Raw genomic sequence first — 72089 nt, forward strand, 5'->3', positions numbered from 1 at the left:
GAAATCTCACCGTCATGAAAATCTCATATGAATGGAGTCCAAACAAGTGTGCTTTCTGCAATACTTTCCAACATACTAGTACTAAATGTGCAAAAGCTATTGAGGAAGTGCAAAAAAATAATGAAAGCTTAGGAAGCGGAAAAATAAAATAGAAGAATTAAGAATAGAAGAGAATATTGTGCAAGTCAAGGACAATTATAAAGAAGACAAAAATGAGAAAAATACAGATGAAGAAAGCAATGAAGAATATTAAGAGAAGGAAGAAAGAAATTAATAAATTTGAAAAAATAGAAGATACTGAAAAGTTCAATCTGAAGACAAAGAAGAGGAACAAGAAAAAGAGAAAAACAAAGAAATAACCAAGGAAAAGAGTAAGGAGGAAATGGTTCAATCACCAATTATGGAAAAAGTTCTAAATAGAAAAAAAGGGTGTTAGAATTATCTCCATCACTTGCAAATAGAGAAAAAGTAAAGGCAAAATAGAGGTTTAGATGAACAGTAAGGAAAAGTTGACATTGATGCTGAAAATAATATATTCACAAAAGAAAGAGAAAATTACATAGAAGAAAATGAATAACAAGAAGGCAATGTAACTTAGTCAAAGATTAAATTTCTCATTGAATTAGACTATTAATGTTGTAAATTTTGTATGCTTTTTCTCTTTTACTCATTTAGTTTAATCAAAGTTAGAGTTTGTCTAGCTTTGATCATGACACAATTTAGATTCTCTCCCACTTTTGTTTTTTTTTTTTTATGAAATGTCATTATGACATTTTCACATATATATATATATATATATATATATATATATATATATATATATATATATATATATATATATATATATATATATATATATATATATATATATATATATATATATATATATATATATATATTTAAATTAAGAAGAACTAGCATGACGCTTTCAGATTGCATCGAATTTCTGACATTTTGGTCTCTATAAAGAATATTGATGTTAAAGGAGAAAAAAATGTACGATAATTATATAGTTAAAATGTAAGTACTATGATATACATTACGAGATATAAAATATGATATTATAATACAAAATCTATAAGATAGTTCAATCGGCCGACTAGACAGGACTTACACCAAAATGACGACTATCCCTTAGTGAAAATGAATTTATTTTTATTTAAAAACGAAATTAGTTTATTAGTCAAAATAAGTTCTAATTCAAATTAAGAAACACAACTTAGTTGAACCTTATGATCAAGAGGGTTGAAATTTTTGACCATAAAATAAAAATTATTTATACTTTGAGTTATTTTCTTCATTTTTTACTCTTTGAAAAATCAAATTATTTTAAACAAAAATAAATATATAATGAGAAATTTCAAATAAAAATAAATATACAATGATCAGTTTCAAACAAAATCATGTATTAAGAAATATTTAATTTAAAAAAATATGTTGATATAATGAAAAAAAATAAAAATTAGATAGTTTCCAACAATATTCAATCCAATGGCCGGATTTGCCTAGAAGTTAAACAATTTGTGGAATTCAGTATATTAAAATGAGTTTGAACTTGAATTAAGTTTTAAAGTAAGAGCTCCAACTATTTTTAAAATGATTCAAGCTCGATTTTTTTTTGTAGGAATGACACGGATTGTGATTGTTCAATCTGGAGTCTCATGATATAAAATTTCTTAAGAAACTATTTTTGTATAGTCGAATATGATTAAAAAAATAACATTCATACAAGTAGTATTTTTTATGTGAATTTTCTAATCACAATTATCGATGGAAAATCAAAACCATAATGATTATACTCTTAGCTAACCCATAATGAACTAAATAAAGATAAATACTTATAAAGAGAGTACGTACCTGTAAAATTTATCTAAAAAAAGTTCAACAAAAAGGATCAGCGCTTAGACCTTCTTCGCTACTAGCTTTAAGTTCAAGTTTTGGAGCCTGACGTTGTTGTTGATGATGATGGTCCGGTGCTGCTGAAGCAACAATTCCGGTTGTTGTTATTGTTGAAATTGATAAACACCATCATGATGATGATGAGAATTACACAAATCCAGAAGAGGTTGATCATGCATTTGAACCTGTTTAGTAACATTTACGTCAGATCCACCATTATTATTATTATTATTATTAAAAATGAGATTTCCTCACCATCTCTAGCTTATCTCCCATTCCAGAAAATTGTTGCAACTCCAGCATTTGTTGTTGTTGTTCATGATGATGATGATGCGAGGCATTCTGATGATATAATTGTTGATGTTGTTGATCTCTAACCATCAATTGTACATCAGGCTACATCCCTTAAAACTAGATCTGATTTATATGAAAGTTTCTTTAAAACTCTCTCTCCCCTCCCACTCACCCGACACACACTCCTATCTCTCTATCAACACATCTTGATTACGAGTTTTTGGTGAATTATGAGTTGATAAACCATAAACTTATAACGGTTAAAAATAAAATAAAAATATTATAGGTATGTTTTAAATTTACAACTTAACAAAAATAAGTATAACTTTTTATTCTAATGTCATACATCGATAAAAATATAAACAAAATAAATTTAATAAAACAAATTATAATAATATGTATTCAATGTTTAAAATTCTTAATAAATTACGAATAATATATTAAAACAAAAAATAGAACATTCTCCTTCCATATTTTTTTCACTTTGGTAAAACAACTCGTCTTCACACATATTTCATCACATACTTTTTGTAAACGAACCTTTCATCTCGTGACCTTACACTTTCATTTTGGTCAATCAAATATTTGATTCATATTTTTTTAACATTTAGCACGTGACCTCATAATTTGGTTAATCAAATATTTAATTCATATATTTTTAACCACTTTCAATTGTTACCAGCATATTATCCCTCGATAAACCAAATTCTAATCACACTTGGTTAAATAGTTGTACTTATTTTTTTGTTAGGTTGTAAATTCGAAACATACGTATAACATTTATAATTTTATTTTTAACCATTTTAAGTTTATTAGCGGGTCAACCCACAATCCAACCCAAGTGTCCATTTATTAGTTAGTTAACAAAATGAACATATATTATTAAGATGTCCCGTGTTCATAAAATTTGTTGTTGATTTTAAAATATAAAGTCTTATTAGCCTAGTTGGTTAAAAGTTTGTACTTGTTTTGTTAGATTGCAAGTTCAAAACATACCTATAACATTTTTAATTTTATTTTTAACCGTTTTAAGTTTATTGGCGGGTCAACCCACAATTCGACCCAAATATCCAATTACTCTTGCATATATATCTAAATTAACTACAAGTCTCGACCCGACAATCCGGACACTTTGAAATTAAGCATTATTATTATATATATATATATATATATATATATTAATTAGTTCAAAAGTTGAACTTATAGTGTTAAAAATTTCTCGCGTTTATCAAATTTAGTGTTCAATTTAAAATATAAAGTCTTATTAGCCTAGTTATATAAACAACACTATTGTGAATCAATGTAACAAAATATATCACTAAACATTTAAAAATATTTCTAACTTTATTATAGCCCAACACTTTTACTAACTCAAATTTTTGCAATAATAATTATAACATATCATATAATATAAGTTAAAAAATGTTGATAAAGTCTAATTATTTTTCTAAAATAAAATATTTTGTCATTTTTTTACAACAAAGTGTAATTTATTAATAATACAATATTTACAGTAAATTTAAAAATTATGTTCTAATATTTTAAAAATTCTTAATATTTTAGAAGTTGTTAGATTAAAATGAATAATTAACTTAATATAATCAGCCAACGATTACAAAATTACAAGGTTTTTAATATTTAGATTAAATAATCAAAAGAGACAAATTGTTAAGTAAAAATAGGTAATTAATTATTAGTATTAATTAACTATTAAGAACTTAATTGAGCTAATTTTGTGCAGATTAAAACAGAAAGGAAAGATGATCGATATTTTCTTAAGTCAGCTCAGTTTTATACTTCAGCATTTAAGAAGATCGATTACTTCAATTATTGGTATTTTAGATATCGGTTTTATGAAGAAGCGAAATCGGTATTTTATATATCGGTTTTATGAAGAAGCGGAATCGATATTTTAGATATTGGTTTTATGAAGAAGCGGAATCGGCTTTCAGATATATTAGTATTATGCAAAAGCGCGTCCGGCTTTTTGCATATCAGTTTTCTGAGATGCGTAGCCGATATTTTACAAAGTTGTTTTTCTGAGATGCGTAGCTGGTATTTTACGAAGTCGGTTTTTTGAGACGCGTAGCTGATACCTTTGCAAATCGATTTTTTAAGACACGTAGTCGGTATTTTTGCATATCGGTTTTCTAAGAAGCGTAGCCGACATTTTACGAAGTCGGTTTTCTACCACAACAGAGTCGATAGTCAGCATTTTAGCATTTTATAAATCAGTTTTCCGTAGAAGCGCGTCTGGTATTATCCTTACGGCTTCTCAAAATACAAACATATTTTCTGTAGCTGCAGATATCATCTTTATGCTGCATCAATATTTTATTTCTATTTTTGTGCAAGTCTGATGAAAACATCTTGGTAGCAGTTGTCTGCCAACACAGTCCAAACTGTCAAAAACACCAAAAGACAAATGATTCATATTGCACGTTCCTAGGAAATCTTAATCCAATTAATGTGGTCTTGGCTTATTATGATCAAAGTACAAACGAGATGAAAAGATATCACATCCAATGTACTACTCCGAACCTCAACCAATCTAGATCAAGAAAGATGTCCTATGAAGAAAATATATTCCTTGTAGAAGCAAAATATGTCCATTGACATTTTCCTATTTAAGAGAACAAAGGACAATCGGATGAGTATGAAGTTCTTGATCAATCCTTGCCCCAACTTTAAGCAATTACAACCGATCAACTCTCTCAAGCTCAAAAATCTTCATAAGTCTTCAAGTGTGTTAGAGTCACAAAAACTGTATTAAAATACTACATATTATGTGTGAGTTTGTTAACATTGTAAGTTGATAGAATCCGTTTCTGTTCAACAAAGAGTGTGTTCTAGGAGTTTGAAAGTAGGCAGTAACTGAGTCCTGGTTGTTCGACTGGGTTATATATGAGTGTTGTATTCAATCAAATCTTCTAGTAGATATCCTTCTCAACGTTTAAGAAGAAGGGGTGACGTATGAGTTTTACTCCGAACATCCATAAACCTTGTGTTGTGTCTTTTCTTAATCTTACCTTCTAAATCGTTTAGTTGTTACTTCATGTTGAAACAAACACTTTCACACTTGAACTTGGTTTAAGAGTTTGTGATAACCTGCGAAGAATAGAAACTGATATTAACTTCTTATAGGGTTATTATCAAACAAAGTGTGTGTAAGTGTTCAACTTTGTGAGACCTCCATCTCCATCGTCGATCCTGATCCCAACAAGTGGTATCAAAGCGAGGTTTCTATTCTCAAGCACTCAACTATCGATATGACGTCATTCACCAAGCCTCTAATGTTCAAAACTGAAGAATTCATTGACTAGAAGCTGCGAATGAATGTATATCTGGCCTCTCTGGATGATGACATGTGGTATGTCGTTACCACGTCCCAATCAAGATTGAAAAAGAAAGATGCGACTGGAAACACGAAGATAGAAGGAAGAACAATCTTGATAATTTGGCTAGGAACATTATATATGGTACTCTGGACAAAAATACCTTTGCAAAATCAGAGCGTGCACCACTGCCAAGGAGGTATGGAAGAAAATGATCCAAATGAATGAGGGTAACAAGCAAACAAAAGAAAACAATATCATGGTAGCCACTCAAAAATTCGACAACATCAAAATGCATCCTAGAGAAACAATGAATGAGTTCGACGAACGATTCACTAGTATCGTCAACGAGCTTTTTATTCTGGGAAAAACATACGGGAACAAGGCAATCATTGTCAAGGCCTTGAGGGATCTTCCTAGCGCATGGGAAGTTAAAACAACCGTGATGAGGGATCAATAGACCTCCACAACATGTTGTTATATGATCTATCTGATGACCTAAAAGCTTATGAGTTTGAGATAAACTCAAAGAACACAGATGAACCATCATCCTCAAACGTAACCAGGGCATTGGTATCATCGGTGGAGCCAGCAGTTCCTGAACTTGCAAAGATAGCCGTGTAGTTCAGCGATGATGCAATGGCTATGCTTGCCAAGAAGTTTGGAAAATTCATGAAGAAGAATCAACCCAAAAACTCCTACAACTACAACTACTCAAATGGTAACAAAGCTAATGTTTGTTGTTTTAATTGTAACACCTTACGTCATTAAGTCAGAGTGCCGAAAATCAAGAAGAGACGACAGAAAGCTAACCGATTAGAAACCAAGAGAGGATCATCAATCAACCAACCACAATAAGGAGATCCAGAAAGCCTTTCTAGTTGATGATGGCGGAAGTAAGTGGGCTTAAAGCGATTCAGACAGCGATAATGAAGAAGTCAGATGCGTTATGGTAACTGACAAAGAGGTATTCGACTTCTCCTCCGATGAGTTCACCAGAGACGATTTGATTACTTCACTCAATGACATGGTCACTAAGTATAAGAAACTGTAAGTTTTCGCTTCAACTCAATTGAGTAACATATCGGGTAAGACAATTGAACTATCCCATGAGAAGGAGAAGCTTAAGGAGACAGTTCAACTGTTGACCAAAGAAAGTCTTTCTAGTTGATGATGGCGGAAGTAAGTGGGCTTAAAACGATTCAGACAGCGACAATGAAGAAGTATGATGCGTTATGGTAACTGACGAAGATGTATTTAACTTCTCCTTCGATGAGTTCACTAGAGACGATTTGATTACTTCACTCAATGACATGGTTTCTAAGTATAAGAAACTCTCGGTTCTCGCTTTAGCTCAATCGAGGAACATGCCGGGTAAGACAGTTGAACTATCCTATGAGAAGGAGAAGTTTAAGGAGACAGTTCAACTGTTGACCAATGAAAATGAAAGAACGAACTACGTGATTTCTGCATGGAATAAGTCTAGAGATGCAATTAACTAGACGACGAGTCATCAATGGCCTGCCAACTACAAGTTCGGTTTAAGCTACGATAATAATATTCCAGAAAAGTCATGCAAAGAGTTGAAACCCAAGAAAGACAAATTTCCTCTTATGAATTTTGTCAAGGGTACCTCAACTGAGACTAAAGCTAGTCACGATACAAATGAGTCGGTAATTAAAAAGGAACCAAAATACGGTGAGCCAACTAACCGTTCACGATGACTTAGTCCTGAGAAAAGGAAAGCCAGTGGGTCGGCTAGACTTGAACGTGAAAAAGACTCAAAGAGGTATTCTCAAGACCATCTTTCAAAACATTACGACTCATCTAGAGGTAGATAGGGAGATGTCAATCCTAGTGCATATAGAATTATTAAGACAAGCACTAGGAGATTCATAAAAGTGAGACAAGTATGGATTCTCAGGGGACTAATTAACTGCAGACTCAATTAAATGTGGGTACCAAAAGGTGTAAATAGTTATATTTTGTAGGGCAAACAGATTATACGCTTGGAGGACTCGGAATGGTACCTGGACAGTGGATGTTCACGACACATGACTAGAAACAACAATATGTTAACTGATATTGTGAAGGAATTTGGCTCAAAGATCACTTTCGGTGACAACTCCAAGGGTAACACTATGGGAAAGGGTAAGATTTTCCATGATAATCTAACCATAAATAATGTGCTATTTGTTGAAAATTTGTATTAAAATATTCTTAGTATAAGTCAAATGTGTGATATAGGCAATATTGTTGAATTTCATAAACAAGCATGTTTATTTAAGGATGAACAAGGAAGTACCCTATTGACAAGACATAGGATAGGAAATATTTATAAAGTAAACTGGAAAAATAAATATCCTAATCATAGGATAGGACCGTGGTTCTGTCTTGCTTCTCATAGGATAGGGTCAGTTTTTCAAAGTCCCAAGATGACGGGCCTAAAGTAATCAACCATTCAATTCCCAACACAATATCATATCCGTCCATGGAAATTACCTTCATTTCTGTTTGGTATTCATTGCCTTCCATCGACCACTTCAAGTCTTTGCAAACACTAGAACATAACACATTAGACCCATCGACCACTCTAACCGATTGCACCCAGGTTGCTATGCTTTTGTGGTCTATTTTCTCCAAAATCCTGCTATTGATAAAATTGTGGGTGCTTCCTGTATCGATTAGGATCACTACCGACAGGTTCCCAATTTTGCCAAGAATCTGGAGCGTTTGAAAAGCTTTAGACCCGGTTAAGGCATGTAAGGATATGGCTGGTTCATCCCTTGGGCCGAGCAACGAAGGTAGATCATCAAAAACAGGTTCTTGGTCGGGTTCTTGATCTTCTTGATTGGCCGAGACCATGAATAACTTTGATTTACACCTATGGTTTGGTTGCCATTTTTCATTGCAAGAGTAGCATAAGCCATTCTTTCGCTTTTTATCCATTGAGGCTGGGTCTAATTGCTTAACATGGCCCTGGTTTGCATTTGAAGAGGATACATATGATGAATTCTTGAAGTCGGTATTGGTGCTCGGCCCGACTGTGTTGATATTGGATGGCGTGGACAACAACGGTGCTTCAGCGCTGTACAAGTTACCACTGCTCATTAAGGACCGATATGTTGCTTCTTGGAATTTAGCCATGGCCATGACTTCGTTCAAAGAATCAAGGAATCGCAACCTGATACAGTTCGCAATCTCTTCCCTTAGACCGGACAAGTAGCAATCTATGACGTATTCCTTTGGCATGCTGTAGAGTTTTTGAGAGATTGACATGTATCGCAGATTATATTCTTGAACCGACCCAACCTGTTTCAAATTCATCAGTTATCTCATTGGTGTGTCATGTATAGAGGGCCCGAATTGAGTCATAAGGTCTCTTTTGAACACGTCCCAAGATAAGCCTCCATATGATTTCGGTTTTGAAGATATGACCCGTACCACATTCTTGCTTCGCCAGAAAAGTGAATGGGAGCGATTTCTAGTTTCGTGGGATCCCTAGTTTTGTCCACCCTGCAAAACTGCTCGGCGGATATTAGCCAACCCTCGACATCCGACCCATCAAACCGAGGAAAATCGACCTTGGTTAGCCGAGTGGGAGGAACATAGTGTTGGCCGCGGTTCTGGCCAGGGTGCTGGGGCCTAAATGGAGAAGGACCGTGGCAAGAATTATCATCACAGGGTCTGTGGCGGGGTTCTTGCACATTTCCAGATGCCCCGCTCTCAAAGGCTGCCATTCGTTTTTCAGCCGCATTAAATCTTCGGTCTATGGCAACTTGCATCGCAGCTGTTTGTTGGGACAAATTTTCAATAAGGGCCTTGAGCGCATCCATTTCTGATTGCTGGCGGGTTTCTACCATGTTGAGAATCGACCAGCTCTGATGCCAATATGTTAAGCTTTAAACTATAATCGAGCCTTTCGAGTTCTTTTATTCAAGAAACGGGTTCTTGATGATCGGGACCGATGATGAAATTCAATACTCAAGCTAGTGGACATAGAATGAGAAGAGAATTCGAGTTAAAGAGAGAAGAGCCGAAGGTGAGAAGAGAAATACTACTAGATTACACATAGCAGTCCAAGATAGGGGTCCAAGACCGGAAGAATAACTTAGAGCCAACTTTCAAAAGATTTCATTCATAGCCCCAGAAAGTGGGGTGGGCAACAACATTTAAAGAGGCTGAATTACCCAAAAGTATTCGGTTACAACAAACTTCCAAAATAACAGAATTCAGTTCAAGAGAAATAAGAAAGAAAACAAAACAGAATTATTCAATAAAAAACATAAACTGACCCATATGCACACTAGGGCCGAGAGACGGGTGCTGCAAATATTTTAGGACCGAGACTTTGGTGAGCAGACTGTAACACAATGCAAGAGAAATTAAACTAGTTCGAAAGAAATAAAGTTTGGCATTTAGTTCCAAGACAAGCTAATCAATATGCCATTGGAACTAGATGGGTCTTTCGAAACAAACTCAATGAAGTTGGTTTGGTTACGAGGAACAAAGCTAGACTAGTGGCCCAAGGCTACAAACAGGAGTAATGCATTGACTTTGAAGAATCATTTGCTCATGTTTCCAGACTTGAGGCTATTAGAATATTTCTAGTGTTTGCTGCTTTCAAATATGTTAAATTTCTTCAAACGAATGTTAAAATTGTTTTCCTTAATGGTATAATCAATGAAGAAGTCTATGTTGAAAAACCGCCCAGTTTTAAGAATCCTGCATTGATTAGTCATGTTTATAGATTGGATAAGGTACTTTACGGTCTTAAACAAGCTCCTAGAGCATGATGATACCCTTACAAAGTTCTTATTTGATCATGACTTTACTATAGAATCTGTAGACAAGACATTATTTAAATTTGAGAAAGACGATCATATTTTACTTGTGCAGATTTATGTGGATGATATTATACTTGGGCCAACTAATCCCAAACTGTGTGAGAAATTCTCTAGGTTATTGATAGATAAGTTTGAGATGAACATGATGGGGGAGATGAATTTCTTCTTAGGCCTTAAAGTTCGACAGATTGAAGGAGGAACTGTTAGGATCGGGGACGCCCTTGGAGGACCGGAGTGTTTTCCGGTTTCAGTAAGGGTGGCCGCTTACAACACACACACTTTGGTGATAGTCCGGTTAAAGACTAAAACCGTTCTTAGCACTGCACAAACTGTCACAGACTCTTGAACCGGGTTCAAGGGCGGAAATGTCTGTTTCAGGTTGAAGCAACGAATGCGACTTTAGATGATGTTTAAGAAGGAGTCGGTTTGATGGATGTGAGTGACCGGTTTTAGGAGTATAATTAGTTTGAGGTTAGGTGAAGTAAACAGGAAATGAAAGCAACGAAAGAACACGAGACAAGAATTTGTTTATGGATGTTCGGAGCAAACCCTCCTACGTCACCCCTTCTTCTCAGGTTATGAGAAGGATCTCCACTAACTCTTTAGAGTTACAACAATACTGCCGGTCGAGCCCAACTTCGCTACTCGCCGGTTACACCAAACTCACACTTTGATGTAATACAACAACTCAACACAACAATACAAAAAGCTTTCGGTTTTAGACACACCGGTTTTGGAATAAAACAGTTTATCTCTCTAGAACTCAATGCTTTTCGTAATACGTGACTTTTCAACTGTGTTCGTAACTTGCATTAAATGAAGACGTTTGATCTTCCTTTTATAGCTGAAAGTAGCCAACGATTACTTTCTTCTCTCTCTTGCGGATTGGTCGATCGTCATCACGCCTGTTGCAGAAAAGGTTGCTTGCACGCTTCACTTTCCTCAACACCTGGCATTCATGCAGGCAACTCTGAGCAAAAGATGACGTAACCGGTTTTCAGATTTGGACACGTGTTGAACATGCACTTCCGGTTGTCAATTTCAGATCAATAAAGCATCATTGCTTTCCTCGCATGCTTCCGATCGGATCCGATCTTCTTTTATTCTTTCAAGACACGTTTCTTCCGTCATGGTACGTCACTCTTGAAGTTTGAATCTTCTGACTTTTGTTCTGAACCTTCCGGTTTCTGTGTCTTGTGCAGTATGATCCGGTTGGAATGAAGGTTTCTGTCTTGGCTAACCGGTCGCTTTGAGAAAGTGAAAACCGGTTCCTCTGATATTTAACTTGGTCACTCGAAACTGGTTTCTTTGAATTGTAGTATCAGCCGGTTTTACAACGCCAACCTGCTCGTACGGTTTTAGAAGTACCTGCACATGAAGATTAACTTCTGTTTAGTTCGTCTGGCCGGTTCCAAAATTAATCTACTTAATTTTTCTATCAATTTCTCCCTTTTTGATTATTTAGAATAAATATTCAAAAATTGTAATGTGTGGCCGGTTTTAAAATTAATCTACTTAATTTTTCTATCAATTTCTCCCTTTTTGATTATTTAGAATAAATATTCAAAACATGTAATCTATGGCCGGTTTTAAAAGATTTGCTTATTAGCCAGTTTAGAAAAATTAATCTATCAAATTTTTCTATCAGGAACTTTCATCAATCAGGCCAAATATACAAAGGAGTTGTTAAAGAAGTTTGGCAATGAAAGTTGCTCTGCTGCCTCAACACCAATGAGCTCCTCAACTAAACTTGTTAAGGATGAAGATGGTCAAAGCGTTGACATCATTGACTATCGTTGAATCATTGTCTCCCTTCTTTACTTGATAGCAAGTCGACCATACATTCTATGTGTCTTTGGGGTTTGTGAAAGTTTTCATGCTAATCCTAAACAATCTCATTATGTAGCTGCTAAGAGAATATTGAAATATCTTAAGGCACTCAAAATGTGGGACTGTGGTATCCGAAAGATTCCAGTTTCAATTTGATAAGATATTCTGATGCAGATTATACAAGTTGTAAAGTGGACAGGAAGAGCAACGACGGAACTTGTAAGTTTCTAGGTGACCGGTTTGTCTCCTGGTACAGTGAAAAGCAAACATCCATTGCAACTTCCATAGCTGAAGTAGAATACATCGCCGTAGGAAGCTGTTGTGCCCAACTACTCTAGATCCAACAACAATTAAAGAATTTCGGTATTATAGCTGAGGAGTCCCTGATATTCTGTGACAACACTAGCGCCATTTCCGTAACATACAATTCGGTGTTGCACTCGACGACCAAGCATATTAATATCCGACATCATTTCATTCGGTATCTTGTAGCGCAATAGCATATTCGGTTAGAATATGTGTCAACAGACCAACAAAGGGTTGACATCTTCACTAACTCACTCCAAGAGACTAAGTTTTCATACTTTAGAAATATTTTGGGTCTTGAAGATTTTAACTAATTTTTTTAAAAATGGCATGCATTTAGGGAGAACTTGCATCTTTTCAAAATTATTTGTGTTAAAATAGTTTTCATAAAAACACTATGCACAGATTTAAGGAGAAGCTTCTGCTTCTCAAAAAAATTTGATGCATAATGTCATAAAACATATGTGTGCATAAATTAGAGGATAAATAAATGATTAGATAGATAAAACTGGACGGTTTTCTCCTTTTGAAACCAATCAGATCACTCTACCGAGGTAACTATAGATGAACCGAACAACTTAAGTAAAACTGGATATTAAGTCGATCGATTATTTCAAAGAATGGACAAATACCGCTCGGTTAAATTTATGCTTCACGCGGAAGCGGTTTTTCTTCAGGCCTAAATAATCGATCCCTTAAATACCAAATTTGCAGATAGCCGATCGGTTATTTACATGAAAAACCTTGGCAGTTTCATCCTCCAATCAAAGTGGGACAACTGTCTAGTGTTTTTCATAATTTGTCTGAATTTATTCCTTCTCAAAAAAAGCAAACAATCATTCCTCAAACAACGTGAAAATTTGTGAATCTCACCGTTCAAATAGATGACTAACATTTATGCAATAGTTATTTTTTAGTTAATGTAACCGTCATTTTCCTTTGTCTAGTAGAATTTAGGATGAATCCTAAGTAATAACCTCTTCTATTTAATGATGCATCCATTAAGAGTAAAAACACACATCTGAAAACGATATCCTCCTTCGCTATAAACATTCCTCACAAACAAAAGACTCCTTCCCTCTTTCAAAAATCAAAGAAATGAATCCAACCTTTTCTAATAACACCCTTCTTATCGACATCGAATCCGTTCTATCTAGTGGAGATGAAGAAATTTTCTCCATGTTCAAGTCCATGAAGAACATAGGCTTAAGAACTTTTCTTGAGGATTGTCATGCCATTTATGATTACATCGTATTTGAAATTTTCGAAAATGCCAAGGTATTTCAGGGTACACTTATCCTATCCAAAGTTCAAGGAAAATAATTTATTTTCAATGAAGAGGATCTCGCACGAAGCTGTGAACTTCCAACAAAAGGATTTTCTTATTTCTCCTCTTCTTCGAGTGAAATCATTGATGAAATGTCACGTTCCTTCTCGTATTCCTCCAATCCTGTCGAAACCCATGGAGCTAAGTCCCTCCTGAAAACCGAATTTTAGATTCTTAATGACATCATTGGCAAATCCATTTTGGCCAAAGATTCCAATCACATCTACTCTAAAAAGAATTTTGAAATGATGGAAGCCATCACGAGAGGCATTCTAATAAACTGGTCGAAGGTGATCTTCGACAACCTGAAGTAAATGATCTCTTCAGAGAAAATGATGATCGACTATGCATCTCAACTAAGTGGTAATGCGTCGACTATGTTATATTTCTCTCTAGACCTCACCTTTTCATTCTCTTGCATTTCTTCAAATCCACAAACATGGCTAAGGATAATGCGTTGTTTAAACATAACATACATATAAACTTTGACTTTATTTATGAATCTAGAAATATTGAGATGCAACAGATACTCCTCTTGAGGATTCGAGCCTAAGACACTTTCTGGAAGGCCCTTCTATCTATTACCCTGAAGTTGTACGGACATTCTTTGATTCCGCGAAACTGGTTGAAGGATCTATCATCGCCAAGGTGAACGATGTGGAGTTCACTATTACCAAATAAATGTTCACTGAGGTCTTGAAACTTCAAATCACGAGCCAGGGTGTCTTTGAAGCGTTATCTTCCACTGCCTTATTTAATCTACAGTCTTTGTTTTCCGTTAGAGACGTTCCGGTGAGCATTAGCGGAAAAAGAAAGACCTAAAGTGTGAATATCGTGTTCTATGTGATATTGTCGTTAAAGCACTACAGGGAAGGGGCGGAAACTTCGACTGCATAACCATATCAAAGTTTGATATGATGGGTGTCATCGTTAGGGACGATAGAATCAATTGGAGGTTAATCTTGTTTAACACTTTATGCAAAATGGTGTCTCCTCTCACCAAACGAAGTCTCGGTTTCGCAATGCAAATAGGATGGATTCTAACACATCTGAATGTGCCTACCGGTCTAGGTAATCCATTAAACTCCAGCAAAATCATAACGACTGCCTCTAGTGGTTGCTATATTACTAGGATAAACAAAGAAATGGAGTCTAACTCTGAGGCGACTGGCCAACAATCAAGTGGAGGGAAGACTGCCAATGCGAAGACGATAGAAGGAAGGTTAGCGGGCGATTCGAAAAGTTTCAATCCGTCCACCCGTGCTGCATCATCAAAGAGACTCAGATCAGTCGTTGAGTCTGCCGCTAGTACCACCATCTTTGTTAGAACAAGACTAGGAGAAACAAATGAAATTACATCTTCACGAAAGAAGCCTCGGTCCTAGGTAAAACTTTCTACTCCACCTCGTTTTGATGTCGTTCCTATTGCTCAAACTCAGAAGGAAGGTTCGATACTTCCTGCCACTACGATTGAGCCTGCGTCTTTAGAGGTTCAATTAGTAGAAATTGATTTCACAAACAAGGTGGTTGACTCTGTTGAAACCAGTCGGTTAAATGAAATTGATTGGGTAAATGTTGTATTTGAAACCGATCGATCAAACATGTTAGAAACCGGTCAGTTAGAAGCAACTGCAATCGGTCAAATCAATGTTGATCAAGCTTCTCAGAAGGAAATCCCAACTATAGTTATGGGTGCCTTAATTACATACGACCAGACAATTACAACAGTTGTCAATAAAGAATCCATTCCAACTCTGACATTTCCATAGAGAAATTTTGTATACCGTGCGCCCTCCAAATGAACATTCTCTTAAAAGGACTCATGTTGAAGCACTCTCTTCCTTTGCTGAAATGAGAACATCAAGGCAACTTGAGATCAGGGAACCGGTTCCAGAATCTGAACAAGAAAAAGTCGTCAAGCCAAATATAGATCCAATCACAGGCAAGCCAGACAAAGGCATCGCACTGCCTCCTCCTGTATCGCCTCTCAACATATCTCTAGAGGCTTAGGATACTATTAGGCTTATTCTCAAAGAAGTTGAGGCCACTGCCATTGCAAAAATTGATTTGCTCTACACATGGGCAAATATAAGACTTGAAACGAGCTTTAGTGAGGTGTTCCCCGGAGACGCTGAGGAAAAAAAGTGGTATGAACTTTTTACTTTGGAAAAGGCGGTATTCTCCATGACCAAGAAAAAATAAGTTACTGAAGCCCTGCGAAGGAACGAATTCATGGAAGCATATGCAAGAGGGCGAGTGTTGTCTCCCTTCCTTACAGGATGCATGAAAAACTTTAATCCTTTGGGTGCCACTGCGAAGGCAGACGGGGAAGTAATCAAATATTTGGAGGTCCTTATGGATGAATATCTGTCCACCACTCTAAGATATGTGGATGGTGGGGAAACATCAAACTCAGAAGAGCCGGTATTCCCTGCCCTCGAACCGATTTAAATCAAGATGACGAGAAAGAACCGCTGGATTTCTTTGAAGAAATGTCATTTCCTCAAGGCCAAACCAAATCCATAAGAATTGAGCAACTGCTCGAAGAAGAAGAGGTCCATCAAAAAGAACAAGAGAAACCCCTTGATGCCAAAGATGATACGTTTCAGAACTATGAGGTACGAGGACCGTGTGTCAAAAAGAAGTACGACGTCTATCAAAATAGGAATGGGAGTATTTTCAAAAACGTTTGGAAATTACTCCTTCTGACGTGGTAGAATCATGTCTTCTCGGTTCAATATCTGAAAGTACTAGGAATAAAGATGAGAAGGATAAGTCCACTCCTATCCACTATCCGCAGCTAACATGGGTCCATCCTTTTAACATGTTATTGATAAGTCTCAGCCGATCGGCTGCATTACATCCTCTCCAAGACAGCCGACCCCTGTTGAATCTACCAAAAGTAAATCTTCTAAATATAAAGAAGTCTCAGGCAGTACTCATAAGAACAAGGATGATGCTCATTAAGAACCGACCAGTCAATAACAAAATTAGACAGAACCAGAGTTATTCTTTCAGGTTAGCACTCAGCGTGCTGTACCTATTCGGTTTGTTCCTCTTGGCTCTCAGCTATCTAATTCTGAGGGGGAGATTCAAAGACATGAAAATATTCTCACGGTTATAATGAAGATCATGGTCCCATGGAAAAAGATGTTTGAAACCGTAAACTCTCGCCTGGACCGACTGGAGGAAAACCAATCGACCGCATCGAACAAAAAAAAAGAGGAGTTCAACAAGTTAAGGACGGACATGCGACAAGGCTTCAAAAAGTTCAAGCCTCTCTTCTACAAAAACTTTAACATCCAGACCGACACTAAGGTTTCTATTGAGCTTCTCACCTCACAAGTATTGGAAATGGCCAAGTCTCAAAATACTATCGACGCTGAAAGTCTTAGACAACAGGAAGCCCTGGCTCAATGCCTTCAAAACGAGGAAAATGCAGATGCTAAGGGTGCCAATAAAATTGAGTCTACTAAACGAGTTAAGGCTGCTAAAAATATTAAACTTGTTAATCTAACTAAGGCTACTGAAGTCAGTTGACCTTATCTCAAATGAGGACTAATCCTATGAATGCTCGATCTCAACCTGAAACATCTCAATTGGAAGTTCCACGTAACGGCCGGTTCAATCGAAGGCTTCGCAAAGGTGATGACTCTACTATTAAAGAAAATCATGTTCTATCAAGGGGTAAGGGTCGTGGAGGTCTTACTGGAGAGCTACCTAGTACCTTCATGCCCGAGATAAGAATGTATATAAAAATTTATAGTAACAATTTAAGTAAAAATATCAAATAAACCAATCTAAAAAAACATAACAAATTTCACAATGTTGCTAAAATCCAAAAACTTTGTTGATAATATCTTTCATTTAGTTTATCCCACATCGGAACAATATAATGGAAAAGATAATGGAAAATATATAAAAGAGGAGAGAGTGGGAGAGAGAATAATATCTTTGTGCTTGGGGCAATGACATAGCTAGTGAGGTTTTAACTGAGGCGCGTCAATTGCTGGTTGAAAACTATTTCCAAACTCCCTCCTTAGCCTGTGTTTTGCTTTGGCTATCCAGAATTTTTGGAAGGGTGTACTCTTAATATTAAGATGTAAACCCTATAATGCTATAGTTTGAAACATAAATATTTGTCTCTTTATGTAGTTTTAAAAACATTTTATGTAGATCATATAATAACTATTGGAAGTTCAAAACAAAATGCTTTTAACAAATTTAAAACTAACAAAAATATCAATATGATGAAACATTATATCATATTCATAAAATAACAAAACTTAAATGAAGAGATCCATTTCAACACGCATGAATTTCTTGAAAGTGACTTAAAAAGAATACAAGTAGGGATATTTTTCGTTTTTTAATAGAATTAAGAGTCAAATTTACAAACACATTTATTTGATATTTTAAACTAATATATTAAAAATTTATAATAATTTCGATTAAATTAATTTATAAAGTTTAAATTTTACAATTTCTCTTTTGTAATGATGATTTTATGATTTCGATTAACGAATTTATCAATTTTTCTTAAGTGTTATGTCATTGTCGTGTATTTTCTATTTTATGGGAAGAAGATATCCACATTCTATTTACTTACAACCGCTTCTCGAGTTAAGCCATCACGGCTTGTGCTTGTCGAACATCACTCATTCATTTATATATAAACATTTATTCAGACAAATCAATTTTTTATATTGTTTTCTCGATCATTAAATTTAGACTCGTTACTCTTGAAAATAAATATAAGAGTTTATTTAAATATATTTATTTAATATATATTTAGAAAATAAAAATTGACATAGGTCATAAAAATTTCAATAAGGTCATCTATTTTCTTGAAATGATGTTATGATTGTATGTAAGATTAATTTTTTCTTAATTGTAGGTCTAAACCCTATGTCTATGATATTTCCCATAAGTTAATAAATTGGTTTTTATGTTTCCTTTAGCAAACCACAACTCCTTCTCATAATTTATGCACTAAATATTTAATTATATTCTTTAGTATCACAAGCTCCATTTTAGTAGTTGTCTATCTTATTTGGTCTTTTTATATTCTTATTTTGATTTTTTTTCTCAAATGGTGATAAAGAGTGTTATTTGTTCATGGATTCAACATGACAATCTCATCTAATTTGAATGAAGTTATCAAACTTCCTAGAACTTTGTAAGCCAAGGTGATCCATTTACTTAATTAACGGTGAAATTGTATCAATTTAAAACATTATTGATACCAAAAATAATTATAAACTCTTAAAACCTAAAACCGTTCATATAAAAATTAATAGGAATAATCTAAGTAAAAAAGATCAAATAAACCAATCTAAAAAACATAAGTAATTTCACAATGTTGCTATTATCCAAAAACTTTGTTGATAATATCTTTCATTTAGTTTATCCCACATGGGAATAATATAATGGAAAAGATAAAGGAAAATATATAAAAGAGGAGAGAATGGGAGAGAGTTTAATATCTTTGCACTTGGGGCAATGACACAGCTAGTGAGGTTCTAACCGAGGCGCGTCAATTGCTGGTTGAAAACTATTTCCAAACCCCCTCTTTGGCACGAGTTTTGTTCTGGCTATCGAGAATTTCTGGAAGGGTGTACTCTTAATAATTGGTAAACCCTATAATTATATATTTTGAAACTTCTATATATTGTCAAGAAATATGAATATTTGTCTCTTTATGTAGTTTTAAAAACATTTTATGTAGATCATATTATAACTATTGGAAGTTCAAAACAAAATGCTTTTAACAAATTTAAAACTAACAAAAATATCAATATGATGAAACATTATATCATATTCATAAAATAACAAAACTTAAATGAAGAGATCCATTTCAACACGCATGAATTTCTTGAAGGTGACTTAAAAAGAACACAAGTAGGGATGTTTTTCGTTTTTTAATAGAATTAAGAGTCAAATTTACAAACTCGTTTCTTTGATATTTTAAACTAATATATTAAAATTTTATAATAATTTCGATTAAATTAATTTATAAAGTTTAAATTTTACAATTTCTCTTTTGTAATGATGATTTTATGATTTCGATTAACGAATTATCAATTCTTCTTAAGTGTTAGGTCATTGTCGAGTATTTTCTATTTTATGGGAAGAAGATATCCACATTCTATTTACTTACAGCCGCTTCTCGAGTAAAGTCATCACGGCTTGTGCTCGTTGAACATCACTCATTCATTTATATAAAAACATTTATTCAGACAAATCAATTTTTTATAATGTTTTCTCGATCATTAAATTTAGACACGTTACTCTTGATAATAAATATAAGAGTTTATTTTAATATATTAATTTAATACATATTTATAAAATAAAAATTGACATAGGTCATAAAAATATCAATAAGGTCGTCTATTTTCTTGAAATGATATTATGATTGTATGTAAGATTAATTTTTTGTTAATTGTAGGTCTAAACCCTATATGTCTATGATATTTCCCATAAGTTAATAAATTGGTTTTTGTGTTTCCTTTAGCAAACCACAACTCCTTCTCATAATTTATGCACTAAATATTTAATTATATTCTTTAGTATCACAAGCTCCATTTTAGTAGTTGTCTATCTTATTTGGTCTTTTTATATTCTTATTTTGATTTTTTTTCTCAAACGGTGATAAAGAGTGTTATTTGTTCATGGATTCAACACGACAATCTCATCTAATTTGAATGAAGTTATCATATTTCCTAGAACTTTGTAAGCCAAGGTGATCCATTTACTTAATTAACGGTGAAATTGTATCAATTTAAAACATTATTGATACCAAAAATAATAATAATAAACGCTTAAACCCTAAAACCGTTCATATAAAAATTAATAGGAATATTCTAAGTAAAAAAAGATCAAATAAACCAATCTAAAAAAACATAAGTAATTTCACAATGTTGCTATTATCCAAAAACTTTGTTGATAATATCTTTCATTTAGTTTTTCCCACATGGGAATAATATAATTGAAAAGATAAAGGAAAATATATAAAAGAGGAGAGAATGGGAGAGAGATTAATATCTTTGCGCTTGGGGCAATGACGCAGCTAGTGAGGTTCTAACCGAGGCGCGTCAATTGCTGGTTGAAAACTATTTCCAAACCCCCTCTTTGGCCCGAGTTTTGCTCTGGCTATCGAAAATTTCTGGAAGGGTGTACTCTTAATAAGAGGTAAACCCTATAATTATATATTTTGAAACTTCTATATATTGTCAAGAAATATGAATATTTGTCTCTTTATGTAGTTTTAAAAACATTTTATGTAGATCATATTATAACTATTGGAAGTTCAAAACAAAATGCTTTTAACAAATTTAAAACTAACAAAAATATCAATATGATGAAACATTATATCATATTCATAAAATAACAAAACTTAAATGAAGAGATCCATTTCAACACGCATGAATTTCTTGAAGGTGACTTAAAAAGAACACAAGTAGGGATATTTTTCATTTTTTAATATAATTAAGAGTCAAATTTACAAACTCGTTTCTTTGATATTTTAAACTAATATATTAAAATTTTATAATAATTTCGATTAAATTAATTTATAAAATTTAAATTTTACAATTTCTCTTTTGTAATGATGATTTTATGATTTCGATTAACGAATTATCAATTCTTCTTATGTGTTAGATCATTGTCGAGTATTTTCTATTTTATGGGAAGAAGATATCCACATTCTATTTACTTACAGCCGCTTCTCAAGTAAAGTCATCACGGCTTGTGCTCGTTGAACATCACTCATTCATTTATATAAAAACATTTATTCAGACAAATCAATTTTTAATATTGTTTTCTTGATCATTAAATTTAGACTCTTTACTCTTGATAATAAATATAAGAGTTTATTTTAATATATTAATTTAATATATATTTATAAAATAAAAATTGACATAAGTCATAAAAATTTCAATAAGGTCATCTATTTTCTTGAAATGATGTTATGATTGTATGTAAGATTAATATTTTCTTAATTGTAGGTCTAAACCCTATGTCTATGATATTTCCCATAAGTTAATAAATTGGTTTTTATGTTTCCTTTAGCAAACCACAACTTCTTCTCATAATTTATGCACTAAATATTTAATTATATTCTTCAGTATCACAAGCTCCATTTTAGTAGTTGTCTACCTTATTTGGTTTTTTTATATTCTTATTTTGATTTTTTTCTCAAATGGTGATAAAGAGTGTTATTTGTTCATGGATTCAACATGACAATCTCATCTAATTTGAATGAAGTTATCAAATTTCCTAGAACTTTGTAAGCCAAGGTGATCCATTTACTTAATTAACGGTGAAATCGTATCAATTTAAAACATTATTGATACCAAAAATAATAATAAACTCTTAAAACCTAAACCGTTCATATAAAAATTAATAGGAATAATCTAAGTAAAAAAGATCAAATAAACCAATCTAAAAAAACATAAGTAATTTCACAATGTTGCTATTATCCAAAAACATTGTTGATAATATATTTCATTTAGTTTATCCCACATGGGAATAATATAATGGAAAAGATAAAGGAAAATATATAAAAGAGGAGAGAATGTGAGAGAGTTTAATATCTTTGCGCTTGGGGCAATGACGCAGCTAGTGAGGTTCTAACCGAGGCGCGTCAATTGCTGGTTGAAAACTATTTCCAAACCCCCTCTTTGGCCCGAGTTTTGCTCTGGCCATCGAGAATTTCTGGAAGGGTGTACTCTTAATAAGAGGTAAACCCTATAATTATATATTTTGAAACTTCTATATATTGTCAAGAAATATAAATATTTGTCTCTTTATGTAGTTTTAAGAACATTTTATGTAGATCATATTATAACTATTGGAAGTTCAAAACAAAATGCTTTTAACAAATTTAAAACTAACAAAAATATCAATATGATGAAACATTATATCATATTCATAAAATAACAAAACTTAAATGAAGAGATCCATTTCAACACGCACGAATTTCTTGAAGGTTTAAAAAGAACACAAGTAGGGATGTTTTTCGTTTTTTAATAGAATTAAGAGTCAAATTTACAAACTCATTTCTTTGATATATTAAACTAATATATTAAAATTTTATAATAATTTCGATTAAATTAATTTATAAAGTTTAAATTTTACAATTTCTCTTTTGTAATGATGATTTTATGATTTCGATTAACGAATTTATCAATTCTTCTTAAGTGTTAAGTCATTGTCGTGTATTTTCTATTTTATGGGAAGAAGATATCCACATTCTATTTACTTACAACCGCTTCTCGAGTTAAGCCATCACGACTTGTGCTCGTCGAACATCACTCATTCATTTATATAAAAACATTTATTCAGGCAAATCGATTTTTTATATTGTTTTCTCGATCATTAAATTTAGACTCGTTACTTTTGATAATAAATATAACAGTTTATTTTAATATATTAATTTAATAAATATTTATAAAATAAAAATTGACATAGGTCATAAAAATTTCAATAAGGTCATCTATTTTCTTGAAATGATGTTATGATTGTATGTAAGATTAATGTTTTCTTAATTGTAGGTCTAAACCCTATGTCTATGATATTTCCCATAAGTTAATAAATTGGTTTTTATGTTTCCTTTATCAAACCACAACTTCTTCTCATAATTTATGCACTAAATATTTAATTATATTCTTCAGTATCACAAGCTCCATTTTAGTAGTTGTCTATCTTATTTGGTCTTTTTATATTCTTATTTTGATTTTTTTCTCAAATGGTGATAAAGAGTGTTATTTGTTCATGGATTCAACATGACAATCTCATCTAATTTGAATGAAGTTATCAAATTTCCTAGAACTTTGTAAGCCAAGGTGATCTATTTACTTAATTAACGGTGAAATCGTATCAATTTAAAACATTATTGATACCAAAAATAATAATAAACTCTTAAAACATAAACCGTTCATATAAAAATTAATAGGAATAATCTAAGTAAAAAAGATCAAATAAACCAATCTAAAAAAACATAAGTAATTTCACAATGTTGCTATTATCCAAAAACATTGTTGATAATATCTTTCATTTAGTTTATCCCACATGGGAATAATATAATGGAAAAGATAAAGGAAAATATATAAAAGAGGAGAGAATGGGAGAGAGTTTAATATCTTTGCGCTTGGGGCAATGACGCAGCTAGTGAGGTTCTAACCGAGGCGCGTCAATTGCTGGTTGAAAACTATTTCCAAACCCCCTCTTTGGCCCGAGTTTTGCTCTGGCTATCGAGAATTTCTGGAAGGGTGTACTCTTAATAAGAGGTAAACCCTATAATTATATATTTTGAAACTTCTATAGATTGTCAAGAAATATGAATATTTGTCTCTTTATGTAGTTTTAAGAACATTTTATGTAGATCATATTATAACTATTGGAAGTTCAAAACAAAATGCTTTTAACAAATTTAAAACTAACAAAAATATCAATATGATGAAACATTATATCATATTCATAAAATAACAAAACTTAAATGAAGAGATCCATTTCAACACGCATGAATTTCTTGAAGGTGACTTAAAAAGAACACAAGTAGGGATGTTTTTCGTTTTTTAATATAATTAAGAGTCAAATTTACAAACTCGTTTCTTTGATATTTTAAACTAATATATTAAAATTTTATAATAATTTCGATTAAATTAATTTATAAAGTTTAAATTTTACAATTTCTCTTTTGTAATGATGATTTTATGATTTCGATTAACGAATTATCAATTCTTCTTAAGTGTTAGGTCATTGTCGAGTATTTTCTATTTTATGGGAAGAAGATATCCACATTCTATTTACTTACAGCCGCTTCTCGAGTAAAGTCATCACGGCTTGTGCTCGTTGAACATCACTCATTCATTTATATAAAAACATTTATTCAGACAAATCAATTTTTATATTGTTTTCTCGATCATTAAATTTAGACTCGTTACTCTTGATAATAAATATAAGAGTTTATTTTAATATATTAATTTAATATATATTTATAAAATAAAAATTGACATAAGTCATAAAAATATCAATAAGGTCATCTATTTTCTTGAAATGATGTTATGATTGTATGTAAGATTAATGTTTTCTTAATTGTAGGTCTAAACCCTATGTCTATGATATTTCCCATAAGTTAATAAATTGGTTTTTATGTTTCCTTTAGCAAACCACAACTTCTTCTCATAATTTATGCACTAAATATTTAATTATATTCTTCAGTATCACAAGCTCCATTTTAGTAGTTGTCTATCTTATTTGGTCTTTTTATATTCTTATTTTGATTTTTTTCTCAAATGGTGATAAAGAGTGTTATTTGTTCATGGATTCAACATGACAATCTCATCTAATTTGAATGAAGTTATCAAATTTCCTAGAACTTTGTAAGCCAAGGTGATCCATTTACTTAATTAACGGTGAAATCGTATCAATTTAAAACATTATTGATACCAAAAATAATAATAAACTCTTAAAACCTAAAACCGTTCATATAAAAATTAATAGGAATAATCTAAGTAAAAAAGATCAAATAAACCAATCTAAAAAAACATAAGTAATTTCACAATGTTGCTATTATCCAAAAACTTTGTTGATAATATCTTTCATTTAGTTTATCCCACATGGGAATAATATAATGGAAAAGATAAAGGAAAATATATAAAAGAGGAGAGAATGGGAGAGAGATTAATATCTTTGCGCTTGGGGCAATGACGCAGCTAGTGAGGTTCTAACCGAGGCGCGTCAATTGCTGGTTGAAAACTATTTCCAAACCCCCTCTTTGGCCCGAGTTTTGCTCTGGCTATCGAGAATTTCTGGAAGGGTGTACTCTTAATAAGAGGTAAACCCTATAATTATATATTTTGAAACTTCTATAGATTGTCAAGAAATATAAATATTTGTCTCTTTATGTAGTTTTAAGAACATTTTATGTAGATCATATTATAACTATTGGAAGTTCAAAACAAAATGCTTTTAACAAATTTAAAACTAACAAAAATATCAATATGATGAAACATTATATCATATTCATAAAATAACAAAACTTAAATGAAGAGATCCATTTCAACACGCACGAATTTCTTGAAGGTGACTTAAAAAGAACACAAGTAGGGATGTTTTTCGTTTTTTAATAGAATTAAGAGTCAAATTTACAAACTCATTTCTTTGATATATTAAACTAATATATTAAAATTTTATAATAATTTCGATTAAATTAATTTATAAAGTTTAAATTTTACAATTTCTCTTTTGTAATGATGATTTTATGATTTCGATTAACGAATTTATCAATTCTTCTTAAGTGTTAAGTCATTGTCGTGTATTTTCTATTTTATGGGAAGAAGATATCCACATTATATTTACTTACAACCGCTTATCGAGTTAAGCCATCACGACTTGTGCTCGTCGAACATCACTCATTCATTTATATAAAAACATTTATTCAGGCAAATCGATTTTTTATATTGTTTTCTCGATCATTAAATTTAGACTCGTTACTTTTGATAATAAATATAAGAGTTTATCTTAATATATTAATTTAATACATATTTATAAAATAAAAATTGACATAGGTCATAAAAATTTCAATAAGGTCATCTATTTTCTTGAAATGATGTTATGATTGTATGTAAGATTAATGTTTTCTTAATTGTAGGTCTAAACCCTATGTCTATGATATTTCCCATAAGTTAATAAATTGGTTTTTATGTTTCCTTTAGCAAACCACAACTTCTTCTCATAATTTATGCACTAAATATTTAATTATATTCTTCAGTATCACAAGCTCCATTTTAGTAGTTGTCTATCTTATTTGGTCTTTTTATATTCTTATTTTGATTTTTTTCTCAAATGGTGATAAAGAGTGTTATTTGTTCATGGATTCAACATGACAATCTCATCTAATTTGAATGAAGTTATCAAATTTCCTAGAACTTTGTAAGCCAAGGTGATCTATTTACTTAATTAACGGTGAAATCGTATCAATTTAAAACATTATTGATACCAAAAATAATAATAAACTCTTAAAACCTAAAACCGTTCATATAAAAATTAATAGGAATAATCTAAGTAAAAAAGATCAAATAAACCAATCTAAAAAAACATAAGTAATTTCAGAATGTTGTTATTATCCAAAAACTTTGAGATAATATCTTTCATTTAGTTTATCCCACATGGAAATAATATAATGGAAAAGATAAAGGAAAATATATAAAAGAGGAGAGAATGGGAGAGAGATTAATATCTTTGCGCTTGGGGCAATGACGCAGCTAGTGAGGTTCTAACCGAGGCGCGTCAATTGCTGGTTGAAAACTATTTCCAAACCCCCTCTTTGGCCCGAGTTTTGCTCTGGCTATCGAGAATTTCTGGAAGGGTGTACTCTTAATAAGAGGTAAACCCTATAATTATATATTTTGAAACTTCTATAGATTGTCAAGAAATATAAATATTTGTCTCTTTATGTAGTTTTAAGAACATTTTATGTAGATCATATTATAACTATTGGAAGTTCAAAACAAAATGCTTTTAACAAATTTAAAACTAACAAAAATATCAATATGATGAAACATTATATCATATTCATAAAATAACAAAACTTAAATGAAGAGATCCATTTCAACACGCACGAATTTCTTGAAGGTGACTTAAAAAGAACACAAGTAGGGATGTTTTTCGTTTTTTAATAGAATTAAGAGTCAAATTTACAAACTCATTTCTTTGATATATTAAACTAATATATTAAAATTTTATAATAATTTCGATTAAATTAATTTATAAAGTTTAAATTTTACAATTTCTCTTTTGTAATGATGATTTTATGATTTCGATTAACGAATTTATCAATTCTTCTTAAGTGTTAAGTCATTGTCGTGTATTTTCTATTTTATGGGAAGAAGATATCCACATTATATTTACTTACAACCGCTTATCGAGTTAAGCCATCACGACTTGTGCTCGTCGAACATCACTCATTCATTTATATAAAAACATTTATTCAGGCAAATCGATTTTTTATATTGTTTTCTCGATCATTAAATTTAGACTCGTTACTTTTGATAATAAATATAAAGTTTATTTTAATATATTAATTTAATACATATTTATAAAATAAAAATTGACATAGGTCATAAAAATTTCAATAAGGTCATCTATTTTCTTGAAATGATGTTATGATTGTATGTAAGATTAATGTTTTCTTAATTGTAGGTCTAAACCCTATGTCTATGATATTTCCCATAAGTTAATAAATTGGTTTTAATATTTCCTTTAGCAAACCACAACTTCTTCTCATAATTTATGCACTAAATATTTAATTATATTCTTCAGTATCACAAGCTCCATTTTAGTAGTTGTCTATCTTATTTGGTCTTTTTATATTCTTATTTTGATTTTTTTTCTCAAATGGTGATAAAGAGTGTTATTTGTTCATGGATTCAACATGACAATCTCATCTAATTTCAATGAAGTTATCAAATTTCCTAGAACTTTGTAAGCCAAGGTGATCTATTTACTTAATTAACGGTGAAATCGTATCAATTTAAAACATTATTGATACCAAAAATAATAATAAACTCTTAAAACCTAAAACCGTTCATATAAAAATTAATAGGAATAATCTAAGTAAAAAAGATCAAATAAACCAATCTAAAAAAACATAAGTAATTTCACAATGTTGCTATTATCCAAAAACTTTGTTGATAATATCTTTCATTTAGTTTATCCCACATGGGAATAATATAATGGAAAAGATAAAGGAAAATATATAAAAGAGGAGAGAATGGGAGAGAGATTAATATCTTTGCGCTTGGGGCAATGACGCAGCTAGTGAGGTTCTAACCGAGGCGCGTCAATTGCTGGTTGAAAACTATTTCCAAACCCCCTCTTTGGCCCGAGTTTTGCTCTGGCTATCGAGAATTTCTGGAAGGGTGTACTCTTAATAATAGGTAAACCCTATAATTATATATTTTGAAACTTCTATAGATTGTCAAGAAATATGAATATTTGTCTCTTTATGTAGTTTTAAAAACATTTTATGTAGATCATATTATAACTATTGGAAGTTCAAAACAAAATGCTTTTAACAAATTTAAAACTAACAAAAATATCAATATGATGAAACATTATATCATATTCATAAAATAACTAAACTTAAATGAAGAGATCCATTTCAACACGCATGAATTTCTTGAAGGTGACTTAAAAAGAACACAAGTAGGGATGTTTTTCGTTTTTTAATAGAATTAAGAGTCAAATTTACAAACTCGTTTCTTTGATATTTTAAACTAATATATTAAAATTTTATAATAATTTCGATTAAATTAATTTATAAAGTTTAAATTTTACAATTTCTCTTTTGTAATGATGATTTTATGATTTCGATTAACGAATTATCAATTCTTCTTAAGTGTTAAGTCATTGTCGAGTATTTTCTATTTTATGGGAAGAAGATATCCACATTCTATTTACTTACAACCGCTTCTCGAGTAAAATCATCACGGCTTGTGCTCGTTGAACATCGATCATTCATTTATATAAAAACATTTATTAAGACAAATCAATTTTTTATATTGTTTTCTCGATCATTAAATTTAGACTCGTTACTCTTGATAATAAATATAAGAGTTTATTTTAATATATTAATTTAATACATATTTATAAAATAAAAATTGATATTAGTCATAAAAATATCAATAAGGTCATCTATTTTCTTGAAATGATGTTATGATTGTATGTAAGATTAATTTTTTCTTAATTGTAGGTCTAAACCCTATGTCTATGATATTTCCCATAAGTTAATAAATTGGTTTTTATGTTTCCTTTAGCAAACCACAACTTCTTCTCATAATTTATGCACTAAATATTTAATTATATTCTTCAGTATCACAAGCTCCATTTTAGTAGTTGTCTATCTTATTTGGTCGTTTTATATTCTTATTTTGATTTTTTTCTCAAATGGTGATAAAGAGTGTTATTTGTTCATGGATTCAACATGACAATCTCATCTAATTTCAATGAAGTTATCAAATTTCCTAGAACTTTGTAAGCCAAGGTGATCCATTTACTTAATTAACGGTGAAATTGTATCAATTTAAAACATTATTGATACCAAAAATAATAATAAACTCTTAAAACCTAAAACCGTTCATATAAAAATTAATAGGAATAATCTAAGTAAAAAAGATCAAATAAACCAATCTAAAAAAACATAAGTAATTTCACAATGTTGCTATTATCCAAAAACTTTGTTGATAATATCTTTCATTTAGTTTATCCCACATGGGAATAATATAATGGAAAAGATAAAGGAAAATATATAAAAGAGGAGAGAATGGGAGAGAGATTAATATCTTTGCGCTTGGGGCAATGACGCAGCTAGTGAGGTTCTAACCGAGGCGCGTCAATTGCTGGTTGAAAACTATTTCCAAACCCCCTCTTTGGCCCGAGTTTTGCTCTGGCTATCGAGAATTTCTGGAAGGGTGTACTCTTAATAAGAGGTAAACCCTATAATTATATATTTTGAAACTTCTATAGATTGTCAAGAAATATGAATATTTGTCTCTTTATGTAGTTTTAAAAACATTTTATGTAGATCATATTATAACTATTGGAAGTTCAAAACAAAATGCTTTTAACAAATTTAAAACTAACAAAAATATCAATATGATGAAACATTATATCATATTCATAAAATAACAAAACTTAAATGAAGAGATCCATTTCAACACGCATGAATTTCTTGAAGGTGACTTAAAAAGAACACAAGTAGGGATGTTTTTCGTTTTTTAATAGAATTAAGAGTCAAATTTACAAACTCATTTCTTTGATATATTAAACTAATATATTAAAATTTTATAATAATTTCGATTAAATTAATTTATAAAGTTTAAATTTTACAATTTCTCTTTTGTAATGATGATTTTATGATTTCGATTAACGAATTTATCAATTCTTCTTAAGTGTTAAGTCATTGTCGTGTATTTTCTATTTTATGGGAAGAAGATATCCACATTCTATTTACTTACAACCGCTTCTCGAGTTAAGCCATCACGACTTGTGCTCGTCGAATATCACTCATTCATTTATATAAAAACATTTATTCAGGCAAATCTATTTTTTATATTGTTTTCTCGATCATTAAATTTAGACTCGTTACTTTTGATAATAAATATAAGAGTTTATTTTAATATATTAATTTACTACATATTTATAAAATAAAAATTGACATAGATCATAAAAATTTCAATAAGGTCATCTATTTTCTTGAAATGATGTTATGATTGTATGTAAGATTAATTTTTTCTTAATTGTAGGTCTAAACCCTATGTCTATGATATTTCCCATAAGTTAATAAATTGGTTTTAATGTTTCCTTTAGCAAACCACAACTTCTCATAATTTATGCACTAAATATTTAATTATATTCTTCAGTATCACAAGCTCCATTTTAGTAGTTGTCTATCTTATTTGGTCTTTTTATATTCTTATTTTGATTTTTTTCTCAAATGGTGATAAAGAGTGTTATTTGTTCATGGATTCAACATGACAATCTCATCTAATTTGAATGAAGTTATCAAATTTCCTAGAACTTTGTAAGCCAAGGTGATCTATTTACTTAATTAACGGTGAAATCGTATCAATTTAAAACATTATTGATACCAAAAATAATAATAAACTCTTAAAACCTAAACCGTTCATATAAAAATTAATAGGAATAATCTAAGTAAAAAAGATCAAATAAACCAATCTAAAAAAACATAAGTAATTTCACAATGTTGCTATTATCCAAAAACTTTGTTGATAATATCTTTCATTTAGTTTATCCCACATGGGAATAATATAATGGAAAAGATAAAGGAAAATATATAAAAGAGGAGAGAATGGGAGAGAGATTAATATCTTTGCGCTTGGGGCAATGACGCAGCTAGTGAGGTTCTAACCGAGGCGCGTCAATTGCTGGTTGAAAACTATTTCCAAACCCCCTCTTTGGCCCGAGTTTGCTCTGGCTATCGAGAATTTCTGGAAGGGTGTACTCTTAATAAGAGGTAAACCCTATAATTATATATTTTGAAACTTCTATAGATTGTCAAGAAATATGAATATTTGTCTCTTGATGTAGTTTTAAAAACATTTTATGTTGATCATATTATAACTATTGGAAGTTCAAAACAAAATGCTTTTAACAAATTTAAAACTAACAAAAATATCAATATGATGAAACATTATATCATATTCATAAAATAACAAAACTTAAATGAAGAGATCCATTTCAACACGCATGAATTTCTTGAAGGTGACTTAAAAAGAACACAAGTAGGGATGTTTTTCGTTTTTTAATAGAATTAAGAGTCAAATTTACAAACTCGTTTCTTTGATATTTTAAACTAATATATTAAAATTTATAATAATTTCGATTAAATTAATTTATAAAGTTTAAATTTTACAATTTCTCTTTTGTAATGATGATTTTATGATTTTATCAATTCTTCTTAAGTGTTAGGTCATTGTCGAGTATTTTCTATTTTATGGGAAGAAGATATCCACATTCTATTTACTTACAGCCGCTTCTCGAGTAAAGTCATCACGGCTTGTGCTCGTTGAACATCACTCATTCATTTATATAAAAACATTTATTCAGACAAATCAATTTTTTATATTGTTTTCTCGATCATTAAATTTAGACTTGTTACTCTTGATAATAAATATAAGTTTATTTTAATATATTAATTTAATACATATTTATAAAATAAATATTGACATAAGTCATAAAAATATCAATAAGGTCATCTATTTTCTTGAAATGATGTTATGATTGTATGTAAGATTAATTTTTTCTTAATTGTAGGTCTAAACCCTATGTCTATGATATTTCCCATAAGTTAATAAATTGGTTTTTATGTTTCCTTTAGCAAACCACAACTTCTTCTCATAATTTATGCACTAAATATTTAATTATATTCTTCAGTATCACAAGCTCCATTTTAGTAGTTGTCTATCTTATTTGGTCTTTTTATATTCTTATTTTGATTTTTTTCTCAAATGGTGATAAAGAGTGTTATTTGTTATGGATTCAACATGACAATCTCATCTAATTTGAATGAAGTTATCAAATTTCCTAGAACTTTGTAAGCCAAGGTGATCCATTTACTTAATTAACGGTGAAATTGTATCAATTTAAAACATTATTGATACCAAAAATAATAATAAACTCTTAAAACCTAAAACCGTTCTTATAAAAATTAATAGGAATAATCTAAGTAAAAAATATCAAATAAACCAATCTAAAAAAACATAAGTAATTTCACAATGTTGCTATTATCCAAAAACATTGTTGATAATATCTTTCATTTAGTTTATCCCACATGGGACTAATATAATGAAAAAGATAAAGGAAAATATATAAAAGAGGAGAGAATGGGAGAGAGATTAATATCTTTGCGCTTGGGGCAATGACACAGCTAGTGAGGTTCTAAGCGAGGCGCGTCAATTGCTGGTTGAAAACTATTTCCAAACCCCCTCTTTGGCCCGAGTTTTGCTCTGGCTATCGAGAATTTCTGGAAGGGTGTACTCTTAATAAGAGGTAAACCCTATAATTATATATTTTGAAACTTCTATAGATTGTCAAGAAATATGAATATTTGTCTCTTTATGTAGTTTTAAAAACATTTTATGTAGATCATATTATAACTATTGGAAGTTCAAAACAAAATGCTTTTAACAAATTTAAAACTAACAAAAATATCAATATAATGAAACATTATATCATATTCATAAAATAACAAAACTTAAATGAAGAGATCCATTTCAACACGCATGAATTTCTTGAAGGTGACTTAAAAAGAACACAAGTAGGGATGTTTTTCGTTTTTTAATAGAATTAAGAGTAAAATTTACAAACTCATTTCTTTGATATATTAAACTAATATATTAAAATTTTATAATAATTTCGATTAAATTAATTTATAAAGTTTAAATTTTACAATTTCTCTTTTGTAATGATGATTTTATGATTTCGATTAACGAATTTATCAATTCTTCTTAAGTGTTAAGTCATTGTCGTGTATTTTCTATTTTATGGGAAGAAGATATCCACATTCTATTTACTTACAACCGCTTCTCGAGTTAAGCCATCACGACTTGTGCTCGTCGAACATCACTCATTCATTTATATAAAAACATTTATTCAGGCAAATCGATTTTTTATATTGTTTTCTCGATCATTAAATTTAGACTCGTTACTTTTGATAATAAATATAAGTTTTGATAATAAATATAAGAGTTTATTTTAATATATTAATTTACTACATATTTATAAAATAAAAATTGACATAGATCATAAAAATTTCAATAAGGTCATCTATTTTCTTGAAATGATGTTATGATTGTATGTAAGATTAATGTTTTCTTAATTGTAGGTCTAAACCCTATGTCTATGATATTTCCCATAAGTTAATAAATTGGTTTTTATGTTTCCTTTAGCAAACCACAACTTCTCAAAATTTATGCACAAAATATTTAATTATAATCTTCAGTATCACAAGTTCCATTTTAGTAGTTGTCTATCTTATTTGGTCTTTTTATATTCTTATTTTGATTTTTTTCTCAAATGGTGATAAAGAGTGTTATTTGTTCATGGATTCAACATGACAATCTCATCTAATTTGAATGAAGTTATCAAATTTCCTAGAACTCTGTAAGCCAAGGTGATCTATTTACTTAATTAACGGTGAAATCGTATCAATTTAAAACATTATTGATACCAAAAATAATAATAAACTCTTAAAACCTATAACCGTTCATATAAAAATTAATAGGAATAATCTAAGTAAAAAAGATCAAATAAACCAATCTAAAAAAACATAAGTAATTTCACAATGTTTCTATTATCCAAAAACTTTGTTGATAATATCTTTCATTTAATTATCCCATATGGGAATAATATAATGGAAAAGATAAAGGAAAATATATAAAAGAAGAGAAAATGGGAGAGAGATTAATATCTTTGCGCTTGGGGCAATGACGCAGCTAGTGAGGTTCTAACCGAGGCGCGTCAATTGCTGGTTGAAAACTATTTCCAAACACCCTCTTTGGCCCGAGTTTACCTCTGGCTATCGAGAATTTCTGGAAGGGTGTACTCTTAATAAGAGGTAAACCCTATTATTATATATTTTGAAACTTCTATAGATTGTCAAGAAATATGAATATTTGTCTCTTTATGTAGTTTTAAAAACATTTTATGTAGATCATATTATAACTATTGGAAGTTCAAAACAAAATGCTTTTAACAAATTTAAAACTAACAAAAATATCAATATGATAAAACATTATATCATATTCATAAAATAGAAAAACTTAAATGAAGAGATCCATTTCAACACGCATGAATTTCTTGAAGGTGACTTAAAAAGAACACAAGTAGGGATGTTTTTCGTTTTTTAATAGAATTAAGAGTCAAATTTACAAACTTGTTTCTTTGATATTTTAAACTAATATATTAAAATTTATAATAATTTCGATTAAATTAATTTACAAAGTTTAAATTTTACAATTTCTCTTTTGTAATGATGATTTTATGATTTTTATCAATTCTTCTTAAGTGTTAGGTCATTGTCGAGTATTTTCTATTTTATGGGAAGAAGATATCCACATTCTATTTACTTACAGCCGCTTCTCGAGTAAAATCATCACGGCTTGTGCTCGTTGAACATCACTCATTCATTTATATAAAAACATTTATTCAGACAAATCAATTTTTTATATTGTTTTCTCGATCATTAAATTTAGACTCGTTACTCTTGATAATAAATATAAGAGTTTATTTTAATATATTAATTTAATACATATTTATAAAATAAAAATTGACATAAGTCATAAAAATATCAATAAGGTCATCTATTTTCTTGAAATGATGTTATGATTGTATGTAAGATTAATTTTTTCTTAATTGTAGGTCTAAACCCTATGTCTATGATATTTCCCATAAGTTAATAAATTGGTTTTTATGTTTCCTTTAGCAAACCACAACTTCTTCTCATAATTTATGCACTAAATATTTAATTATATTCTTCAGTATCACAAGCTCCATTTTAGTAGTTGTCTATCTTATTTGGTCTTTTTATATTCTTATTTTGATTTTTTTCTCAAATGGTGATAAAGAGTGTTATTTGTTTATGGATTCAACATGACAATCTCATCTAATTTGAATGAAGTTATCAAATTTCCTAGAACTTTGTAAGCCAAGGTGATCCATTTACTTAATTAACGGTGAAATTGTATCAATTTAAAACATTATTGATACCAAAAATAATAATAAACTCTTAAAACCTAAAACCGTTCTTATAAAAATTAATAGGAATAATCTAAGTAAAAAATATCAAATAAACCAATCTAAAAAAGCATAAGTAATTTCACAATGTTGCTATTATCCAAAAACATTGTTGATAATATCTTTCATTTAGTTTATCCCACATGGGACTAATATAATGAAAAAGATAAAGGAAAATATATAAAAGAGGAGAGAATGGGAGAGAGATTAATATCTTTGCGCTTGGGGCAATGACGCAGCTAGTGAGGTTCTAAGCGAGGCGCGTCAATTGCTGGTTGAAAACTATTTCCAAACCCCCTCTTTGGCCCGAGTTTTGCTCTGGCTATCGAGAATTTCTGGAAGGGTGTACTCTTAATAAGAGGTAAACCCTATAATTATATATTTTGAAACTTCTATAGATTGTCAAGAAATATGAATATTTGTCTCTTTATGTAGTTTTAAAAACATTTTATGTAGATCATATTATAACTATTGGAAGTTCAAAACAAAATGCTTTTAACAAATTTAAAACTAACAAAAATATCAATATAATGAAACATTATATCATATTCATAAAATAAAAAAACTTAAATGAAGAGATCCATTTCAACACGCATGAATTTCTTGAAGGTGACTTAAAAAGAACACAAGTAGGGATGTTTTTCGTTTTTTAATAGAATTAAGAGTAAAATTTACAAACTCATTTCTTTGATATATTAAACTAATATATTAAAATTTTATAATAATTTCGATTAAATTAATTTATAAAGTTTAAATTTTACAATTTCTCTTTTGTAATGATGATTTTATGATTTCGATTAACGAATTTATCAATTCTTCTTAAGTGTTAAGTCATTGTCGTGTATTTTCTATTTTATGGGAAGAAGATATCCACATTCTATTTACTTACAACCGCTTCTCGAGTTAAGCCATCACGACTTGTGCTCGTCGAACATCACTCATTCATTTATATAAAAACATTTATTCAGGCAAATCGATTTTTTATATTGTTTTCTCGATCATTAAATTTAGACTCGTTACTTTTGATAATAAATATAAGTTTTGATAATAAATATAAGAGTTTATTTTAATATATTAATTTACTACATATTTATAAAATAAAAATTGACATAGATCATAAAAATTTCAATAAGGTCATCTATTTTCTTGAAATGATGTTATGATTGTATGTAAGATTAATGTTTTCTTAATTGTAGGTCTAAACCCTATGTCTATGATATTTCCCATAAGTTAATAAATTGGTTTTTATGTTTCCTTTAGCAAACCACAACTTCTCAAAATTTATGCACAAAATATTTAATTATAATCTTCAGTATCACAAGTTCCATTTTAGTAGTTGTCTATCTTATTTGGTCTTTTTATATTCTTATTTTGATTTTTTTCTCAAATGGTGATAAAGAGTGTTATTTGTTCATGGATTCAACATGACAATCTCATCTAATTTGAATGAAGTTATCAAATTTCCTAGAACTCTGTAAGCCAAGGTGATCTATTTAAAACATTATTGATACCAAAAATAATAATAAACTCTTAAAACCTATAACCGTTCATATAAAAATTAATAGGAATAATCTAAGTAAAAAAGATCAAATAAACCAATCTAAAAAAACATAAGTAATTTCACAATGTTGCTATTATCCAAAAACTTTGTTGATAATATCTTTCATTTAATTATCCCATATGGGAATAATATAATGGAAAAGATAAAGGAAAATATATAAAAGAAGAGAAAATGGGAGAGAGATTAATATCTTTGCGCTTGGGGCAATGACGCAGCTAGTGAGGTTCTAACCGAGGCGCGTCAATTGCTGGTTGAAAACTATTTCCAAACACCCTCTTTGGCCCGAGTTTACCTCTGGCTATCGAGAATTTCTGGAAGGGTGTACTCTTAATAAGAGGTAAACCCTATTATTATATATTTTGAAACTTCTATAGATTGTCAAGAAATATGAATATTTGTCTCTTTATGTAGTTTTAAAAACATTTTATGTAGATCATATTATAACTATTGGAAGTTCAAAACAAAATGCTTTTAACAAATTTAAAACTAACAAAAATATCAATATGATAAAACATTATATCATATTCATAAAATAGAAAAACTTAAATGAAGAGATCCATTTCAACACGCATGAATTTCTTGAAGGTGACTTAAAAAGAACACAAGTAGGGATGTTTTTCGTTTTTTAATAGAATTAAGAGTCAAATTTACAAACTTGTTTCTTTGATATTTTAAACTAATATATTAAAATTTATAATAATTTCGATTAAATTAATTTATAAAGTTTAAATTTTACAATTTCTCTTTTGTAATGATGATTTTATGATTTTTATCAATTCTTCTTAAATGTTAGGTCATTGTCGTGTATTTTCTATTTTATGGGAAGAAGATATCCACATTCTATTTACTTACAACCGCTTCTCGAGTTAAGCCATCACGGCTTGTGCTCGTCGAACATCACTCATTCATTTATATAAAAACATGTTAGATAAATTAGACCGGTTAAAATAAGAACCTAACAAAATAAACTTCTTGTGCAAGAGAACGATTAAAGAAGCAGGATCGGTTAAGCAATCCAACCGGTTAAGAATTCGACCGATCAGGAAGACATGACCGGTCAGAAGAGAAGGCCAAAACCGTTGGTCATCCGGTTAACCTGAAACTATGTAAAACCAGAAGTCATCCGGTTAACCTAAACAACCGATCAGTGCAAATAGATACTTTGAGTATCTGTTAAAGATGATACCAAAGGGACAGATCATAGTATTGCCATATTCATACAAGTATGAGGACAATCTGCAGGCTGCAGAAGACCGTCCGACAAGATCTTTCCACTTCGGGATAAATTAGAGGCGCAACCTTCCAGGTGCAGACAACTGTCCAACCGATAGTTGCTATATTAAGTAAAAGACAAATCTAGCCGGTTTGACCTATGCCTTGGAAATCAGAACCGTATTTAATGCAAGGTTGAACCTCTGCTCAACCAATTAGACTCAAGGATGACCCTAAAGGTATCCGTTGAAGAAATGTGACCGTTGGCACATTTCATCTATAAAAGGAGCTGAAGAGGCAAAGCATACAAGATACGAAAAAAAGATACAAGACAAGATAAATTAAGTGTGTTTATCTCTCTACAAGATTGAGAGCTTAAGTGTGATTACAATTTCTGTGAGAATTGTAAAAGTGTTTATCGAGCAGTAAATAAGTCTCGATCGTGTATTTGTGTTTGTGTATTCCTTAGTGAATATCCTTCTCGCGGTTTTGAGAAGAAGGGGTGACGTAGGAGTTTTATCTCCGAACATCCATAAAAACCTGTCTTGTGTTATTTTTTTTTGTCATGTCTATTTTCCAACAAACTCACACTATCATAACCGAATTACATCATTCTAACCGATTCATTAAACCTAAAACCGACCTCCTAATCTCCAAACCGATACTCTCCAAAACCTATCTCTATTCATCCTGTGTGTGTTGCTTCAACCTGAAACAAACCACTTCCGCACTTGAACTTGGTTCAAGGGTTTGTGACAGTTTGTGTAGTATTGTAACCCGGTGTTAATCTCTAACCGAATTAAACACTAACCGTTGAGTGTTGTCAGAAAAAGCTAACCGGTCAAACCCCGGTCTGCCAGCCTCGAGCTAGATCCTAACAATTGGTATCAGAGCTGGATCCATACTTGAGAGAATTACATCGCTTGAGGAAAAGCATGCCAAGACCGAAGCCGATTTAAAGGCGGTCACCGAACAACTAGCGGAGATGGTAGCGGCAAAGCTGGAAGCCGACAAAGCACTTGAAGAAGCGAATGAAATTGCGGCTCAAAAGATTCAGGATGCCCTGGACGAGCAAGTCCGGCTTCAAAAGGAAACGACACAGGCGGATGTGGACCTGGCCGGACATATGCAAACGATAGAAAACGTTGCACCGGCCATAGCGATTCCGCAAAATGAAGATGCGGCTCGACTAATCGGGCAACAACTAGCATTCGATGAGTTCGCCGACGCCCATAAGAAATCGAAGGCGGCTGCTTCCTCATCCGGTCCGGCTACCAGAAAAAGAAAGGCTCCCTCCAAGATGGCGGCAATTTCAAGACTATTGGACAATGTTGCTGAAACGGTTATTGATCCCCCAATCAACCCGGTTTCGCAAGCAGGTGACGAACTCGAGGACGAAACCATACCACCGCTCAAAAGACCGCGAGGTCTTGAAGTGATTCCAATTAGATCGTTTGCTCCACCGGCTTCACCTTTCACTGGTACTTCAGGCGGTCAAAGATCCTCCTCCAGACCTGGCGCCAATCCTTGCAATCTGGGCAAGGGAATGATGACCGAACAAATGCTGGATAAATACCTGCCCAAGAAAAAAAGAGATAGAAGCTTTCTTTAATTATATATTGCCTATATTTAACTTAGTATAATTTTATATAAATATCAAGTACTTTTGGAAACCGGCCTACATTTTCATTCTTGCATGGTTTTGAATATTTTAAATAAAATAATCAAAAAGGGAGAAATTGATAAGATAAAAAAATTTCAAAACACAATTTTTCTCAAATTTTTCGAAAAAAATTTCTAAGTCATTTTCCAAAGACCCTGCCAAATGAACTATTAAAGAAACCGGCCTACATTTTCATCCTTGCATGGTTTGAATATTTTAAATAAAATAATCAAAAAGGGAGAAATTGTTAGATAAATTAGACCGGTTAAAATAAGAACCTAACAAAATAAACTTCTTGTACAGGAGAACGATTAAAGAATCAGGGTCGGTTAAGCAATCCAACCGGTTAAGAATTCGACCGATCAGGAAGACATGACCAGTCAGAAGAGAAGGCTAAAACCGTTGGTCATCCGGTTAACCTGAAACTATGAAAACCGGAAGTCATCAGGTTAACCTAAACAACCGATCGGTGCAAATAGATACTTTGAGTATCTATTGAAGATGATATCAAAGGGACAGATCATAGTATTGCAATATTCATACAAGTCTGAGGACAATCTGCAAGCTGCAGAAGACCGTCCGACAAGATCTTTCCACTCCGGGATAAATCAGAGGCGCAACCTTCTAGGTGCAGGCAACTGTCCAACCGATAGTTGCTATATTAAGTAAAAGAAAAACCTAGCCGGTTTTGACCTATGCCTTGGAAACCAGAACCGCATTTAATGCAAGGCTGAACATCTGCTCAACCAATCAGACTCAAGGATGACCCTGAAGGTATCCGTTGAAGAAATGTGACCGTTGGAACATTTCATCTATAAAAGGAGCTGAAGAGGCAAAGCATACAAGATACGAAAAAAAAAGATACAAGACAAGATAAATTAAGTGTGTTTATCTCTCTACAAGATTGAGAGCTTAAATGTGATTACAATTTCTGTGAGAATTGTAAAAGTGTTTATCGAGCAGTAAATAAGTCTCGATCGTTTATTTGTGTTTGTGTATTCCTTCGTGAATATCCTTCTCGCAGTTTCGAGAAGAAGTGGTGATGTAGGAGTTTTATTTCCAAACATCCATAAAAACCTGTTTTGTGTTCTTTTTTTTTGTCAGGTCTATTTTCCAACCGACTCAATATCATAATCGACTCAAACTGTCATAACCGAATTACATCATTCTAACCGATTCATTAAACCTAAACCGACCTCCTAATCTCCAAACCGATACTCTCAAAAACCTATCTCTATTCATCTTGTGTGTGTTGCTTCAACCTGAAACAAACCACTTACGCACTTGAACTTGGTTCAAGTGTTTGTGACAGTTTGTGTAGTATTGAAACCCGGTGTTAATCTCTAACCGGATTAAACACTAACCGTTGAGTATTGTCAGAAAAAACTAATCGGTCAAACCCCGGTCCGCCAGCCCCGACCTAGATCCTAACAAAACATTTATTCAAACAAATCAATTTTTTATATTGTTTTCTCGATCATTAAATTTAGACTCGTTACTCTTGATAATAAATATAAGAGTTTATTTAAATATATTAATTTAATACATATTTATAAAATAAAAATTGACATAGGTCATAAAAATTTCAATAAGGTCATCTATTTTCTTGAAATGATGTTATGATTGTATGTAAGATTATTTTTTTCTTAATTGTAGGTCTAAACCCTATGTCTATGATATTTCCCATAAGTTAACAAATTGGTTTTTATGTTTCCTTTAGTAAACCACAACTCCTTCTCATAATTTATGCACTAAATATTTAATTATATTCTTTAGTATCATAAGCTCCATTTTAGTAGTTGTCTATCTTATTTGGTCTTTTCATATTATTATTTTGATTTTTTTTCTCAAATGGTGATAAAGAGTGTTATTTGTTCATGGATTCAACATGACTAGGTCATCTAATTTAAATGAAGTTATCAAATTTTCTAGAACTTTGTAAGCCAAGGTGATCCATGTATTTAATTAACTGTGAAATTGTATCAATATAAAACATTATTGATACCAAAAATAATAATAAACTCTTAAAACCTAAAACCGTTCATATAAAATTTATAGGAATAATCTAAGTAAAAAAGATCAAATAAACCAATCTAAAAAAACATAACTAATTTCACAATGTTGCTATTATCCAAAAACTTTGTTGATAATATCTTTCATTTAGTTTATCCCACATCGGAATAATATAATGGAAAAGATAAAGGAAAATATATAAAAGAGGATAGAATGGGAGAGAGATTAATATCTTTGCGCTTGGGGCAATGACGCAGCTAGTGAGGTTCTAACCGAGGCGCGTCAATTGCTTGTTGAAAACTATTTCCAACCCCCTCTTTGGCTTGAGTTTTTCTCTGGCTATCGAGAATTTCTGGAAGGGTGTACTCTTAAAAAGAGATAAACCCTATAATGCTATAGTTTGAAACTTCTGTAAATTGCCAAGAAACATAAATATTTGTCTCTTTATGTTGTTTTAAAAACATTTTATGTAGGTCATATTATAACTATTGGAAGTTTAAAACAAAATGCTTTTAACAAATTTAAAACTAACAAAAATATCAATATGATTATATCGGTTAGAAATATTGTCTTAAAATATATATAAAATGATGTATAAATAAATGAAATAAATAAAATATATGAAGAACGAAATCACCGATTGAGATGTTGATTCGAGGCATGTGTTAGGCACATTTCCCTTAAAATAGTTTCATCGTCTCCCGTTTGTGCTAGAGCTTATCGTAGATGGCTATCTTCTAGGGTACAACGAATCCTGTAGTGATTCTGCACTGAAATCACTACTCGTCGAATTTGATTAGCTTACCTGAACTATCAACGGGTTTTAACAGAAATATCGAGTAAAGAACTCTAAGACACTCACAAAACAAAAACAGGGCTTTTGAAATTCTAGAGTGAGAAAATATTCAAAAATGAAGTGATGTGGTTTTTGTCCCTCGGATAGCGTGGGATAGAATGCCTATTTAGATTGTTGAAATAATATATGGTTAATTATATCATTAATTGATCTAACAGTTGACATTATTTACCTTAATATTTCTTCTTAATAAAGGGTAATTGTTTGCCAAAATTATTGAAGACATTTATTTTGTAATACTCACGTTACATAGTTTTTTAATTTGTTAATAATTATATTAAATTATCATAATACCTAATAATAATAACAAACTCATGTAAGTCACACTACAAATTCACAACATATTGTTAATTGGTCATCAAGGAATTTTGATTAATTAATTTAAATTAATTAATTCAAACTTTTGGATCAAATTTTATCATATAATTCACATTTGAATTTCACGTGAATTGATTTAATTTTATTACCCACATTCTAATTTCCATTCATTAATAAAATTTATATAATTTGTTTAAAAATTCCAACAATCCCCCACATTAATGGAAACTAAAAGATTAACCCGGTGAAAGGTTCAACAGTTGAATTCTACCTAGGATATGTATGTGTAACCCTTTGAACATTCCCTTGTGAAGGTATATAACTTTACTAGCTGATTAGTAGACTCAATGTCCTTGAACTATTCTACCTTTTGTGTAAACGATTACACACTTTCACATAGAATTCTCCCTGATACATGTCAAGCTCTCATGGTTGTGTCCGTTTTGGCCATAGAATACGCGCCTGGTTCTGTGAGAGGCTCTAAAATTGAGTTGTGCAATTCTTTCGAAGTGGCCCCACTTCTCCCTTACATAGGTGATCTCTTTGCTCACAAAGAATCATTAAAAGTGATATGCTTATCCTCGTCAAAATATATATAGTTTCGTTATAGGATTAATCCTCAACAATAACTTTCCAAGTCAGTACAATTAGGTTGTCTCATTCAACCTAGTTATTGGGATCTCCAGTCTGCATAGGTTGGGTTTTCCTTCATACCAACTTATACTAGGCTGATGTCTTAAAAGACTTTCAAACAAACTCTATATTCAATAATTTTATTAGTGGATCTAAAATGTTATCTTTGACTTAAATAGTCAAATTTGATAACTCCATTAGAGAGTGTAATCTAATGACATTATGTCTAAGACGTGTATGTCTAGACTTGTCATTGACTCTAAGCTTATCTAATTTCAAATTATTATTACAATAATTAGAAATTTCTAATAATCTTGGAATAACTTCTAATAAGAAGCATAGTCATTCGTACATGTTTACCATTTAAATATATTTTTTATGAAAATATTGTTTACTTGGCTAACTAGTAGACAAAATGTCTTTGAACTATTCTCCCTTTGTGCACATGATTATATATTTTGCATAAAAATATTTTATTTTTCGACATAAGTCAAAAATATAGATTATAACGTTTAATCTATTTATCATAATTTTCTTAGAAGATTTCCATACGTAGATTGCACTTCTAAGTGTAAACATATTCACTTTTAGACGTAAAGTCTTTCATTTAATAATATCAATATATCATTTGATAACAACATACAACATGATATTTCGTGTAGTGCAACTCACATTCTTAATGGATTTAATCATGTTTATTGTAATTTTCAACGATAAAAATATCGTACAAAAGACACATAATGAAATAACTTTCATTGTCTTCATGAAATATATAATTGTCACATCCAATTTTAATAAAAGTATGATCAAATTTTCATATCATTATAATAAAATTTGTTATAAATCATACAAAGACATTATAAACTTTTCTTTTTCATCTATTTCATAAAATTATTATGAAGACATTGATTCTTCAAATTTTTATGAAAATAATGTCAAAGAAATGTCACGTTTCTTGATCTCAAAATCCTCAAATTTCAAATATCGATTTGAGCACCAACTCAGCAAATATAAACAAGACATTTTCTTGTTATTTTATTTCTTTTTGTAAAGTTGCGCAACTTTATCTTTAATAGAGAACATATTTCTCTACCAACAAATTATCTTTTATTTATCATAATATACACAATTATTTTTGTGTTATTATTAATAAAAATATTTGCCCCCACATTCGTGTAGGTACCCTTTTTTAAATCACACACATTTATATGATCTAAATCAATGATTTTCAAATCAAAAAATTGTCACACAATTCTTTTACAAATTTCTTTTGTTATACTTATCATAAAATGAATAAGATAACTTATATTATAAATATTTAATTAAACAAAACATAATTTCTATACAAGAGATTAAAATGTTTATTCTTATATAAATCATTCTTTACATAATCTCTACATAAGAAATTATAATATTTAATCAATTAAAATATTTATTTTATCACATTATTTCTATAAAAGAAAATAGAATATTTAATCAAATAAATATTCACCATGTCACATTATTTCTACGAAAGAAATCATAATGTTTCAAGCATCTTTGGCCGAAGCCGTTTAAACATTTATTTTCGGTTGCACGTTTGCATCCCGTAATATCGGGGCACGTTAGCCACATTATTCTCAAATCAAACAAAACTTTCCTTGTAATTATTTGATTTCAAAATTACCAAATTAAGTAAGTCTTAATGATTAATTGAACAATGTATATCAAATATATTATATTAAACCAAAATTAATATATCCATATATATATGATATTGTATATTATTGCTTTTTTAATTTTAGTCACCACAACAAAACAACTATAATATATATAGTCAATAACATAGAAACGTAATCAAATAAATAATATGTCATATATTATTAAACAAATATATATATAATTTCATTCATCATTAAAAATACGTTTAAAAATTACACGATAACTAATTAGAATATTAATTATTACACTTAACTTAATTAAAATGTTCACCATTTATCTTTAATCAAATGGAAACTAACTAATTATATAAATAAGTATTCATGTCATCAATTATTCATTTCTTAATTAATTAGATGACCTTTAACATTCTATAACAAATCTTTGTCAATCAAAGAACATATAATTTGTGACAAATTTCAATATTATCTATTAAAATTAAATAGATAGAAAATAAATCTTTATTTATAATTGTATATAAATTTCTAGATGATCATAATTATTATTAATGAACATGAATCATCCTATTATTAGCTAACTAGGAAAATTTTTGTGCGATCCACACGAATAAGGATAAAAATAAAATATATTAAAAAAATTATAATAATATTTATTCAATGTTTAAAATTATTAAAATAAAAAATATAACGCTCTCATTTCACATTTTATTCACTTCGATAAAACAACTTATTTTCTCAATGTTTCATCACATATTTTTTTCGAATTAATCTCTCATTTCGTGACTTTACACTTTCACTTTGTCAATCAAATATTTTATTCATATTTTTTAATAATTAGCATCGTGACCTCGCACTTTGGTCAATTAAATATTTGATTCATATTTCTTTAACCACTTTCAAATGATACAGGTCTATTATCCCTCGACAAACCACATCTCAATCACATTTGGTTAAAGGTTGTACTTGTTTTGTTAGGTTGCAAGTTCGAAACCTACAAATATCATTTTTAAATTTATTTTTAACCGTTTTAAGTTTATGGGTGGGTCAACCCACAATCTGACCCAAGTATCCATTTACTCTCACATAAATATCCAAATTAACCACAACTCTCGACCCGGCAATCCGGACACTTTAAAAATTAAGCATCATTATATATATATAGATTAATTAGTTAAAAATTTGAACTTTTATTTTTAAATTGTCTCGCGTTCATCAAATTTGGTGTTGAATATTAAATATAAAGTGTTGTTAGCCTAGTTGGTTATAGGGTTGTACTTGTTCTGTTAGGTTGTAAGTTCGAAACCTTCAAATAACATTTTTAAATTTATTTTTAACCGTTTTAAGTTTATGGGCGGGTCAACCCACAATCCGACCCAAGTATCCATTTACTCTCACATAAATATCCAAATTAACCACAGCTCTCGACCCGGCAATCCGGACACTTTAAAAATTAAAGGTTGTACTTGTTTTGTTAGGTTGCAAATTCGAAACCTACAAATATCATTTTTAAATTTATTTTTAACCGTTTTATGTTTATGGGTGGGTCAACCCACAATCCGACCCAAGTATCCATTTACTCTCACATAAATATCCAAATTAACCACAGCTCTCGACCCGGCAATCCGGACACTTTAAAAATTAAGCATCATTATATATATATATAGGTATGTATGATTTATATTAATAATCACTTAGCTACATAATCAAATTAAATATAACTATAAATATATTTCATGTCTTAACCGAAGCACTTACATTGCCATGTTTTGAGCAATAATCGACGCGAAGCGAGTATGCACTCTCAAAACAAATATAAGTGAATTATTCTCACCGAGACTAATTTCCATAGTCGTGTCTCTTTAAATGCATGATTAGAATAAGTTCTGACACAAACAACTTATTTAATCTCAAGAAATTAAAATGTCTCAAAATATTAATGACAACATTATTTTGACAAATTAAATTTCTACATAAGAAATCGTTAGGATACCCAATTCATTTCATGAAATTATAATGATTTCAACATTCATGATTAATGTCATTTAGACAAATCATATTATATATTTATATATATATATATATTATAAAAATCATTATCAACACATTAATCTCATAACTTTTACACAATAAAATTATAATGATTTTCACATATAGACTCGGGTCTGATTTCTATATAAAATCTTTTTAACTAGTCTGATTTCTAAAAAAATCATTGACTACCTATTCATCTCATAATTTTTACACAAGAAATTGGAATGGTTTCAACATCAATAATTTTAACAAGTCTGATTTCTACAAAGAAATCATTGACTATCCCGTTCATCTCAAATCGTTGACTACCCCCATTCAAATCATAATTTCTACACAAGAATTTGGAATGGCTTTTAACATCAATGATCATAGTCATTTTAGCAAATTTGATTTCTACCTTCCCCATGCACCATTGCATTTGAACTTTGAACCACTACGCCAATGCACCTTTTTATCGTTGTACCGCTTTTATGACCTTTTGTCTTCTTTCCGGAGACAACTTATACTTCATATTTGACTAGATTCTGTCCACAAATTTAAAATGATAACTTAACATCATAATCAAAATGTAATATATAAGACAATATGTATACTTATATAAATAAATATATTATCTCTTCTTAGTTATTATATTCTTATTAATTATCACGTTTAATTAATTTAAGAATAGAATGTATATATTTATAATTAATTATTTTACAACTGAAACCATATGTTTTAATTATAATTAATTTTAAATAACATCATTAATTAATTTTATTAATTAAAACTAATTCTTTTTTGTCCATTTTCTTTTCCAATATATATAATATTATCTTAGCATTATATATATAAAATAAAAGAGAACATACGGCCCTTTTTAAGTTTAGCGTTATTAAACAATGACCATTGTCAACTCTTTTAAAGGATTTAGATTCGGCTTCATCCTTCAAGAAGCGTACATCATCTCTTTTGTAAAATCACATCTCGTATTTCTAAAACATCAAAACAACAAATTTCGATAGCGCAAACTACTAAATAGTTTAGCACAATGAAAATTGTTAGAAATATTGTCTTGAAATAAATTACAGAAATATATATGAAATGATGTACAAATAAATGAAATAAATAAAATATATGAAGAATGAAATCACCATTGAGATGTTGATTTAAGACATGTATTAGACACATTTCCCTTAAAATAGTTCCATTGTCTCCCGTTTGTGCTGAAACTTATCATAGATGACTGTCTCCCAGGGTACAACGAATCTAGTAGTGATTCTGCACTGAAATCACTACTCGTCAAACTTGATCAACGTACCTGAAGTATCACCGGGTTTCAACGGAAATATCGAGCAAAGAACTCGAAGAATACTCACAAAACAAGAAGAGGGATTTGAAATTCTAGAGTGAGAAAATATTCAAGAATGAAGTGACGTGGTTTTTGTCCCTCGGATGGTGTGGGATAGAATGCCTATTTAGATTGTTGAAATAATAAACGGTTAATTAAATCATCAATTGATTCAACGGTTGGCATTGTTTGCCTCTTCATTTACCTTAATATTTCTTCTTAATGTAGGGTAATTGTTTGCCAAAATTAATGAAGACATTTATTTTACAATACTCACCTTACATAGTTGTTTAATTTATTTATAATAATATTAAATTATCATAACAATTAATAATAATAATAAACTAATGTAAGCCACACTACAAATTAACAACATATTATTTATTGGTCATCAAGGCATTTTTATTAATTAATTTAAATTAATTAATTCAAACTTTTGGATTAAATTTTACTATATAATTCACATTTGAATTTTACTTGAAATTGATTTAATTTTATTACCCACATTCTAATTTCTATTCATTAATAGAATTAGTTTAAAAATTCCAATAATATCATATTCATAAAATAACAAAACTTAAATGAAGAGACTAATTTGAACACGTAAGAATTTCTTGAAGGTGACTTAAAAAGAACACAAGTAGGGTATGATTTTTGTTTTTTAATAATAATAAGAGTCAAATTTACAAACTCAATTCTTTGATATTATAAACAAATATATTAAAATTTTATAATAATTTCGAATAAATTAATTTATAGATTTTAAATTTTACAATTTCTCTTTTCTAATGATAATTTTATGATTTTGAAAAACGAATTTATCAATCCGTCTTAAGTGATAGGTCATTGTCATGTATTTTCTATTGTATGGGAAGAAAACATCTATATTTTATTTACTTACAACCACTTCTCGAGTAAAGCCATCACGGCTTGTGCTCGTCGAACATCTCTCATTCATTTATATAAAAACTTTTATTTAGACAAATCAATTTTTTATATTGTTTTCTCTATTATTAAATATAGATTCGTTACTCTTGATATTAAATATAAGAGTTTATTTAAATATCTTAGTTTAATACATATTTATAAAATAAAAAATAACATATGTCATCAAAATTTCAATAAAGTCATCTTTTTTCTTGAAATGATGTTATTGCTGTAGGTAAGATTAATTTTTTCTTAGTAGTAGTTTTAAACCCTATGTCTATGATATTTCCCTTAAGTTAAGATTAAAAAATTGGTTTTTATGTTTATGTTGGCTAACCAAAAACTTCTTCTCATAATTTATACACTAAATTTGTAAATATATTCTTTAGTGTCACAAGCTCCATTTTTGTAGTTCTCAATCTTATGGTCTTTTTATATTCTTATTTTGATTTTTACCTCAAATGTTGATAAAGAATGTTATTTGGTCATTGATTCAACATGATAATCACATCTAGTTTGAACGAAGTTGTCAAATTTCCTAGAACTTTGTAAGGCAAGGTTCTCCATTTACTTAATTAACGGTGAAATTGTATCAATTTAAAACACATAATTGATACAAAAAATAATAATAAACTCTTAAAACCGTTTATATAAAAATTTATATGAATAATCTAAGTAAAAAGATCAATTAAACCAATCTAAATAAACATAAAAAAATTTCACAATGTTGCCATTATCAAAAAAAACTTTGTTGATAATATCTTTCATTTAGTGAATCCCACGTTGGAATAATAAAATGGAAAAGATAACGGAAAATATATAAAAGAGGAGAGAGTTGGAGAGATTAAAATCTTTGTGCTTGGGGCAATAACGCATCTAGTGAATTTCTTAACTGAGGCGCGTCAATTGCTTTTTGTAAACTATTTCCAAACCCCCTCTTTTGTAGGGGTGTTCATCGGTTCGGTTTATTTGCGTTTTTATTTTTTTTAGCCAATTCGAAAACCAAACCGAATTCGAATAAATTTTAATTAAACTGAACCGAATTCGATATTCGTTCGAATAATTCGAATTAACTCGAATTCATTTTTTTTTGAAACTAGCATAAAGGGTACTATTCTACCACTAGACCACGAGTGCCTTTATTACTATTTTTTTATTATTAAATCTTGAGTTCAAATTATTCTAATTTGATTATTTTGAAATTTTTTTAAGTTAATTGTGGAGGTATAAATAATAAAAAAATGAATTCGGTTTTCGGTTTGGTTTTCGAGTTGAAACCCAAACTCGAAAACAAATTCGAAAACCGTATTTGAATTCGAATTGGTTTGAAATTCGATTCGAAAACCGAAAATGAAATTCGAATTCGGTTTATTCGAATTTGAATTCGGTACAAACCAAGTATTTTTAAACCCTTACTTCTTTGCCTAAATTTTTCTTTGGCTATCCTGAATTTCAGGACGGATGTACTCTTAATAAGAGGTAAACCCTATAATTCTATAGTTTGAACCTTCTATAGATTGTCAAAAAACATGAATATTTGTCACTTTATGTAGTTTTAAAAACATTTTATGTAGATCTTATTATAACTATTGGAAGTTTAAAACAAAATGCATTTAAAAAATTTAAAACTAACAAAAATATCAATATGATGAAACATTATATCATAAAATAAAATAAAATAACAAAATTTAAATGAAGAGATTCATTTGAACATGCCCGAATTTCTTGAAGGTGACTTAAAAATAACACAAGTAGGGGATGTTTTTTGTTTTTTAATAGAATTATGAGTCAAATTTACAAACTTATTTCTTTGATATTTTAAACTAATATATTAAAATTTTATAATAATTTTGATTAAATTAATTTATAAAGTTTAAATTTTACAATTTCTTTTTTGTAATGATAATTTTATGATTTCGATAAACATATTTATCCATCCGTCTTAAGTGTTAGGTCATTGTCGTGTATTTTCTATTCTATAGGAAGAAGACATCCACATTCTATTTACTTACAACCGTTTCTTGAGTAAAGCCATCACAGCTTGTGCTCGTTGAACATCTCTCATTCGTTTATATAAAAATATTTATGCATACAAATTAATTTTTTATATTATTTTGATTCTATCTGGAAGCGTTTTGAGTTTAAGCGTAGGATCATGACTGTGGGGTGTCATGCTAGCTCACCTTTATTCCAAAAAAAATTGTTATCTCGATAATTAAATTTATACTTGTTACTCTTGATATTAAATATAAGAGTTTATTTAAATATCTTAATTTAATACATATTTATAAAATAAAAATTGAAACAGGTCATCAAAATTTCAATAAGGTCATCTGTTTTCTTGAAATGATGTTATGGTTGTAGGTAAGATTAATTTTTTCTTAGTTGTAGTTTTAAAACTTATATCTATGATATTTACCAAGTTATTAGAAATATATTACTAATATTATTTATAAATGTGTTATATTATTAAAAATGTATATAAATTATTTATAAAGGTGATTAAATTATTTAAATGATTATATAGATGTAAAACTAATATAACCGAGTTAAATCTTTAATAAAGAATTTGTTATAGAGTTGTTCAATTTTTTTTATATAATTGTAATGTTAAGTTTTAATTTTTTAGAACATGTATTATCTATAAATTTGAACTAAGTAAATGTCATGTAATGAATTAGTCCCTAAAATAAGTTAGTCACCCTAAAATGTGGAGATAATTTACGAAACTAAATAATATGTATGCATAATATTATATATATATATATATATATATATATATATATATATATATATATATATATATATATATATATATATATATATATATATATATATATATATATATATATATATATATATATATATATATATATATATATATATATATATATATATAGAGAGAGAGAGAGAGAGAGCGGTAAGATGGGTCAACCCATGACGGGGCGGGCCTACCCACCAAAACTCATCGTTTGATGGGTCGACGGCGGGCTGAAAATCCACAATCCAATCCAAGGTGTGTTGCGGGTTAGGCGTGCCAGCCCGTGGGTTGTCTCACTACAAATAAAAATCATTAATAGTTCTAGAAAACAATAGTTTAATCACGTAATCAAATAATCATAATACACACCAAACAAGAATCAATACACCTTAATTGACCAAATAGTTCAATAAAGTAACTAAAATTGGAAAAATTCATAAAATAAAATTTTCAGTAAAGTCAACATTCTTTAAATATCATCAATCGAGATATAATCCATGAAAATCCTTCTCCTTCATCCCCTTTTTCTTCAATGTCTACATCAGTATCTTCTAGATTTTTTGATCCTTGCTTGGACAATACTGATGTAACTATTTTGTTGCCCTCTTGATTTTTATCTACATATGAAATACACAAAAATGAAGGTAGTTAAAAATTCAAATAAAAAAACCTTGATTTTGAGAGGATTCCATTTCGAAAATGAATTTGTTATTTAATAGAATATTAAGTTTCAGACTTTCAGTGTGAAACTTCTAGAACTGGAACCAAGTTTGAATCCACAAACCCTTGAAGGTCAGAATGAAGAGAAGAAAGGCGAAACAAATAAGTAGTCGGTGACCAATGAGCGAAGTATTGAGTATTGACTGCTGCAGTCTGGAACCAAGTTTTAATCCAAGAACCCTTGAAGGCGATAACGAAGAGAAGAAAAGCCGAACAAATAAATAGTCTACCGCCGATGGACAAGTATTGAGTATTGACTGTTGTAGTGATGTAAAAAAAAGTAGGGATATACGGTATATGCCAATAAGTCTATAAATCAGAATAGACTTTTTTTGCCAACCCGCGGACCAACTCAAGTCTGACCCGCGATCCGAGCGGGTTAACCCGTGTAGGCTCACTTCCAAATGAGTTTTCTAATATTTCAACCCAATTCGTCTAAATATTTTGGCGGAGCGGGCCAACCCAACGGGCCTAACCCAAATTGACGACTATATGTATACATACTTAATTTATTACTAATAATTATTCGTTAATATTTATATAAATCACACATTATTTTTAATTGCGGTATAAAAATCGTATTTAAAAGACTCGTATATTTTTTAAAATAATTCCCCTTATATTTATATTATTATTAATAAAATATAAAATTTACTATTGTTTTGAGTGTTAGATTAGAGGTGGTTTCATATGTACACATTTATTAAAGAATTTAATTATTGTTATATTTATTTAGTATAAAATTTTATTTCAAATAAATTTTATTTTTATTATTACATATAAACTAAATCTATATAAAATTATTAAACCAACTCTAATTTAATATTTTATACACTCAACAAATAAATAGTCGAATTTAAATATAACTGAAATAATATTTTCTTACTTAAATTTATATAAAAAAAATACATTTGATCATCATATTTTTTTCATTTAACTAAAAATCCGCAACTAAAAATCCGCAGTTAAAAGTGTAAGATTTTTAATTAAAAAATTAATATTTAATTTCCTCATTCTTGTTAAAAAAATATAAATATATTGTTCTCCTATAATAAAATAAATTTAAAACGTAGATAAACTAATATATATATATATATATATATATATTTTATTAAAAATAATGGGTCAGTATTGTATAGTTTTTATATTTTAGGTTTTTTTAGTATGTGTTAAGTATATATTAAGACTCATATACATTAAGCCCCACATTAAGGTTTCTTATCTATATATAGTTGTCTTATATAGTCGTCTCTAACTATTGAACTATTGGAGAGGTAGAACTTCTCAAATCCTTTTATTTGTAACTTGGTATCGAAGTCATGTAATTAGGTATAGGATTTCTTTTTTGTTTTTTTAATATCTCTCTAATTGTTATTGTTATTAGGATTGTTCTTGAGGTTGCTTACACTAACTTTTCATGTCTGAAAGAGGTCAACTAAGAGATAGAGATAGTGATGGTGTTGCTAGTTAGGGATATCATTTAAGCTCATCCCTTGTTCTTAACTCCGTTAAATTAGATTGGTCGAATTATATTACATGGTCAAAATTTTATTTACATTTGGTTCAAGACAGTAGAATGCATAAATTCATTAATGGAAAGTCTAAAAAACTAAGGATAATGATCCAAAATTTGATGATTAGGAATCGAACAATGCCATGGTGAAAATGTGGCTCTTTAATTCTATAGAATGAAATATTCGCAAGAGCTATCTATTTCTTGCCACTACTCAAGAAATTTGGAGCTTGATAACTAAGGTATACTCCCATTCTAGAAATTGTTTGAAAGTTTATGGGATTCCAAAGAGATTTCAGGAGACAGTTCAGAGTAACAAGACACTAGCAGAGTACTATTCTGAGTTGATAGGGTTAACTAGATCATTATCGCATCTTTAGAGTAGAATGTACGAAAGATGCATAAGACTATCAAATGATTGTAGAAGAAGATCGTCTGATTGACTTCCTAGCTGGCCTAGATATCTACTATGATCCAATTAAGGCAGAATTGATTAGAAAATTTTCAATCTCTGGTGTTTCGACTACCCATGCTCGTATTAAGGGGGAGGAGACTCTACGACATACTACGGTTCCTCAATCAGAACACTCTGATTGTTCCTCTCTTGTTGTTATCCATGTTCCTACTACCGCCTCACTTTCCTTTATTGATAAGAGTCCATCTTGTGTAATCACTATAAAAGACATGGTATACTCATGATAGACGCTTCCTCCTACATCCTCATCTTCGTTGCCTTGGTCATGGTCGTGGTCGCGGATGAAGTCGTGACTCTAGAGAACATCTTCAGCATAATGCTCACCTATTAGTGGAAACACATACTTCTGGTATGGATACTCCTTCACTTACTATAGAAGCTCCTTTGATGGCTTCTAAGACGAGTGTTCTTCGCAGCTTGCTAGCCAACTCTTCTACTCCTTCCAAATACTCTTATTTTTGCCATTTCGGTATGGCTTCCGCATTAATATCCACACAGTCTTTTTCTAACTCTTGGATCATCAATTTAAGAGCCTTTAACCATATGAAAAATTCTTCTATCTTGTTTATCTCTTATTTGTCTCAACAGAATATTATTCGGGTTGCAGATGGATTCTTTGTACCTATTCTAGGAAAAGGGTCTATTCAACTTTATTCCAAATTACCTTTGAACTCTATCTTATATGTTCTATCATTCACTTCAAAATTGTTATTCGTTAAACGTAGAATAGAGTCTCTCAAGTGTTCGGTAATATTCTTCCATTTTCATTGTGTTTTTCAAGACATAGCAACTAGTTAGACCATTGGTGGGGTAAATTTTGGAATGAATTATATGTCTTGGAGAATGTGCCTAATTCATCACCGATGGTCCACCAAGTATCAACTAGCTCCCCGTTACAGTCTTTGCATTCATGGCATATATGTTGTAGTCATCTCTCATTTGGTGTATTAGAAGATATTTTTCCTACTTTAACTAAATAATGTAGTAGGTCTGACTTTATTGTGAATCATATCAACTTGCAAAACACAAACGTTACAGTTATCCTATTAGTTATCAGAGAAGCATGACTCCATTTATTCATTATGATGTTTGGGTCCATCTCGGGTTACTAGTCGTTCTAGTTATATATGTCTTGTTACTTTTATTTATTACCATGCTCACCTCACTTGAATTTACTTACTTTGTCACAAAAATAAAGTATTTGAATGCTTTAAATTATTTCATGTTATGATTCATACACAATTCCATATTGCTATATATATCTTACGGACCGACAATGGTATAGAGTATACTTAAAGAGGTTTTGAGTCTTACTTATCCTCTCATGGCATTGTGCATCTTACTACATGTGTCAAAACTTCTAAGAAAAATAGGATAACAAAGAGAAAGAATGATCATCTTTTAGAGGTTGCTATGTCTCTTATATTTAATATGCATTTTCCTAGTTCTTTATGGGAAGATATTGTTTTGATTGCATCATACTTAATTAACCATCTTCCTCCCTCTACTGTTCTCAAGTTCAAGACTTCGACATCATTTCTCCCACGTACTTCAAAACATCCTCTTCCACTTTGTGTATTTGGATGTGTCTGTTTTGTTCATAACTCTACTCCATCGCGTAGAAAGTTAGATCCTCGAGCTCTAAAATGTGTCTTTATCGGTTATTCTTCAACTCAAAAATAGTACAAATGTTATCATCCTCCCACTAAAATGTCACTTTTTGAAAGTCGACTCCTTATTACTCATCCATCTCATGTTTATCCCTTCAGGGGAGAGTTTAGAAAAAGAATAAATCAACATGGAGCCTCCTTCGATTCCCATCTTTGTCACTTGGGGGAACATAAAGAGTCAAACCCTATTCCTTTTTCAAGACAAGAGGAGATTCAAACATCTTCTAGTGGAGAATCAGGTTTAACACTTGGTAGACTTGATGGACCGAATTTGTTGACATACGCACACAAACAACATAGAGATGCAATATTTCTCCCTCAAGTGTCTGATCCGGAAGTTAGTTCCACAATTGCTTCTTCCTCCTATAAAAATGACAATCCTTCTCTTTATAACCTTGATCTTCCCATAGCTGCTAGAAAAGATATTCAGCATCCTATTTCTAAATGTATTCAACATTCTATTTCTAACTTCATTTTTTATGATTCTTTATCTCTTTCTTATTGTGTCTGTGTTTCCACTTTATCTTCTCTTTCTATTCCTTAGTGTTGGTAGGATTTTATACTTGAACCAAAGTGGAGAAATGATATGGGTTAAGAGATGAATGCTCTTAAGAAGAGCGACGCATGGGATCTTGTGACTCTTCCTGTTGGCAAAAAAATATTTGGATGTAAATAGGTGTTCACGGTAAAATATAATCTAGATGGAACAGTTAAAAAGTACAAGTCAAGACTAGTTGCGAAGGGGTACACACAAACACATGGGATTGACTATCAAGAGACATTTTCTCCCGTCGCCAAGATGAACTCCATTTGGATCCTAATTTCTTATGCTGTCAATCTATGATAGAATATTCAACGGCTTTATATGAAGAATGCCTTTTTGCATGACAACTTAAAGGAAGAAGTTTATATGGATGTCCCTCATGGATTTTCATCTCACATTATAAATAAAAGGGAAAATGTGTAAGGTCAAAAAACTTTGTATGGGATAAAACAATCTCCTAAGGATGGTTATGGATATTTCATAGTACAATGATAAAGTTTGGGTTCAAGCAGACCAACTTAGACCATACAATATTTGTTAAGAGACAAGGAGGTAAGATTACAGTTTTGATTATGTATGTCGATGAGATCATTGTGACGTGTGATGATGAAGATGAGATTAACTCAATCAAATAACGGTTGGTGACTGAGTTTGAGGTCAAAGACTTTGGTTCATTACTGTACTTTCTTGGAATTGAGGTATCCAAATCATCTCGTGGGATCTTTCTCTCCTAATGGAAGTACGTCCTTGATCTTCTATCTGATACTGGGATGTTGGGATGCAAACTTGAGGACTCACCTTTTGAAGCTAATCGTAAGCTTTCTAGAGGCGTTGGTACTAAGGTGGATAATGAGAGATATCAATGGTTAGCTGGGAGACTTATATATCTTGCTCATACTAAGTTTGATATTGCATATGTTGTTAGTGTTGTGAGCCAATACATGCATGATCCTCGCGAGACTCATATGGATGCAGTCCATAACATTATAAGATACTTGAAGACAACACCGGGTAAGGGTTTGTTGTATAAACCTTACAATCACCAAGATGTTCAAGGATATACCGACTCAGATTGAGTTGGCTCCTTGGATGATAGGCATTCTACTTCATGTTATTGTGCATTTGTTGGAGGTAACTTGGTAACTTGGCGCATCAAGAAATAAACGGTGATAGCAAGGTCTAGTGCCGAGGCAGTGTATAGAGCTATGACTCTTGGCATTAGTAAGATCTTATGGACTTAGTCTCTTCTTATAGAACTTGGTTTTACACTAATTGGTCCTACGAGGCTATATTGTGATAACAAGGCTGATATCTTTATTGCTCATAATTCGATTCAACATGATAAAACCAATCATATTAAGATTGACCAACACTTTATCGAGGAGAAGAATTCTAGCGATCTTCTCTATACCCCTTAAGCAAAGACTAACGATCAACTAGCCGATGTCTTAACTAAGGGTCTTAGTAGTATAAACTTTGTTCCATTATAAGCAAGTTACTCCAACTTGAAGGGGTGTTAAGAATAATAAGTCAATATTGTATAGTATTTATATTTTAAGGTGCTTAGTATGTGTTAAATATATATTAAGGTCCGTATACATTAAGGCACACCTTAGTGTTTAGGGTTTCATATCTATATATATATATATATATATATATATTTGTTTCCAATTATTGAAGAACTATAATTTATATATATATTTGTTTCCAATTATTGAAGAACTATAATTTATGTTTTTATTCTTTAATTGAAAATAATTTTAAGTTATAATATACATGATTTTAGAATGTTAATACATTTTAAATTTCTAATTTTTATTATTTTATAAATTTAATTGAAATATAAGTTCAAAATAGAATAATGTAGACAAAATTTTAATTATAAATGTTTACACAAAAATAATAAAAAATTATTTTCCATCAAAATGTATGAATATTATTATTATTATTATTATTATTATATATATATATTAAGTGAATAAATTATTTACAATTATATTAATGTAATTTTTAATAATAAAAAAATAAAAATCTTTATATAATTGTGATTAATGTAACAAATCACCTAGTTTTTAGGATATTTAATATATATAAATATTAACTTATAAATTAGACTTTTACAGATAATTAAATTTTTATTTACAAATTAATTAGTGATGAATTAGTCTATTACTTAATATATTACTTAATATGAGTTAAACAAACTACTTTTGTATTTAATTAGTAGAGAGAATTGTGATAAAAAAAAATCTCTAAATTATTGATAATTATATATCCAATAAATGAATATAAAATTTTAATATAGTAAAACTTATATATTAAAGTAGGTAATTTAATTTGTTTTTTAAATAAATCCACATACTTTTGAAGAATTATATATAAATATATTTTTATTAAAGTAAGTTAAAATAAATTTTATCCTTAATCAAATAATATATGAATATTATTATTAATTAGTTGATTGAAATGAAAGGTAAATTATTTATAAAAGCTTATTTAACATGAATGTAACTAATATAATTGGTGTTAAAATTTTAATTATAATATATTTTGTTATATATAAAAATGAACTACATAAATGTAGACTTTTGTATGAACTTATTTTATAAATTAATTAGTGATATATTAATCTATTTTTTTATTATTTTTATTATTGACATATTTATTGAGTATGAAATGTAATATTTTTTTATTTAAAGTTAAATTTTTGTATTTAATTATGAGAGAAAAAATATGAAAAAGAAAAAAATATAATGAATTGTGAGTTAATAAAAAAGTGAGTGAATAATTATTAATAAATTTGACTCACATTAAATATTTGTAAATATAATAATTATTAATAAATTTGATTAAGATATAAAATTACAAGAAATTATAAAATGGAGTAGATATGATATATATGTTTATTATTAAATTTATAATTATGTATCAATTTTAATAATATTTTATAAAATTTATAGTTTTACGGGATAAAATAAAATTATATCTCTAATTTTTAATATTAAGTTAAAAAAATAAATATATAAAAATTTATTAATTTAATTAAAACAAATCAAATGATATAAAATTTATAATTATATATTTTACTATTAAAGAAATGTTTCCTCTCTTCACTTCCACTTTCTCCGTTACTTCTTCATCTTATCTCCCTCATCTACTCTTCCTTTGTAACCTCCTCATTAAAAATCCTAGTCTTCCTTTCTTTACAAATGAGCAATAAAAGTTATTCTACTGGTATATTTTGAAAAATTAAATAAAATGATAGTTACTCGATTTAAAATATATGAAATAATAAAGAGATTGATTCAAATTGTAAGGTCCAAGAACTCCAAGTCAATAAAATATAATTTCTATTATGATGGTTCTTTTATTTTTACTAACATAATAATTTGAGTAAAATAAATGATTGTTATTTTATTTTGTCCTAACATAATAATCTGAGAAAAATAAATAAATGATATTTTTCTCTTGTCATTGACATAACAATTTGTATAAAATAAATATGGTAAAAAATGACATGTCAACTTAAATGAATCACCTAACAAGAAGTTATGTTGAGATAAAAAATTGTTTTATATATAAAATAATAATTTATTTCAAGTTTAAAATGATATTTATTTTATAATATAATGTTCTTAAATATTTATAATGTGCATAAACTTAAAAAATTATGCTCATTATTAGAAACAAGGTAGATATACGTTGTATACTTTTATAAATATTAATCACTATAATATAATTTATTATAAAAAAATGAGTTTAGATATTATGAATTAATAAAAATATATATATTCTACTCAATTGAATTGTGATAGACATTTATGTTATTATATATGAATTTATCACGTGATTATGAGTTGGAGAAGAAAAAATTATAACTTTTAGACATTTTTTCTCAATTAACTTATTTTGTTAGATCATTATATTCATAATGTAAAGATCGTGAGTTAATCTTTAAACGAAAAAATAGCTCTAAACTTAAAAAGTAAGTAAAATCTGAATTGTTTGTCATTGCTGACCTCATAACCTTAATAAGAGGCATTTTTCCCCACCACATGGTCAACCTCTTACCCTCTTTGTCGCTTTGTCGCTTATTGTATTCAGAAGCTCTAGGAAGGTCTTTCGAGTTTATAGAGAAATTTTTCACATGTTTGTAAGTTCAAAAACTTTATTTTAAAATCACTTTTATTTTCACCAATTGCTTTTCTCTCTCGAGTATTACCTTTCTTAAATGTGAATTGATCGGTCATTGTCCTTGTCATTGCTCTTTGAAAATACATTTATTGATTGATCACTCTTAATTGTCTATAATGCTCAAAAAGTAAAAATTTAATTGGAATTATATTTATCCATTGACCATTCTTCATAATTAACATCGTCTCCATTCATTATTATCTTTTATATGATACATTTTTATATGGTATATATAGTTCACTTTTATTGACTAAGAGGGTAAAATGCTTGAATATTAGAGATATGGATTATCAAAATATATATCAAATTGAGAATAACCAAACATAATGCATGCCCAATGTGAAGAACCAAGCATATGCACACACATATCACTATATCTATACGCTCATAAGAAAAAAATAAATAAATATTACCTCATTAAATCTCTATAGTAATAACTAAAAAGAATAGTTGGGGACATCATATCTAAAAAAAAATTGAACAACTTAACTATTAAATCACCCATCAACTCAAGAATTTTTTAGCGTAATCAACTATGATACAACATAAGTCAGAAAAAAGAGTACTTTCAATGCACGGACAACTAATTAACTAAGAGCAACAATTTTCAATCGCATATAACAATATTTTTAATAGAATCTTAAATCATATTGAAAATTTGAGGAAAAAATAGATTGAATAAAATAAAAGCGTCACTAAAATACATATAGTTCATTCAAATTTGTACTCATATATACTACCATCACACTATCCCTTCAAACATATATAATTCCTTCAAATTTATCCTCACATATACCACCAATACAATATCTCTTTAAACACATATAATTCATTCAAATTTGCACCCACATATACAACCATCACACTATCCCCTCAAACATATATAATTAAAACATCACATTATCCTTTCAAACACGTATAATTTATTCAAATTTTCACTCAAATATACCACCATCACATTATCCCCTAAAAAAATATAATTCACTCAAATTTGTATTTGTAAGGATTCAAACTCTAGTCTCAAATGTGGAAGGTGGACAATTTAACCATTATACTACTTGTGACTGATGAATTTTATTTATAATTGTATGTATACAATTTTGATTTTCTTTTATAAAATTCAAAAATAATATTCCATTCTTTATTAATATGCTAAAAATATTTTCTAACTATAAAATAACACTTTCACACGCCTCTTATCTCTCGACAAACCAACCACCAATCTCAATAACACTTTAACCACCTCTTATCCCTCGACAAACTAACCATCAATCTCAATCGACCTCTAATCTTGTCACATCACCATCTTTTATTATCGGTCCCTTATCCCTTGGAAAACCATATCTCAATCAAAAATTTCACAAGTCTCTTATCCTTCGAAAAACCAACCATCAATCTCAATCACACTTTTACACGCCTCTTATCACTCGCTAAACCAACCACAAATCTCAATCACAGTTACACATGCCTCTTATCCTTCATCAAACCAACTATTAATCACAATTGACCTCTAATCTCGTGACCTCATGATCCTTTGTTACTAACATTTTATCTCTCGATAAACCACATCCCAATCACACTTTCATATGTCTTATCCTTAGGAAAACAAACAACCAATCTCAATCGACATTTAACCTTGTGACCACACACTTTGGTCAATAAAATATTTGATTTATAATTTTTAACCACTCTCAATTTTTATCGGCCTATTATCCCTTGACAAACCACATCTCAATCACACTTGGTTAAAAAGTTGTACTAATTTTGTAAGGTTGCAAGTTCAAAACATACATATAACTGTTAGAGATCTTGTCTTGAAATAAATTATAGAAATATATATAAAATGATATACAAATAAATGAAATAAATAAAATATATGAAGAACGAAATCACTGATTGAGATGTTGGTTTGAGGCATGTGTTAGACACATTTCCCTTAAAACAGTTCCATTGTCTCCCATTTGTACTGGAGCTTATCGTAGATGACTGTCTCCCAGAGTACAACGAATCCAGTAGTGATTCTGTACTGAAATCACTACTCGTTGAACTTGATCAGCGTACCTGAACTATCACCGGGTTTCAACGGAAATATCAAGCAAAGAACTCGAAGAACACTCACAAAATAAGAAGAAGACTTTTGGAATTCTAGAGTGAGAAAGAATGAAATGATGAAGTAAGTTTTATATTAGAGATGAGAGATTTTATATTGTTGAAAATTTAAACCATTAATAAAATCATCAATTGATCCAACGGTTGGCATTACTTGCCTCTTCATTTACTTTAACGTTTTTTCTTCATTATAGAGTAATTCAATATTAACGTTACATGGTTTTCTAATTTGTTAATAATAATATTAATTATCATAAAAAATAATAATAATAACAAACTCATGTAAGTTACACTACAAATTAACAACATTTTGTTAATTGGTCATCAAGGCATTTTAGATCAATTAATTTAAATTAATTGATTTAAATTATACATTTGGATCAAATTTCACCCTTTAATTCACGTTTGAATTTCATGTGAATTTGATTTGATTTTATTCTAAGTTCCATTCATTAATGGAATTTATAGAAGAATTTTAAAAATTCCATTAATCCCCCATATTAATGGAAATTGAAAGATTAATCCGGTGAATGATTCAACAATTGAATTCTACATAGGATAGGTAGGTGTAACCCTTTGAACCTTCCCTTATGAAAGTAAATAACTTTACTAGCCAATTAGTAAACTCGATGTCCTTGAACTATTCTGCCATTTGTGTAAACGATTACACATTTTCACATAGAATTCTCCCTAATACATGTTAAGCTCTCATGGTTGTGTCCATTTTGGCCATGGAACATGTGCCTGGGTCTGTGAGAGGGTCTAGAATTGAGCCACGCAATTCTTTCGAAGCGGCCCCACTTCTCCCTAACATAGGTGATCTCTTTGCTCACAACGAATCATTAAAAGCGATATACTTATCCTCCTCAAAATATATATTATTTAGTTATATGATTAATCATCAACAATAACTTTCCAAGTCAGTATAATTAGGTTGTCCAATTGAACCTAGTTTTTGGGATCTTCAGTCTGCATAGGTTGGGTTTTCCTTCATACCAACTTATAGTATGCTAATGTCTCAAAAGACTTCAAACTATCTCTCTATTCAATAATCTGATTAGTGGATCCACAATGTTATCTTTGACTTACATAATCAAATTTGATAACTCCATTAGAGAGTAATTTAATGACATTATGTCTAAGACGTGTATGTCTAGACTTGTCATTGACTCTAAGCTTGTCCAATTTCAAATTACCATCACAATAATTAGAAATTTATGTTGGTACATTCTTAGTTAACCTTGAAACATCTTTTAATAAAAAGCATAGTCATTCATACATTCTTATCATTTAATTTTTTATGAAAATATTGTTTACTTGGCTAACTAGTAGATACAATGTCTTTGAACTATTCTACCTTCGTATAAACGATTATATATTTTACATAAAAATATTTTATTTTTCGACATAAGTCAAAAATATAAATTATAACGTTTAATCTATCCATCATAAGTTTCTTAGAAGATTTTCATACGTAGATTGCACTTCTAAGTGTAAACATATTCACTTTTAGACGTAAAGTCTTTCATTTAATAATATCAATATATCATTTGATAACAACATGATATTTATTTCGTTTAGTGCAATTCATATCTGTAATGGATTTAATCATTTTTATCGTAATTTTCAACGATAAAAATATCGTACAAAAGACACGTAATGAAAGAATTTTCATTGTCTTCATGATATATATAATTGGCACATCCACTTTTTAATAAAAGTATGATCAAATTTTCATATCATTATTATAAAAATTTTTATAAGTTATATCAAGACTTTATAAACTTTCATTTTCATTTATTTCATAAAATCATTTTGTAGACATTGATTCTTCAAAAAAATTATGAAAGTAATTTCAAAATATGACACGTTTCTTGATTTCAAAATCCTCAAATTTTAAATATCGATTTGAGCACCTACTCAGCAAATATAAACAAGACATTATTTTGTTATTTTCTTTCTTTTTGTAAAGTTGCGCAACTTTATCTTTTATAGAGAACATATTTCTCTAACAATAAATTATCTTTTTATTTATAATAATATACACAATTATTTTTGTGTTATAATCAATAAAATATTTGCCCCCACATTCGTGTTGTTATCCTTTTCAAATCACACACATTTTGTATGATTTAAATCAATGATTTTCTAATGAAGAAATTGTCGCACAATTCTATTACAAATTTCTTTTGTTATACTTATCATACATTGAATAAGATAAATATATTATAAATATTTAATTGAATAAAACATAATTTCTATACAAGAGATTAAAATGTTTATTCATTTATAAATAATTCTTCACATAATCTCTACATAAGAAATTAAAAATACTTAATCAATTAAAATATTTATTTTGACACTTCATTTCTATAAAAGAAATTAGAATATTTAATCAAAATAAATATTCACCGTATCACATGATTTCTACAAAAGAAATCATAATGTTTCAATCATCTTTGACAGATATCGCTTAAATATTTATTTTCGGTTGCACGTTTGCATCCCATAATATCGGCACATTTGTCACATTATTCTCAAATCAAACAAGACTTTTATTGAAATTATTTGATTTCAAAATATCAAATTAAGTAAGTGTTAATGATACAATTGAACAATATATATCAAATATATTATATTAAACCAAAATTAATAATATATCCATATATATGAAATTATATATTGTTGTTTTTTTTAATTTTAGTCACCCCGACAAAACAAATATATATATATATATATATATATATATATATATATATATATATATATATATATATATATATATATTTTGAATAGCTTAGAAACATAATCAAATAAATAATATGTCATATATTATTAAACAAATATATATATATATATATAATTTCATTTGTCAATAAAAATACCTTTATAAAATACATGGTAATTATTTATAATATTAATTATTAAAATTAATTAGAATGTTCATCATTTATCTTTGATTAAATATAAAACAAACTAATTTATAAATAAGTATTCACGTCATCAATTAATCGTTTCTTAATTAATTAGATCACCCTTAACATTCTATAACAAATCTTTGTCAATCAAAGAACACATATTTTGTGACAAATTTCAAAATTATCTATTAAAATAAAATAGATAGAAAATATTTTTTTATTTATATATGTATATAAATTTCTAGATAATCATACTTATTATGAATGAACATGAATCATCATATTATTAGCTAATATGCATGATTTATATTAATAATCATTTAGCAACATAATCAAATTAAATATAACTACAAATATATTTCATGTATTAATCGAAACACTTACATTGCCATGTTTTGACCAATAATCGACGTGAAGTGAGTATGCACTCTCAAAATAAATCTGGGTAGATTGTTCTCACCGAGACAATTTTTGCAAAGACAATTTTGACTAACATAGTTGTGTCTCTTTAAATGCATGATTAAAATAAGTTTTAACACAAACAACTTATTTAATCTCATTATACATATGACCTTCATTTTTTGTCATTATTAATCACATAATTTCTATAGAATAAATTAAAATGCTTTAAAATATAAATGACAAAGTCATTTTAGCAAATTAAATTTCTACATAAGAAATTGTTAAGTGCCTCGTTTTATTTCATAATTTCTACACAAGAAATTTGAATGATTCTAACATCCATGGTTAAAATCTTTTTGACAGATCAAATTTCTATATAAGACATTGTTATGGGCACTCATTCATCTCATAATTTCTGCCTAAGAAATTGGAATGTTTCAATTTCAACGACTATAGTCATTTTAACGAGTCTGATTACTATAAAGAAATCATTTCCTATAGTCATTTTAACAATTATTGACTATCACACTCATCTCATAATTTTTACACAAGAAAATTATAATAATTTTAACATCAAGACTCAGGTCTGATTTCTACCAAGAAATCATTGACTACCTATTCATCTCATAATTTCTACACAAGAAATTAGAATGGGTTCAACATCAAGATTTCTACCAAGGAATCATTGACCACCCATTCATCTCATAATTTCTTCTACACAAGAAATTGGATTGGTTTCAACATCAATGACTTTATCAAGTATGATTTCGTCATTTTAATCATTGACCACCCATTCATCTCATAATTTCTTCTACACAAGAAATTGGATTGGTTTCAACATCAATGACTTTATCAAGTCTGATTTCGTCATTTTAGTAGATTTCTACAAAAAGAAATCAAATAATCTTAAAAACAAGAAAAGATGCATTTCAAATGGTGAAAACCACAATTGGAAATGGAAGAGGGGTACTATTCTAGCATGATCCTTGGCTAGATAATATTCCCATTATATTCAAAGAAGAAATGCAAAGAAATAAAGTTAGAAGAGAATACATCAAGTACTCATTTAGAGACGTCTATGAAGGTAAATGTGATTCACTTTTGAGGCGTATTCCAGAAGGTGGATGAATACTAAACCTAATGAGGCAAAAGCAACTCAATGAAAGTAATGATGAAATATGCTGGAAAATAGAAATCAATGAGAAATTTATTACAGGAAAGGCATGGAAAATTGTTAGAACAAGAGGACAAGAGGTAGATTGACATAATGTGGTATGGTCTCCAAAGATTATTCCTCGTCAGCAATTTATTCTCTGGCTGATATACAGGAAAAGGTTGACAACAAAAGACAGAATTTAAAAATACATAAACATTCATGATATCAATTGTGTCTTATGTTTGGGAGTTGAGGAAAGCATAAGACATTTATTTTGGGAATGCTCTTATGTAATATAAATCTGGAGGATGTATGCTGTAAACATGAACATCATCAACTTTCCAAGAATATGAGAAGAAATCCAAGAGTGGATGAAAAATAAAGCAAAAGGAAGATCCTTCTATGTAAGTACGTTGAAATGATACTTTGGAGCGGTAATCTACAATATCTGGAAAGAAAGAAATTCAAGAACTCACAGTGGAAGAAGTAGAACCGCTGAAGATATTTGGAGAGATATAACTTCAGATGAAAATATTCATTCCTGGAGAGGAATCGAAAGGAATGAAGAGAATAGAAAGCTCTGCCAGATATGAGATATTTTGTTTGAGAAGGTCACAAGTAGAATAAAAGTAAGAACGTTATAGGCGCTAATTGATTGTTGTTATTGTTTGTAATTCAATTATTGTTTCATTATCAAATCTAAAAATTGTCTAGATCTGATCTTAAACTTTTGTATGTTTTCCCTCTTTTGGGTTTTTTTAATGAAATGGCACTAAGCTGTTTTCCAAAAAAAAACACATTCTTATTAATTATCGACTCTTGATTAATTTAAGAATGCATATATTATAAAAAAAATTAAAACTGAAACCATATGTTTTAATTATAATTAATTTTAATTACTATTAAATATAACCAAAAATTTTATTTTATTTTGAAAATTATAAGTTAACCTTTTAGTTACCTTTTCATTTATTAATAATAATAATTCTAATAACTCTCAAACTTTTAATGAAAAAGAAAACAAATTATTTTTTTCAAAATTATTTTCATATATAACATTTGTATATTGAATATACAATTATTTCTTGAGAAAATTTATATGTCAAACATATATCAGCTTATAAAATTAAGCTTTTGATAATACAAGAAAAAAATATTAATAATTAACACGTATACGTGTATAATAAAGACTTATCTTTATTAGTCGATTCTTCTTCTTATTAAGATGAATAATTTCAACTTGTCGAAATGAGCCATCATCTCTTTTGTAACATCGCGACTCGTATTTCTGAAACATCAAAGAAAAAGATTTTCGACGGCAAAAGCTACTAAATAACTTAGCACATGGAATTGTTTTAAGATTTTTAGAGATCTTGTCTTAAAATAAATTATAGAAATATATATAAAATGATGTACAAATAAATAAAATAAATAAAATATATGAAAAATGAAATCACCGATTGAGATGTTGATTCGAGGCATGTGTTAGACACATTTCCCTTAAAACAGTTCCATCGTCTCCCGTTTGTGCTGGAGCTTATCGTAGATGGCTGTCTCCCATGGTACAACGAATCCAGTAGTGATTCTGTACTGAAATCACTACTCGTCGAACTTGATCAGCGTACTTGAACTATCACCGGGTTTAAACAGAAATATTGAGTAAAGAACTCGAAGAACACTCACAAAACAAGAAAAAGACTTTTAGAATTCTAGAGTGAGAAAGAATAAAATGATGAAGTGAGTTTTAGATTAGAGATGAACGATTTTATAATTTAAATCAATTAATTTAAATTAATTGATCTAAAATGCTTTGATGACCAATTAATAAAATGTTGTTAATTTATAGTATAACTTACATGAGTTTGTTATTATTATTATTTGTTATGATAATTAATATTATTATTAATAAATTGGAAAACCATGTAACGTTAGTATTGAATTACTCTATAATGAAGAGAAAAACGTTAAGGTAAATGAAGAGGCAATTAATGCCAACCATTGGATCAATTGATGATTTTATTAATGGTTTAAATGTTTAACAATAACATTTTTTTTTATTTTGAACCGTTTCAAGTTTATGGGCGGGTTAACCCACGATCCGACATAAGTATCCATTTACTCATATATATCCAAATTAATCACAACTCTCGACTCGGAAAAATATGAATTGGTCAATCAACTATTTTGATTCATTTTTTTTAAAGACTCTCAATTGTTATCGATCTATTATCCATCGGTAAACCACATCCCAATCACACTTGGTTAAGAGGTTAAACTTGTTTTGCTAGGTTGCAAGTTCAAAACTATATACAGTATTTTTTATTTTTAACCATTTTAAGTTTATGGACGGATCAACCCACGATCCGACCCAAGTATCTATTTACTCTCACATACATATCATAATTAACCACAGCTCTCAACCCAATAAACAAATCAAATTCAAATTAAGGATTATTAATATATATATATATATATATATATATATATATATATATATATATATATATATATATATATTTGTTAGCTAAAAAATTAAGCTTATATTGTTAAGAATGTCCCACGTTCATCAAATTTGATGTTGAATTTTAACTTTGTTAAAGGGTTGTACTTGTTTTGTTAGGTTGCAAGTTCAAAAACATACATATAACATTTTTAATTTTATTTTTAACCATTTCAAGTTTATGGTGGGTCTACCTACAATCCGACCTAAGTACCATTACTCTCACATATATATCCAAATTAACCACAACTCTCGACCCGACAAACCAAACAAATTAAATTAAGAAAATTAAATTCAACATTATTAAATATATATATATATATTAGATATTATTTGGTTATGAATTTATTTAGATCGATTGTTTTTATTAAATGATTATAGTTATTATAAAATTATGTTTGTGTAAGTTTTGATTGTTCTAATTTATTACTATTGTTGTATTGTTTAGATAATATTTTTGAATTATTATTTTTTTATAAAACTTATTAAAATTAGTTACTAATTATTAAATTATAATTTGTTGCTAATTTATAATTTTTATCTGAATATTTTATAGGTTTTGAATAAAGAAGAGAAATTGTTATAAATCTTAGAAATGATAATTTATTTTGATTGAATATGTTAGTAAACACTTTTTATTATTTTCTATTTAAATATAATTATATTTTATTGCAATTATATCAAAATATAATTATATTTTGATAGGATGTATTAAGAAAACTGAGAAATGAAGAAGAAGAAAGAGATGTAAGAGTATAGATTAATGA

The 72089-nt window shown here is 29.4% G+C and overlaps 15 non-coding genes and 1 pseudogene across 15 annotated transcripts; all 16 read left to right on the top strand.

Annotated features, from left to right (window-relative positions):
- The first annotated feature begins 17788 nt into the window (after positions 1 to 17788).
- Positions 17789 to 17928, top strand: LOC124933125. Its single transcript, XR_007098840.1, has one exon. It is a non-coding gene; the product is annotated as a U4 spliceosomal RNA (small nuclear RNA).
- A 1394-nt stretch (positions 17929 to 19322) lies between these two features.
- On the top strand, positions 19323 to 19462 carry LOC124933126. The gene has a single exon (XR_007098841.1). It is a non-coding gene; the product is annotated as a U4 spliceosomal RNA (small nuclear RNA).
- A 1418-nt stretch (positions 19463 to 20880) lies between these two features.
- LOC124933120 lies at positions 20881 to 21020 on the top strand. Its single transcript, XR_007098835.1, has one exon. It is a non-coding gene; the product is annotated as a U4 spliceosomal RNA (small nuclear RNA).
- A 1410-nt stretch (positions 21021 to 22430) lies between these two features.
- Positions 22431 to 22570, top strand: LOC124933099. Its single transcript, XR_007098815.1, has one exon. It is a non-coding gene; the product is annotated as a U4 spliceosomal RNA (small nuclear RNA).
- A 1408-nt stretch (positions 22571 to 23978) lies between these two features.
- Positions 23979 to 24118, top strand: LOC124933106. The gene has a single exon (XR_007098822.1). It is a non-coding gene; the product is annotated as a U4 spliceosomal RNA (small nuclear RNA).
- A 1410-nt stretch (positions 24119 to 25528) lies between these two features.
- LOC124933107 lies at positions 25529 to 25668 on the top strand. The gene has a single exon (XR_007098823.1). It is a non-coding gene; the product is annotated as a U4 spliceosomal RNA (small nuclear RNA).
- Positions 25669 to 27079: 1411 nt separating this feature from the next.
- LOC124933108 lies at positions 27080 to 27219 on the top strand. Its single transcript, XR_007098824.1, has one exon. It is a non-coding gene; the product is annotated as a U4 spliceosomal RNA (small nuclear RNA).
- Positions 27220 to 28631: 1412 nt separating this feature from the next.
- LOC124933109 lies at positions 28632 to 28771 on the top strand. The gene has a single exon (XR_007098825.1). It is a non-coding gene; the product is annotated as a U4 spliceosomal RNA (small nuclear RNA).
- Positions 28772 to 30182: 1411 nt separating this feature from the next.
- LOC124933110 lies at positions 30183 to 30322 on the top strand. Its single transcript, XR_007098826.1, has one exon. It is a non-coding gene; the product is annotated as a U4 spliceosomal RNA (small nuclear RNA).
- A 1408-nt stretch (positions 30323 to 31730) lies between these two features.
- On the top strand, positions 31731 to 31869 carry LOC124933095. The gene has a single exon (XR_007098812.1). It is a non-coding gene; the product is annotated as a U4 spliceosomal RNA (small nuclear RNA).
- Positions 31870 to 33264: 1395 nt separating this feature from the next.
- LOC124933124 lies at positions 33265 to 33404 on the top strand. The gene has a single exon (XR_007098839.1). It is a non-coding gene; the product is annotated as a U4 spliceosomal RNA (small nuclear RNA).
- Positions 33405 to 34831: 1427 nt separating this feature from the next.
- LOC124933112 lies at positions 34832 to 34971 on the top strand. Its single transcript, XR_007098828.1, has one exon. It is a non-coding gene; the product is annotated as a U4 spliceosomal RNA (small nuclear RNA).
- Positions 34972 to 36370: 1399 nt separating this feature from the next.
- On the top strand, positions 36371 to 36510 carry LOC124933121. Its single transcript, XR_007098836.1, has one exon. It is a non-coding gene; the product is annotated as a U4 spliceosomal RNA (small nuclear RNA).
- A 1397-nt stretch (positions 36511 to 37907) lies between these two features.
- LOC124933113 lies at positions 37908 to 38047 on the top strand. The gene has a single exon (XR_007098829.1). It is a non-coding gene; the product is annotated as a U4 spliceosomal RNA (small nuclear RNA).
- A 4790-nt stretch (positions 38048 to 42837) lies between these two features.
- LOC124933118 lies at positions 42838 to 42976 on the top strand. Its single transcript, XR_007098833.1, has one exon. It is a non-coding gene; the product is annotated as a U4 spliceosomal RNA (small nuclear RNA).
- An 8233-nt stretch (positions 42977 to 51209) lies between these two features.
- Positions 51210 to 51382, top strand: LOC124933128 (annotated as a pseudogene).
- Positions 51383 to 72089: the final 20707 nt, after the last annotated feature.

Source organism: Impatiens glandulifera, chromosome 3 (assembly GCF_907164915.1).
Source record: "Impatiens glandulifera chromosome 3, dImpGla2.1, whole genome shotgun sequence".
Classification (NCBI taxonomy): Eukaryota; Viridiplantae; Streptophyta; class Magnoliopsida; order Ericales; family Balsaminaceae; genus Impatiens; species Impatiens glandulifera.